Below are 72,089 nucleotides of genomic sequence, written 5' to 3'. Positions count from 1 at the left end.
CATTTTATATGGTCATATGTACATAGCTTTTGATCTTTTCTGCTTTTCCTAGATATATACTAATTATTGCAATAAGGGGAACCATGGGACTTATGTTTCTTTGGGCCTGATGGCTTCATTTTAGATTAGTGAATGATCCTATGACCAGATCTTAAATCAACTGAAGCTTGCCTCAGTTGTATTTTTCTTTATTATAACTCCTTGTGGGTTACTTTACTAAACTGAAGAAATCTAGGGTTGACTGCCATCCAGTTATTTGACTGAATATTAGTATCTGCCAGATATGGCATCTTGAAAGGCTTTTAGTAAGCCTTATCAATTTGTAACTCTGAAAAAAATCCTGAATACTGCGTGGTAATATCTCCATTTCATAGGCCCTTTGTAAAAGGAGGATTAAGAGCAGTTTTTTAAAAAAATAATCTCTTTGAGATCATACAGCCATTAAGTGACTGAGATCTTTAACCTTTATTGCACTGCCTACATAAAACAGCCATCAATAATTTCATTATAGGGATGAAACTGTATGTTCAATAAATTGGGCCAGGTAGAAGAATACAGACTTTAGATACAGACAGATTGAGCTTCAGCACTATGTTACTCAATATGACCCTGGGAATGTAAGATAATCTCACCTGTCTGTGATTCATTTTCTTCATTTTGCATAATAATGCAAGCTACTTCAGAGAGATGTCATAAGGATTAAATATTGTAAAGCTTTTGGAACAAAGTATGGCACACAAGCATTCTATAACATCATCAGTGTTAGCTATTAGTATTTCATCAGGTTACTACTGGTGATACGATCCCCTTTTAGTAGTTCTGATTAAGTTAAGGATTTTGGGAACACCAGGTTTTAAGCTGCACGTTATTTTTTTCTTGTGATCTCTCATCAGTCAATTCATATTAATTAACTAGCTGTAGATACTTAATATCAAATTAGGCAAATGTAAGATTTAAACGTAATATAAGACAGTTTTATGTACTGTTCATAAAGAAGTTCTAGCAAGTCAGGCGCCAGTGGCTCACACCTGTAATCCTAGCTATTCAGGAGGCTGAGATCTGAGGATCACGGTTCCAAGCCAGCCCAGGCAGGACTCATATCTCCAATGAACCACCAGAAAACCAGACGTGGTACTGTGGCTCAAGTGGTAGAGTGCTATCCTTGAGCTAAAGAGCTAAGAGACAGCACTCAGGCCCAGATTTCAAGTCCCACGACTGACAAAAAACAACAACAACAAAAAAGAAGTTCTACCAAGAGTTAAGTTTTAAAAGAAAATGATTTCCATGTTGTGAGACCATTTAGCTGTACCCTTTCCCTTTAAAACTCACTTTGTTTTTCCAAATCCCTGGAGTATAGAAGCCATAAGAAATAATACATGAGGGCTGGGAAGGTGGTTCAGTGGTAGAGTGCTTGCCTTGCATGCCTGAGGCCCTGGGTTCGATTCCTTAGCACCACATAAGCAAAAAGAAAAAAGCTGGAAGTGGCGCTATGGCTCAAGTGGTAGAGTGCTAGCCTTGAGCTGAAGAGCTGGGGGACAGCACCCAGGCCCAGAGTTCAGGCCCCACAACCAGACCCCCCCAAAAAAGCAATAAAAGAGAAATAATACATGATTACTGTTGGTAGAAAGCACTAAATTGTGAAGCGATTTGTTAGGCAGGGCTAATTAATTAGAAGAGGCACTGAGGCAATTCGGTTTCAGGGCCTATAAGAGAGAAGAACAGAAGCTGAGCTCAGATGACCTCATGACTTAATGGCTTCCACCTACAATAGTATGTATTATTTTTTCACAGTTTCTATGGTCCAGGAATTGGGCAACATTTTAACTGGATGGCCCTACTCAAAGTCTATCACGTGGTTATAGTCACTTCATAACTCTGACAGAGGGTTGGGGCAGGGTCTGGAGCAGGAGAATTTCCTGTCTATGTAGTCTCAGGTCTTCTTCACATGGCCCCTCAGTATTGCCTCTCTAACCTACTGGTCTTGGGATAGCCAGTCTTACTGGGTGTTCAGAACTCCAAAAAATAAATTGTCCAGTCATGACTACTGCATTCCCTTTGTCAAGATAATGAAGAAACCTGCCTAATTTCAGCCAGAGGGAATGTGGATCCCACCATTCAATGAGAAGAAAGTCAAAGAATTTGCACTAGTGTATTAAATCAACCATGTCCAAGGGCTAAGCTATATCTGGGCTAGTTCTAAAAGCTCATAAAACTGTTACATAAAATTGGAAAGGTAATTTGTTATGAGTAAACTGTCAGTCAGATCACATATTGAAGCCAGTTTGATGCACCCATTTTCACCAGGTAGACATATTATATCATACAATATCAGAATGCCAGTTGCTAAGAATGGAATGGGATCATTATAATAAAAATATTTGGGGCTAGATGTGATTGAGTATGGAAGTAGGAATATTCTACCAGTGGCTAGTGGCCTGAGGCTGACCTTATAAAAACAAAGTTAAACAAAAAGGGATGGGAGTATGGCTCAAGTGATAAAGAACCTGTCATACAAATACAAGAATGCATTCAAATTCCAGCCATGCAAATGAATGTTTAAAATGTTTATACTAGTAGTATGTCCCCTTATTGCTGGTAAGTTCACATTGGCATGACTAGTATTTTGTTTTTCCAGAAAATTGTTACAGTAGTGGTGTCCACATTAATTTGTTTTCTCTAACCTTATCTAGAATTTTGTTGCTAATCATGATTCTTTTCAATTGAACATTTAAAAATATGTCAATAACTTCCTTGTTTTGCTATTCCAAGAAGTATGTTTCTTTTTAAATTTTGTTTTTCTAAGTTTTGTGCTTAGAGGACAATTGTACTTATGTGATAGGAATGATTAGCAATATAACATTTAGTTAAATACTCAGTTGCTTATTTCTTGAAATAAAAACGGACTCCCAAATGCTAAGCCCCAAAAGACCAAATCAAATCATTCTTCAGTCTTCTTTTCCCTATTGTTGGCTCAATCTCCTAGATTTAATAGCAACCTCTGAACAGTTCACTGTTCTGATACCTCTCTTTGTTGCTTCTTTACTATGCTTTAAACAGGACTTTCTGCCAAGACTGGAAATTGTGTGGCTTAAGCCTAGCTTCCTCTGAGTGTTTGCCAAATCCCCGGAAAATTGCTGCCAAATGATGTGCTGATTCTTATTGTCTCCAGGATCCACCACGCTCTATGTCTTTATAGTCTCAGCCCTGGGAGACCAGTTTTTCCATTTCACTGTGGGCCATCCACTACTAACTATATCTTTAATACACTGAAACATTTCACAACAGAGGCAAAATAATGAGAGCCAAAAGCCTCAGGTAGGTACTGCAAAATCTCTGAGACTATAAATTAAGGAAGAAATTCTCTTAATTAAGCTCTTCTTATCAACTACCCTCCTGATTAAGTGAAACCCTGCATTCCCTCTGTTAAGTACTTGGACAGTCTCCCAGCATAAATTGAGCATGCCTGTCCGAAGGCATATCTGGAATGCCCTGCCTTTCTCAGTTCAGATGTCTTGAGTTATATGTTTATCAAGAATCTGCTGCATTAAATAGTAATACTATTTAAGCCTATTTTATTGTGATTTTATACTTTTAGTAAATATATTATATATGAAGCAAACATGAATGAACACTTCTTTCTTCTAAAATACTCAAGATGTCTTGCTGCAATATAAACTGTTGTTAAATTAGCTATAAGCAAGAAAACAAGCAAGTTTGAAAAATCATAAAAATATAAAAAGATTTTGCTCTCTAATTGCTGTCCAAATATCTGCAATTTATCACAACTCTTATATGGACAAAATGTGGATAATTGTAAATTAAGTGTTATAAACATGTATTTTTACAAGAAAATTGATAGGGAAATTCAATCAGTAGGACCTGGTCCAGGAACATTTTCCTAGATAGAGATTCAAGGTCTAATCAGGAAAGGTTTTTACCGCAGCAGGATTTCATAATTGCTATAAATAAGTGATTGATGGGTGTTTTCCAGTCTTTGTTCCAAATGAAAGGTTTTTTTCCCTTTCAGAGTCCCTTTTATCTTGTCCCTTATTTATCATTGCATATCCAATGGACATCTACATCTATGGAGTAGTTTACAATAAGTTAGGGATCCTGAATGTTCAGTTGGATATAATGACTGCAGTGGGCTTAAGTTGTTTTGCTTGAGGAAAGGATGAATGTGTTCCCTAAGTGTGGGAAAGTGCACAAGACAGACAAACTCTAGAAAAGACTGGTTATTTGTTGTCAAGTTGGAAACTTCTTACCAGACACACAACTAGTTTATAGCACTGAGAATAACTCTTTATCTGGAAGATGGGAGCAGACATATAATGGAATTCTGGACGCCAGATGTGAACAGAAGTGATACCTACAGAGTGTTTGTGTGTGTGTGTGTGTGTGTGTGTGTGTGTGTGTGTGTGTGTATGTGTGTGTATGTATATGTATGTGATATGTGCTCTTTTCAAGCTGATACCTATAAAGCATATATATGTATACATGTATTATGTACATATGTACACATATATACACATATATGTATATACATGGATAATATATGATTTTGTCCATGATGGCTGCAGATGAGCACAATTGTCTTGGCAGCCACTTGTAGAAGATAGAGATTATAATCAATATTGGATACAAATACTTGTAGATACATGAGGATTCTTAACAATTCACTTCCATGCATGGAAGATAAGAATCTTATTTGATGAGCACAGATGTGCAAGAAATATTTGTTTTCTATCTTATTTAAATAAAATTAAATCTAAATCAAAATTCCAGCTCCACTCTAATGCAATTTGAGTTTTTATTAAGGCTTGGGTATAATCTCTTTAGATCTAGCAGGTTTTGCCACTTTCTAGTCATGTTTGCGAGTCACTTGGTAAATGTGGAGCCCTGATATATGAGGTCCAGACTCTGAGCCCATCACAACGCTCTCCTGTGAGCATCATCATTTCTCTGGAGGGGAGACTCTGAATTATGTATAGGTCCTTACTCTCACCAAGATTCTTCAATTCTTGTTCTTTTCCAACATCAGTCCCAACTCTCAATCATCTTAATTTTCTTTCTCTTTTCTCTTCAAAAACTCTCTCTCCCTCTTCCCATATGTACTGCAGGACAGGTAAAATATTTAATGAGCTGAGGCTTTACAAAGAGCAGGGAGAGAAAATAACTTTAGCCTTCCTATCTCTATCTGTCCTATGAAGATCCATCATGACAAACTAACCAACTATTTGAAATGACAGAAGGAAAATATCACAGAAAACATTACTATTTCAAATAAATTATCATGGTATAAGCTATCTAAGAGCACATTGGAGTCATTCTTCAAGGTGTATTTGGAGCTACTTTTCATGGGTAAATTGCAGGTAATACTAAGTTATCCTGTAAAATAGTAACCATTAGTTTATCCATGTTTCCACTAAGTCAAGACTGGCAGGTGTAACTATTAATATGAATTTAGTAAAATTCTGAATATTAATTTATTCAAACATTTATTCAGGTTATTGGTTATTTATTTACATAAACATTGATGGGGCCTTTTATGGCAACTCTTTGAATTTTGTGAATTCTATGGAAAAAATTGAATGTCATATGAAAAGAGAAATCCATTAATCTATGTGCTCAAAATAAAGTGTTGAAAAACAAATGGGCACAGAGCCCTAAAAGTATTAGGATTAGAAAAAATGATATGGAAACAGTCAACAAATTCCAATTACTGGTCTGCTGTGATCAATAAATTAAAATATATCATGAATAGGTGAGGGATAATTGTAGTAAACACTCAGATGAATAGTGCTGAAAGTCAGAATTTAAATACAATCAGTAAATACACAGACTATTGTAATAGTGGGGAAAAGGTTAAGTTCATTCAGTCTCTGAGCTGCTTGCTCTGTAATGAGAGCTGCTGTCTGATAGATAGGACATGGAGAACTCCACAAAGAAGATAAATGATTGTACAATTCACAATGGCACTTGTCTCAATGAATCCCTAGATCAAATCTCTGCCTGAAAATGTATCCTAGTATTTAGCATACTAAGGATAAAATGTGTTCCTGTTTTACTAATAATTCCTGAATCATGCTGAAATGATGCATTTTGAGGCAGGGCACCTGGCCTTTCATATATTGAAATTCTCAGGAAATACATTGTCCCACCTTCATGCACCAATGTAAATGAAACAGAAATAAGATAATGCATGTTGTATACCTAGGGGACAAGGTGTTAATTATTAGTCATTTTTATGTAATTACAATTAAGTGTTTAATAACTGTTTATTTTTAAAACTAGCAATATAATACCCATTGGGAGTAGGATTTTTGTTTTAAGGGAACTAATAGGAATGATTGCACAGAGGAAACAGATCTTGGTGGAGGCCTTGAGAATTCTGTAGAATGTGAGGAGGGATGGAGAACATAATAGAAGCCCAGTAATCATTTTTAGTATGGTTTTAATTTGAGATTCTACATATGGCATTTGTAAATTTTGCTAATTACTGAAAAGGAGGGTTTGTTGGAACACACAGAAGTTATCACTTAAGCCTCATGCAGCATAATAATAACTCTTAAAGTTTCTAATTATCAGCTCTCAGGAGGCTAACATTCAGCTTTCTTCAGTCATTTTATATCTGGTTTTCCCCACCACTAGCTGCTTCTTACATGCTGTCTAAATTCAACCACAATGAGATCAAAGCAGTTAGTACACTTGAGGTATAGGAGTTGGGAAGTTTGTGACAAGTAGGACATGGTCCCCAAATTTATATCTAACAAAGGTTGGTGATGGCACATCAAGGTTAATAGTGGCTGGAAAGGTCTAAGCATCACAGTGAAACTGACCACTCAAGATAGATAGGCCCATATTCAATAAAGACCTGCATCTGCCCTGATTTTCAAAGCCTCTAAGGAATCACAGAGAAAAACAGAAAAACACTGAGCATGTTCGAAGAGGTAGTTTTACATTGCCCAATAGATACAGCAGCAGCCTTTAGCCAGACATCCCTCTGGACTGCAACCAGGCAGACACCTGTAATCCTAGCTATTCAGGAAACTGAGATCTAAGGACTGTGGTTCCATGAGACTCTTAACCACCAAAAAGCCAGAAGTGGAGGTATGGATCAAGTGGTAGAGTGCTAGTCTTGAGTTAAAATCTAAGAGATCAAGTCTGAGTTCAAGCTATAGCACTGGCACAATAGATAGATAGAAGATAGCTAGATAGCTAGATAGCTAGATAGATAGATAATAGATGAAGTGGTCCTACTGACTACTTAGTCTGTGGGCTACAGTGCTGCTGGCCATCACCCTCTTGATGTCATATCATGCCTCGTAATGTTTGGCTACTAAAGAAATAAAAAGGAAAATATTTCAGTAAGAGAACAATAGACATATGTGTTTATGTTCATGCTTATATATAAAAGTTGAATATAGCCAGGCACCAGTGGCTCACGCCTGTAATCCTAGCTACTCAGGAGGCTGAGATCTGAGGATCGAGGTTCCAAGCCAGCCCTGGCAGGAAAGTCCATGAGACTCTTATCTCCAATAAACCACCAGAAAACCGGAAGTAGTGCTGTGGCTCAAGTGGTAGAGTGCTCACCTTGAGCGCAGGGACAGCGCCCAAGCCCAGATTTCAAGCCCTACGACCAACCAAAAAAAAAACATGTTGAATGTATATTATTTATTTATAAAAAGCATTGTATCAAAATGTATATAAATTCAATACTAAACTTGAGCTAATTTTTATATATTTATTGTAAAGGTGATGAACGGGGGGGGGTTACAGTTACAGAAGTAAGATAATGAGTGCATTTCTTTTTGAACAGTTACTACCCCCTCCCTCATTGTCTCCTGCTTACCCCTTCCTAGTCCCCTTCCCCATTCAGCAAAGAGTTTCAGGGAAATGTAATAATTGACTGCTGTATGGAATATCTATTTATATACACATATATATTAGATATGTAACCATATAAAACATGTAATTATGTAAGTCTTCAGAATACAAAAGGGAATGAGATTATGGGGGAAAAGTCAATGCAAAAGAAAATTAAATGGTCATATAAATTTTTACTGAAACTTATAAAATACAATAGACCCAGAGACCACATTGATCATTTTGATGCACTAGTAAAACTGAGTATGAGGAAAATATTCATAAACTTTACTTAATTCAAAGTATTCCAGGACACATATATATCACTGCTCAAGAAACTTACTTCTTTAACAAGTTTGAGAAAATGAGTATGTTTTCATGACTAAGTGTATGTGAATATAATTGCAGAATTGGACATGGAAAAATTACAATGAATTCTGATTTTACATAATATATATGACATACACTGATTAATCAAGTAAGTAAACAATTTCATATCAGAATATATTTATAGTACATATAGCTATAGAATCTTTGAACTATTAGAGAAAAAGCTTATTCATAATTCAATTCCTATTCTTATCCAATGTACGAATTGTTTTCACAGAATTCTGTAATTGTGTCAGTCACTTTTTGCTTAAACAAATATATCTCAGTATATCTCTAAAAAATCTGTTTTGTACAGCTGAGATTGATAGGAAAATTTACCTTTTGTTACCTAGAATTTGCCTACCTGATACCTCTATGATTTGGTCCTATTGTTGCTCTATAAAATTTCAAGGAAATCGTTTAACATTTGGAAAAAATAATTCATTAAAATATTCATGTGAACTGGGCATGTGGCCCACACATGAAATCCTAACACTTGGGATGTAGAGTCAGGAGAATGAAAATCCTGAGGCCAGTCTGGGCTACTTATGGAGAACTCTCTCAAAAAACATTATTATAAAATATTATATGGGAATTTCTTCTCTAATATCTACATAAGGTATGTTGGTCCATTAGATGATTATATACCTCAAAGATATGTAAGAGGTAAAAATGACAAGGGAGAAAAAATATTCGGGTGATTTCTTCACAGAAAGTTCAGACACAGGTGGGTATTCCTCTATTTCCACTGATATTTAGTTGATTTTTAGCTATACAATTCAAGCCAATAAAGAACAGAGATTGGCAAAGACCACTTAGAGGAGGTTAAAATGTGTTCCCTAGAGTAAGAATAACTGCTGACAGAAAAAAATGGAGAGGTAAGGGGCTGAAGTATCTCTCACTTCATATAGTTGGGACAAAAGGACTTCCATGGGTAAAAACACTCTCACTGGTTACGCAAGAAAATATAACTGTTCCATGGAACAGAAGAGACACATGAAAGGGAGCTAGACTTGGGATAAAGAGACCCATCTCAAATACCCTTTTGTTGTGGATAAGTAAAGTCCAAATAGTTGGAGTGAATTACTACTAAAAGCAGGAACTACAGAGAGAGTAAGGCTATGTGGCATGCTTAGATATACTGTGGTAGGTTTTAAACAGTTGTCACCAAGGTCAACAAAAACACTTGTGGCAAAATGATTGTAATATTGTCCTCAACTGTCACCCTCCAAATATCCAAGACATTTGCAAGACACTCCTGAAGCAACATAGAAGCATTTATTTCCCCAGCCTTTGAATATAGACTGGTCCCATGACTTACTTTGGACGTAGACTGTAGTGTTAGTGACAGTGTGCCATTTCCCAGAATGGGCCTAAGGATGCTATTCTTTTTTTTGGGCATTTTTTATTATTGTGAAAATACTGTACAGAGGGGTTACAATTACATGGGCAAGATAATGAGTACATTTCTTATCAAGCATTGTTGCCTCCTCTTTTGTTTCCCCTTCCCATCTTCCCCCCCTCCCCTTCTCCTGCCCCCGCCAAGTTGACGATTTGTACATCTCATTGTTGCAATGGGTCCACCTGTATCCCTATGTAAATGATTTGTTTTTTCCCTTCCCCTCCATAAATTATACGAACATCAAATACAGTGAAAGCAGGGGTTATTCTTTTCCTCACTTCATTTCTTTTTCTCTTTCTTTTCCCAAGCTGAGAACAAAAGCCTATAAATTGAATAAGGAATTTTGATTTTGATTTTGACTGGACTTGACTTTTTTATGTCTGAATTGAGATTATTCGCAACTAAGAGTGACTGCAAAAAATGTGAGATGTGTTCATGGGGGGAAAGAGCTTAAATTCAAGCAAAAAAGATTATATAAGGCATCAGAAGGATGCTGCTATGAAAGAAAATGAAATTATTTTGTTATTTTAGCCTTCTGAAACCAATTTGTCAAGAAATTACTTAGTATGTATTTTTATTTATAAATAGCTGGAAAATGGATTATTTTCTCACATGTTCTCATTTTTAATTTTTATTCACTTAGTTTTAATTAATGCATAAAAATAAAAAATTATATAATAGTATGTTTTAAGACATATTTATCTATTGTGTAGTATTTAGTCAGTATAAACATGTGCCTCCTTAAATATTTATCATTTATGAGTAAAAACACTCAAAATCGATTCTTTAGACTTTTGAAATATGTAGTACATTATCATTATCTATAGCCATTTTCCCATGAAATAGCACAGCAGAATGTTTTATTCCTATATCTGCAATCTAGTACTTATTGACCAACTTCTCTTCATCCCTGCTTCCCCTATGTCTTTTAAAATAAATTTTGTTATATGTATTTATATGTACAAGATCTTATGTGATGCATACAAATAATAAAATAGTGAAGAAGATCAACATGACTATCATCTTAATAGCAATTTTTTGGTACCTGTTCTGGGGCTTGAACTCAGGGCCTGGGTGCTGTCCCTTAGCTCTTTTGCTTAAGACTAGTGCACATAAGCCACATGCTCCACTTTCAATTTTTTGTGGTTAATTGGAGATACTAGTCTAGTGGACTTTTCCTGCTTGGACTGGCTTTGAACTGCAGTCCTCAGATTTCAGCCTTCTGAGTAGGTAGGATTAGAGGTCTGAGCCTATATTGAAGCCTGTGACTTCAATAGTAATGTTTAATGACAAGACCAGCTAAGATGTAGTTATTAAACAAACATTCCTAATGAAATACAATTTAAAATGTCAGTTCTCAGACACTAGATCTATAAAGTTGTTCATCCTGTATATCTGCTCTTTTATATCCTTTGAATTACTATCCTAATATATGAAACTTTACTACCTCATGGTTCTCTTTTTGTGTTGTTGTGGATTGCAACCAGGGCCCTGCATATGCCAAGCAATCACTCTACCACTGTGCTGTTTCCCAGCCCATCTACCCTTGTGGGTTTTTTATTAGAAATAGATTATTTTAAAAAATACCAGGTTTTATATTGCCATAGTTTTATTATAATGAGTACATAATTTTGGTTAATTTATGCATAACATATTCATTCACAGCCTACATTCAATATCTAAACAGGCTTCTTCAGTAAGAATACCACAGTACCATAGTTCACCATCTTTCAGTTAATTCTCTGGAAATTACACTTAACAATGGATGAGACAATATCCTGTAGACTTCATGTGTGACACAGCTGTTTACTCATTGTGCAAACTCAGCTAATGGATTAAAAAGCATTAAAGGTATGATCTGTAAATTAGGATAATAACATTCAAAACTTCTTGTAGAAAGTAACCACAATCATATATAGAGAGAGATACATACACCCAAAAGCTTTTAGAAATAATAAGTCATCCATATATGTTATGACAATGATGATTTATTATTACTATTTCATTTAGCACTTATTTTCATTCTTTTTAATTCTTTCCTTCTTTTCATTTTTAAACTTTATATATGCATATAATCGTTAAATAGTTGTACAAAGGAGTTGCCATCCAACAAAGCAGTTTATGAATACGATGTATCTTGATCAAAGTCACTCACCCCTCCCAACCTACTTCTTCCCTTACTTTTCCCAAATTTGTAGTGTACTTTCTTCCCTTTTAAAATGGCAAACATTTATGTAGACCTTAACTGTTGCTAAAACCTATCCATTGCTGACATTTAACCTGAACATTTTAGTAATCTCTTAAAATATATTGTTAGAGTATACAGATGGAAAATATAGGTTTACTAAAAATAAATTATTTCTCTAGGTTCACTCAATGTAAATAGTAGCACAAAGGAATAAGGCAAAAATCTTTTGCCAGACCAGTGTTTGGTTTTATTTTTAAATTTTAACACCTTCTTGTAATTTTTCTTTCTTCTCTTGAGTATATGCCAGATGTTTCTATCCCTAAAGGGAAGGGGGCCTTCAGTGTTAAAATATATTTACTAAGCATCAGTGTGATTATCTTTGATTGGAGAGCTTGGTGAGGAGTCTCAACCCTAAATAGCTAGAATAATTTCTGTCCCACATAACTTGAAGAGAAATTATGAGAGCACTTGCAAAACATAAACCTGCATGTTTTTATATTTTTTCTTGCTATTTTGAAGAGGCCTATTGTTATTATTATTGTTGTCAATTTTTTAAAAATTTTATTGTAAAGGTGATGTACAGATGGCTTACAGTTATGTGTAACTTAGCTAATGAGTACATTTCTTTTTGAACAGTATCACCTCTTCCCTCATTTTCTCATAGTTTTTTTCCCTTCTGACCCCTCTCCCCCATAAGTTGTATAGTTCATTTTTAATGTAATGTGTAGTGAGTATCACTGCTGTGTTGGTTCACCCTTTGTCCCACCATTTCTGTGCTTCCCCTTTACCCTCCCCCAAACAGATAAACTTATATACAAAACAAAAGGTACAGAAATAAAAAACAACTACAAAAGAGAAAAAAACGAAACCTAAACAAAAAGCAAAATAACAAAAAACTCTTATTTCCATTTCTTGGAGTTCATTTGAATAAACAACATTTTTTATATGATCATATGCACATAACTATTGAGCCTTTGTGATCTTCTCCTAAGAATATCCTCCTTTGGTCTCACTGTGTGAATGTTTATTCATAAGGAAATGGAAAGACTTGGAAAAAATTATATTAAGTAAGCCAGACCCAAAGAAACATAAGTTACATGGTTTATTTCATTTGTAGTAATTAAAATGCAATGCCTTTCAGTAGATGAATGTATCAAGAAAATGTGGTATATATATATATATGTATATATATATATATGTATATATATATACATATATATATATATATAATGGAATTTTATGCCTCCATCAGAAAGAATGACGTTTCCCCATTTGTTAGAAAATGGAAAGACTTGAAAAAATATTCTATTAAGTGAAGTGAGCCAGGCCCAAAGAAACATAGGTCCCATGGTTTCCCTTATTTGCAATAACTAGTACATGTGTAGGACAAGCAGAAAAGTACATATGACAATATAAGATGATGTTAAGCGAATTGAACCCCAAGATAGGGAAACAAATATATTTTTTCTTTCTTGCTATTGTTTCTAACGTATTTATAAGGTACCATGTGATTTTTTTGTTGCTTTGTATGTTCCTCCCCCATGGTATAACCCCTATTTTCACTGTATTTGATGTCGGTGCCTGCATCTTGTATATACACTTCTCTAATTCGGGGAGGGGAAGGGAAAAGACAAAATGCTTAAATAAGGATACAGGTTGACCCATTGCAACAATGAGATGTACAAAACACTATGTTGAAAAAGAACTTTACAACTTTGGCGGGGAGTGGAGGTAGTTGTGGAGGGAGGGAAAGGGATGGTAGGGGAAAAACAAAGGAGGAGGCAACAATGCTCAATAGGAAATGTACTCATCACCTTGCTCATGTAACTGTAACCCCTCTGTACAACATTTTTACAATAAAAACATACAAGAAAAAATCTATAAGTAAACACAATGAATGGTAAAATAAACAAAAATTACACTTGGCATATGATTTCTTAAACGTTATACAAATGAGGACATCTCACTCATGATAGGCGCTGATATGATTCTTGCTATTAGTTTTATGTGGTTTATAGTTAGGATGTTGGAAAAAAATAAGAGAGAAGACTGGAACATTTTGGATTTCACATTAGAGATGCTCAATTGGTAATATTACCAAAAACTTGAAAAAGTCTGAAATCTGAAACACTTCTGGTTCCAAGCATCTTTGATAAGGGATACTCAACCTCTACTAACTAAACAAATGGCAGAACAATATGTCTACATACACCCTGGCACGTTTTTGTGTGTGCCAGTACTGGAGCTTGAATTCAGAGCTTGGGCACTGGCGTTTTTGGTAGTTACTTGGAGATAAGAATGTCACAGGCTTTCCTGCCTTGAGTGGCTTCCAACTGCGATCCTGAGATATCAGCTTCCTGAGTAGTTAGGATTTATAAGCATGAGACATAGGTGCTGGGTAACACAGACACACAGTTTTAAAAGAGTACCTTTTAGTTCCTATTCTTTTCTAAAATACTGCATGCTAATTCCAGAGAATTGTATTGTGTTCTCAAATCACAGAATAACCTGAAGGGGACAAAAACATTTTGTAGTATTACTGAGCTCAAGCATGTCTGCGTTCTGACATTGCTTCATTTCCATGGTGAAGTTAGGTGTGGTTTTGCATGCATACATATTTTCTCAAGGAAAGCTGTAAACACCTTGAGGGAAAAGTAATGTTTTCCTCACTTCTGTTCCTCACTGCACCTAGCATAGTATCATGTTAATTTTATTATAGTTGTTTTAGCTGCTGCTGATTTTCTCCCTCTTTGTTGATTCTTCACAGGTTATTTGAATTAGGCACTACCACTACTTCAATTCTCAAAGTCTGGAAATTTGCTTTCTGTATCTTCTTCCTGTCAAATGTTCCACTCCATCCATTTGTTTTATCACCTCTGTGCTGCACTAAAGTCCCTATGTATATATGCTCATGCTTGGGAGAGTGGCAATAAGAGAGCCAGGGATCTATTTAGATATGTACTAAAGTAGAAAAGAAGCTTTTGGGATACTTCCTAAATCTTGCCACGTCAGCAGACACCTATTTCCCTAATGTCTAAGGATAGCTAGCCAATAGCTTACTTTTAATAAGCAATGGGTGCTGTTTCACTTATTTACACCTAGACCTTCACCTAGTTAAGAAAATGTTATCTGTAAAGTTGATGATTTGCCACATAATGTGTTCATGGTGTTTTCCTTCCTATATAAGAAAAATGCAAAGTGAGAATTTTTCAGCTACAGCCTGAATATGGATACTTGGCTATTCCCATTGAGATCTCTAATAAAAGAAAAAACCTGCTGCTACATACTGTTAGTATCTACATTCAAATCCAACATTTCACATCTTGAAGCTTTTGGTGCACTTATGAGAAAATAGGAATGACTTCTTGCTTAAGATAGAGTTTTGTTTTATGAGAATCAGATACAATCCGGTACAACAAAGCCCTAGAATAGCACAGACTCCATCCTCTACCTTTGATGACAGGTATCAGACGAGACCTGGAAAAGAGTCTCATTAAAGAGACTCCTCTTTAATGTTGCCCTTCAATTCTGGGTCCATTGGAGCAGGAAGCAGAAATAGATGAGATAGATACAATATTTATGGATTTAAAGATCTTTTGTCCACAAGATATAGCATCTGTCTAAGTAATGGATTTCTCTACAATCCCAGAAGCAATCTTGCACATTATAGTCAGTTCCACTTCATTACCCAGTTATTTTGTATCTTCCCAGGCTGTTAGTCAAATCACCCTGCTGCCTAGCAAGTTACTGATTAATCTGGATTTTTCTAATTACTCTGAAGTCACATGGATTGAATGGAACTGCTTTTTGTATTCTTTTACTGTGACTTTCAAATCGGTTTCCATGGAATCTATTGCAAAGGCACTGCCATTGCTTCTCTGATGATGAGTCTTTCCATAGACAGAATTACCAAAACTCTTGTTTTAATTCTTCCTCATACAATCTTTCTTTCAGGCATATATCTTTCCTCTGTAGAATCAGAGATGTATTTATAAAAAAATAAAGTGAAGAATGAGACTGTATTGCTGCTGCAGTGTCACTACCTGGGAGAAACAGATTCCAAAGGGTTGCCGCCAGTGGAATAATAAAAATAAATGCTAAGGGTCAAGCTCTAACTTCAGTTCCAAGCCTAGAAAGTTCTGATGCTTATCTTCTAAGAAGCAATACTGCCATCTGGCTGTGTAACATATAGGAACGATCAATGCTTTCCTTTTCTAACTAAATCCTTCTGATCAGTCAACCTATTCCCTCATTTGCACATTCTGTAGGTAGAATCCTGGAATTCTGGAAGATTTCTATATTATCTGTAGGAATACAAAGTACTAGAGCATAAAAACACAATGAGCAGCCTGGGGCCAGTAGCTTAACCCCCTGTAATCCTAGCTAATCAGGGGGCTAAGATCTGAGGATCCCAATTCAAAATCAGCCCAGGCAGGAAACAAATGCATGACACTCTTATCTCCAATTAACCAGCAAAAAGCCAGACGTGGGGCTGTGGCTCAAGTGTTAGAGTGCTAGCCTTGGGCAAAAAAAGCTCAAGGAAATCATCTAGGCCCCAGTCCAAGCCTTAGTACTAGAACACACACACACACACACACACACACACACACACACACACACACACACACACACACACAGCCCAACTATTTGGAAAAGTTCTCAATGACCATGCAAGTCATCATTTAGAGTTCACAAAGATTGAATAGAAAATTGAATTCTTAGGAGACAATTTAAAGACTGCTTTTGCTGGGGCTAGATAAAAGCTAAAATTAAAAGCCAGATAAAAGCTAGGCACCCACCTCCCACTTTGCATCCATCTTTTGATCTGAGCCACTCTGTCCAATTACCTTAGGCTTCATGATGGACAATATGTACTGATAAGCATCTTGTGGCAAAAAACTAGGCAGCGTTTTTTTTCAAAAAGCACTTTCTTATCATTTTGTGGTAAAAGACAAAAGAAACCCCAAGACGAAGTTCTGGACAGACAACCTGTGCAGCTAGAGACTGGCTTCCTGCTCCCCTGAAGTTCGGAAGCCATAGAAACTTTTTTGGATTTCCTTCAGAGACTCTGACTCAAATAATAACCAACCACAACTATTATATGTCCATGACTTGGGTCTATTTCAACTGTGGATAGCTTTCTCACCTCTTTCCTCAGGTCCCTGTCTATTTAAAGCTAAGGCAAATAGCTTACCCTTGAAGAAAGCTGACAATGGCTGAAGATGTACTGAAGTGTTATCTTCCCATGGATGGATGACACATAAAAAGTCTCCTTTGTATGCCCTTCAGTATGGCATATAGTGGCAAGTGGCTATACACAACTTGTAGGACTAAAGAAATTTGGGCTAGGGTCTCAAATTCTGGTTTTAAAATCACAAGGTAATGTTACAGTGCAAGTCTTCTATACCCTGAAAAATTACCTGAATCCTGGTTCACAGCTGTGATTAGTAGTCAAATAGTGTATAAACTTCGGGGAAAAGAAACTAAGTGCGTATGAATGTATTGGTAACGTTTTTAGCTATCAAATTTGTTCAGAAGAATCATTGTCAGTTTTTACTGCCTAGAAATGTCTAAACCCTAAAAATGCCATTTGCCATAAAACATACCTTCTGCCTTCAGCCTGTTGAGAATTTTCCCAGCCATGTCTTTAGGGCTGTGATTTTATTCTGGAACTGTGCAAATCTTTTTTCTGTGATCTGTAATGGTTCCCACAAAATCCTACAGTGGAGGTAGATTTAAAGAATACAATCTCATACCCCTTAGCAAAATTGCCCCAGACCTACTGTAGTGACTTTGTAATGCATGGTTGCCTTGGCTAAGCCCAATTACTTTTTGCAAAATTCCTTTCCTTGTATGATTTCAGTTAGCATTGGCCATAAGAGTGGCCGTGAGATTCAGATGGCTGAAGTAAAGCAGTACCCAGGCTTACTTTGTGAGCTTTATGTAAGTTGAAACCTATCCGAGCTCAAACATGTCTCTGCTGGTTCATTTGTTAATATGGACAGGAAGTGAGCCCATAGCCACTCCAGCTTTCATTGAAGCTTTTGCTTCAGCTCTTCAAACTGAGTTAGGAACAAGTGCAGATTAAGGACTAGAGAACCAGCTTCTTGAGGTGAAGTTAGACACGGGGAGGCAGAGAGAGGCTAGTGTTGGCTCCTGTGATACAAATGAAGGATCCAGTTTACAGATTCCTATGGTCAGTTTGCCTCCACTTGACAGCCATCTTTGCTTTGGATCCCATACCCCAGACCTGGACTTACAGAACACAGGCTCAGCACCAAACACAGAAGAAACAATTGAACTAAACGTTTCCATTAGATAAGGTTAAATTCCTATAAAGAAGCCTTAATTTCATTGTCAATACTTGGGTTTCTTCATTTGAACCTTGACTGACCCACTTGTCATGTCTATGTTCTTAAAAGACCTGAGGAAAAGTGCAGCTTGTATTGAGAACTAAGAACCTGAAACTGTAGCAGTTAAGGTATCTACCTAGGCACCAAGATATGGGGAACCTAAGTTTGGAATTGGGATGAAATGAGATTAAACAGGGATGCACGGCATTGAAATTAAATCTTTGTTTCGAAATAATAGTGAACTGGCTTAACGTTTTCATTTTAATGGCAAATTTCTTATTCTTGATAGGTACCTTGGATTTTATTCCCCATTTCATTATAGTGAACTACTATTTCTTATAACCTCTTGACTAAGATTGTTAAGTTGACAGTAAAATTAGTATAATTTTGGGCTACTTCCTCATTTTCATGGGAGAACAAAGATATTACTCTGAATACCCTTTCAGTGGACTGATGAGCTGTGGCCAAAGAAACCACAGTGAAGTACTAACATTGCCTTGTTAGTCCAAAAGTCAAATTTTAGGTCTGATCATTCACTAAATAAACATGTCACCTACTCTGCATTAGGTACCAAACTATGTTTGATGATATTGTATTCAGCAGTGAATGTGGCAATCAGCCTTTGACCACACAGAGATTTACAATGAATTATTATACAGGTGATTAAAATATGGGCAAAATACACTCGGAAAAAGTGCTGCAATGGAAAATGATAGGACTTTTTTTTTTGCCGGTTGTGGGGCCTGAACTCTAGGCCTGAGTGCTCTCTCTTAACTCTTCAGCTCAAGCCTAATACTCTACCACTTGTGCCACAGCACCACTTCTGTTTTTTTCTGCTTAGGTGGTGCTGAGGAATCAAACCCAGGGCCTCATGCATGCAAGGAAAGCACTCTACCACTGAGCCACCTTTCCAGTCCCAAGGATAGGCCAGTTTAAAAAGCATATAGAAAATGGACAAACTAGTCAAGAGATAAGGGGAATGTAAGAAACATTTCTTCAGGCCATGGCAATTCAGTTGAAGTGAAAAGACTTCAAAAATATAATTTGTGTTGTATAATGATGACTCAAATGTGCATGCAAAGAAGGCATTATTACATGTGGGCAAGAATAGATGATCACAGAGAATATGTGAAATTATTCTCTGATAGGAGGAGAAATACAAAAGAATAAACGAAAGCAATGGTAGTGGGATGAGGAAAATGGGATGGATTTGAGTGATATTATCATGTGGTGGTTAATTGAGTAGTTCACTTCAATTTTTCAGTTCCCTGAAATATTATATAGATATATAGATATAGATACGCTTCTAAGCCACTTTGAAATTAGGCATGGTCACGTAGTTTTTTTGGGTCAATAGGATACATTAACGAATGTGATGTGAGTGAGCTTTGATATGTATTTGCACTGTTTGGCTTGGCCTTCTTGGGTGGCTGTAATCTGCATTGGGAAGAACTACTTCTCAAGCAGTGGCTCTGCCTTTGGTCTTGGCCTCAAAATGAACATCTGTGCAATAAATCTAGTTAAGTATTCAGACTTGTAGTGTGAATCAGAGTTGTCGATGAGAATATTGTTTATTATTGGACACCACTGAGTTTAGGAGTAGTTTATTATGTTTCATTATGGTGGTGATCAATACTTAGATACAGAGCTCAGTAGGATATGAATATTTAGGAAGATACTGGGATTAATACTGATAGATTTCTGAAATGCGTAACTGAGATATGGTAGTGTTATTCTCCGATGAGAACAGAAAAGAGGAAGATCAGGCTAGTGAGAAGGAAATTGTGATTTTAGATTTGGGGAAGATTTCATATGAAATATCTGACTAACAGCTAAGTGATTATATTTCATAGGGCTCTCTGAAGCCCTGCTTTCCTATAAAAGATAATTAAATAAGGTGTTGAAGCTGTGAAGGTCCCTGTATCAAATTTAGTTTGTTTATAGGAAGTTTCTTATAGGATATAAAGAAATTTTAAAGATTTGGGGTTGAGAACTATTAACATCTAGGCAAAGGTTGAAATTATAAAAGAGGATAAGAGATATTTTTTGGAGATACTAGGGTTTGAACTCAGAACCTTGTGTTTTCAGGCAGGAGCTCTATTACTGAGCTACACCTCTAGCTCTAGCTCGAAGATGAGGTTTTACACATGAAAAGAATCAAATACAAAATATTTGAGGAGATCAGTATTTAAGGATTAGCCCCCAAATGGGAGGCTACAGGATGTTGAAGAAACAAAAGAGAAAAATGGGAGGAAAACTGATGATGAGTAAATTTTCAGAAGCATCTTGAGAGAAAATTTCAGACACAAAAGGTTAGCTCACTTCTTCAAGTGCTCTAAAGTAGGATAAGGATCAAAACTATTTTCATTCAAAATGACTAACTTGCAAATAGCTGTTAGTTTTTCAAAACATGCACGAATAATGTAACCTGACTCAGAATCATAGCATTTTCATGTAGAATTTTACAAAGTAAACTTCAAAGCTATCTGAAAGCAAAGTATAACAAATATCTGGAAAGTATTCAAAAGTAATACTGAGAAGGGACATTTCTACCAGATTTTAAAGTATATTAATATATAATCATGAAAACCATATTACTACAGGGTACCTATAGCTCATGCCTGTAATCTTAACTATTCAAAAGAATGAGATCTGCAGGATTGTGGTTCAAAGCCAGCAGGGGCAGAAGATTCCATATCCAAAATAACCAGCAAAAAGCCAAGCTGGAGGCCTGGTTAAATAGTAGAGCGTCAATGTGAGGCACTGAGTTAAAACCCTGGTTCCTTCAAAAATCAAAACAAAACAAAGAATATATTAGTGCCAGGTAGACATATCAATGAAACAGGTACTCATTTGTGTAAAGATTTTGACTAGGATGGAGAAAGGATAACTAGCATAAAGTTACATATAAAATTCACAATTCAAGGTACAAATCAATCACATATATTACCAAAATATTTAACACATGAAATGAAGTTTACCAAATCTTATTTTTTTGAAAAAAGAGACAAATCTGTTTCAAGGAACTTTTTGTATTCTATAACACATATTTATCAGAAATGCATTTATTTCTAAAATAGAAGATATCATATGGTTCGATTTATGTGCTTAAAATGTTTAGCTGTTATCTTTAGATGGTAAAAGAAATTATAAAGGCACTGTAATGGACCTATATCACTTTTAGTAAGAGTAAACAGTATAGTTTTTAAAAATATCCATTAGATTCCTCCCCCGTAAGATCCCTGGTGATGGTGGTACATGAAGTTTGAGTGGAAAATTAGAAGCGATGGACAGATTGAAATGTGTTCAGAAGAGGTAAAAGTGAGAGTTTATAGATCAGTGCGACACTGATTTAATGTACCTTGGCTACCTGGTTAAAAATAAACTTTAAACATTTGGTGGTATTTGTCATCAAGAGTAAATGGAGTAATACACCATTTATCTCAAGATTCTAGCCAGAACCTCACAGAAGAGGTAATTAGGTAAAGCCTTTTGAGCAGCCAGTGTCACTGTATTAAAACAAATGCACTCTAGTTGCAGGAAAATCATTCAGGTCATCCATAAGAAACTCTTAATTTCAATTGCTACACTTCTAAAAATACTGATTTTTCGGATTCAGCTCTTAACTATTCAATAGCAAGCAAAATTACGAGAACAGTGAGAAACATAAAGGTACTTTAACAGAAAGTGAGGAGACAAAGAAAATAGAAATAGTAGGAAAATATTAACTTCAAGATGCTGGTGCTGCTCAATATCAGAGTTGAAAGTTCACTTAATCAGGAAGGGAATGTCAGACAAACCATAGCCTGGAAACTTAGATCAGTGTTGCTTTTAACAGTTTCAAGTCTGAAATCTGCAAGGCAGAGCAGATTGGAAACTGGCAAGATTTCTAGGTTATAGTCTTGAGGTTGAATTCTCTCTTCCAGAAATCTTAGTATTTGTTTTGTTTTCTCATTAAATGAGACCAGCCACACAGAGTAATCTGCTTTACTCAAAATCTGGTGTTTTAAATGTTAATCCCATATATTTAATTTCATTTATTTGACTGGAGGTGTGACCCAAGTGTTTGTTTAGCAACTTCAGTACTTCCAGAGAGAGAGAAATAGGTTGTGGGACAGTGCAAAGAAATAACTGAGAGATATTCTAAGGTTGGAGGTCTGGCTCAAGTGATGGAGCACCACTCAAGCTAGCAAGCCCAGCAAACAAGAGGTCTTGAGTTTAAACTCCTAGTACCACCAAAATGCACATATGCATGTGCGTGCACGAGTGGGCGCACGCACACACACACACACACACATGACCCCGCTTTAATTTAGGCTAGAGATATGGTTCAAGTGGTAGAGCAGCCATAAGCAAGCAAATACAACACCTTGTGTTCAAGCTCCTGTACCAGCAAAAAGAAAAGAAAAAATCCAATCATCTTGACTGATGTTTGGTTAAAAGATTCAGCATCATTGTCTTACATTGCCACACAAAATTAGCAGTTGGAAATGGGAAAGGGGAAAAACCTAGACTCCGAAATATGATATTGCCACTAACTGGGAGAAGAAATAGAGAAGAGACTGAAGTTTGAGTGGAAATTGATGAGTTTGCTTTTTTTTCATATTGAAATTGAAATATCCATGAACCAACCATAGTTTGACTTATTTTTAAAAGTTTGTGAGTGTATTGGAGTTTGGGATAACAGAGCTGGAACTTAGCATGGCATTGTTAGTAGCTGAAACTGGAAGAGTAGGTGAAGTTACCTTGGAATAGTTGTGGTCTAAAAAGATTAATGGATTGGATATGGCAAAATAAGGAAGACAGCTATTGAGGAAATCAAGAAAAACATGGTCAGATAAACAGAAGAATCAGAACAAGGTAGTGTCTTGAAAACTGGCAGACAGCACTGTTACTCATTTCTCAGATACTTTGTAGCTGAATAGGAGATATGATTGGTTCTTGCCAATGAAATGATAAGGAAAGTGATTGGTTTGTCTTAAAGAAGACGCTTCTTATTGGTCTCTCTTTTCTGCCTAAGTGAGCAGGGATGCCCCAGACGGGGGAGCATCTGTCAACCTGAATGCCAGAGTGACAAATGAGACAAATTCTTAATGCCCTTCAATTCCCAATAGCCACAATGTCCATTGAAAAAATTGTGGTAAAATTGTAGGATTAATTGTCAGTCTACTATGACTCATTCTATTTTGGGTTAATGTAGACAGTGAGGCAGCAGCATATTTAGCAAAGGAGAGACTGCTCACTGCATTCTCAGATAATGGATTTTTCACCATCACCAGGTGAAACGATTTTAAAGGATCTCAATTATAACAATCTGATGGAGAATCCATATTGTTTTTTGGCTTTAACTAGCAAATATGCTAATAAGATCAATAAAATAGTTAACATGAACTGAAAATGAACATTGTACCATATAGGTACACTACAATATATTTTCCTTATTCTCAGCTTAAAATATTGTTTTGTAAGAAAAGACAAGCCTTAATATTTTCTCCTTAGTCCAAGCAGATCTAAATTTATAAGAAATTTTTATTCTCTCTACTTAGTCATATAGTTGATTGTTGAGAATTCTGGGTACTACTGTTAGAAAGAATTGATAAAGAAGCCGTCATCACAGCCTATTTAACCTACAATATGATTGAAATAGAATTTTTTTTGCATACTTCAGGCTTAGTGTTATTAATTCTAGCCAATAAGAATCAAGCTAAATGTCATTGTACATAGAGAACAGTGACAGAGTAAGAAGAAACATGTGCCAGATATATAGATAGTATATTTGAAAAAAACATCATAATAAATCCCAAAGCTACAGAGATACAAAATGAAGGAAATCTGACTGGCCCCAAATGCTCATGTCTAATCATGAATTGAAAATATTTATAAATAAAAGAAAAGTGTCTTATGAAGCTTGTAATTATGATATGAAGTGTTCCAGCATTGAAAAAAATGAAAATCACCTAAAATGATAAAATATGCATGAAATATGTTTTTCTTATGCAGTATTTTCAATATCTTCAAACTTTTTCTATACTATTTTCAAAACAAATCCTAAGAATCTTCTCAGATTTATGAAAAATATATTAAGTGCTATCCTTGGATACCAAACTATCCTTAATCATACTGTACCCAAGATGAGTTTCTCTGTTCTTCATTAATTAGCTATTATCAACAAAAAATCCCTCTTTACTGAAGCACTTCATTTATGCTATACAAATGAGGAATGAAAAATTAAGGCTAATATTTCTTGATAGTAAGTGCTGAGCTTTTTATTTTATTTTTGGCATTGCTGGAGTTTGAACTCAAGGTCTCATGCTTGCCAAGCAGATGGTCCATGCCTTGAGCCAGTCCATAGGCCCTGAACCTTTAAAATATTAATAATTTCTATTGACATAATTAAAATTACTGAAAATCTTCCTATAGTGTTTTAGGAATTAACTATGTTAGAGGTTATTATTTCTATAATTTAGCTTCATAAGTGTTAATATTCTATATATGATCTATATTCTTTTTAATAAAAGATCAACTACTTCGACATACAACATGAAAACTGAGTGAAAAAGTTTTTGATAAGTACTTGATGTGTAAATATTGCAAATGAATTCACGAGAACAGTTTCAAATGCCTTACCTTTATTTCTCAACATAGTTCTTAGATAGTGGGTGCTTTTATTTCAATATTGAAAATGAGAAAAAATGTCACTAAGCAGTTAAATGATTTGCCCCAAATCACATGGCTAGTATATGGTGAGCCTAGAGTCAAACACCAGGTTTTTGGTTCTATAATCCTGTGCTTTTAAGTACTGCATTTGCCTTTCTAGATAATGTGAGATAAAATATTTTCTATAAGCTGTATAAAATTATGTAAAATTATATGAAAGGTTTAGAGTTAATTCTGTTACATGCTAGTTTTTATTAATATGTATCTTATTCTGTTTTCTGTTACCAAATCATAATAATACAGACCCAGTAAGTTGTCCAGAAGAAGAGTTTCATCTTGGCTTATGGTTCAGGTTGAAAGTCTAAGGACTGTATCTGATAAAGGCATTCTTGCTTGCAGGTCATCACCTGGTGTGTGTGTGTGTGTGTGTGTGTGTGTGTGTGTGTGTTCTCAAGTCTTCCTCTTTTCTCACAGAGTAACCAGTTAATGGAGGGTTCACCTTGAGGACCTGATCTAATCATACTCACCTCCCAAAGGCCTCTACACTGTAGTTGGATCAGATTTTCACCCTCTTAATACCGTACAAAGGGGATTAAACTTTAAGAGTTTCCACAGTGACAAATAAGTTCCAAATCATAGCTTATGCTCTCTTGAGAGTTTAGTGCTTGTATTTAATTTTCCATATTTTACTGGCAAAATAATCAGGTATCACTTAGCTGTTCTTGTAAATGGCTTATTTTACTATTTTAATGTCTTCCCTAACATCTGTATTTGGAATGTCCTGTTCTTCTTAACATTTATTTTTCTTAATCTTTAAAAATATATTTAATACTAATATATGCTATCTAGGCACTGGTGGCTCATACCTGTAATCCTAGCTATTAAGGAGGTTGAGATCTGAGTATGGTGGTTCAAAGCCACTCTAGGAAGAAAAATCTGTGAAACTCTTATCTCTAGATAACCAACAAAAAGCTGGAATTGGAGATGTGGCTCAAGTGGTAGAGTATCAGATTGAGTGAAAAAGCCAAGCAAGAACTTAGTTCCTGAGTTCATGCCACAGTACAGGCACAAAAAAAAGAAAAAGAAAAGAATAATGTATGTTACAACCTACTACCCTCCACAGATCTGGTAGATTTTAATGTTAGAGAACCTTGAAAGAATTTCTCCGATACTTTTTCTTAAAAACTGTTTTTTTCCTTTTAAATATTATTTTAGTATTGATTTTATTTCACTTTTTGTTTCATTTTGTTTTTCTTGTTATTTATATGTGGGCCAGCACATGTCCATGTGAGAGTGTAGTGAGCAATGAGGGGTTAGGAAACAAGATATAGGATGATAAGGTGAAAGTCCAGCAAATGCTGAAGAGGAGGAAGTGCATTTTCACAATGCTGAAAAACTAAATGGCAAAATGGGAACACAAGTGTTGTTTACACAGATAGATGCCTTTGTAGGAGCATTGTGAGTTTATAGAAGAGATGCTATCCTACAGAATAGACGCCATTATATGCACAATGCTTCATTTTACATTATCCAGTGTCCTGACAGAGACTGTCTGAAAGTAGGTACAGAAAGATCTAACAGAGACTACATGTCTGAAATGACTTTGTCCTTTCATCTAATGCTCTTCCCACTCAGATCACTCTGAAACTTTACACTGTTATTCATAGATTTCCCAAACCTATTCATCAAAGTTGTATAGACCCCTCCCCCTCACCAGATTCTCAGTCTTGTCTTCTCCGTGTTCCTTCTCTATCTTATACTAAACTCTAGATCCAGAACCCTGACTGTCTTAGCTTCTTTGGATTGGAATAGCACATAGGGTCCTTCTTCTAGATTCTGGAGGTTGCTCTCCCTATTAATCCTCCAGATTTTCTTTACTAAATGAAGTTGCCTAGAACTATTTCTTGATACCTGATAATTCTCACTAAATCTTTGCCTAAGTAATGGGACACATTTTATTTATATCTTTCAATATCGAAGCATACACAAAGGAATTCTAGTACTCAAGCCATCACTATAGACATCTCACTTTGTACAGATGGTTTAAGTTCCTTCCTATTCAATCTGCTTTCCTAAAACAAGGAAATAGCCAGGCGCCAATGACTCACGCCTACAATCCTAGCTACTCAGAAGCCAGCTCAGGCAGGAAAGTCTGTGAGACTCTTATCTCCAATTAATCAAAGAAAAGGTTGGAAATGGCACTGTGGCTCAAATGGTAGAGTGCTAACCTTGAGCAAAAGCAGCTCAGAGACAGTGCCCAGGCCCAGAATTCAAGCTCCAGTACTGGCAAAGCAAAACAAAACAAAAATCCCAAACCCAAGGAAAAATTAAGATAATTCTGAGATATTTTAACTATACAACTGAAACAAAAATCACTTAACTCATGCAAAAACAAGTCCTCCCTCAGACTCTGCAGAATTATACTGCAGTCAATCTAGTTAAAATATCACTGTAAAGAAGTGGAGTCATGAACCAGGTGCCAATTGCTCACACCTGTAATCCTAGCTACTCAGGAGGCTGAGATCTGAGGATTGTGGTTCAAAGCCAGCCCGAGCAGGAAAGCCCCTGTGAGACTTTTATCTCCAATTGATCACAGAAAGAGTTGGAAGTGGCACTGTGGCTCAAGTGGTAGAGTGCTAGCCTTGAGCAAAAGGAGCTCAGGGTCAGCACCCAGGCCCAGAGTTCAAGCCCCAGGATCAGGGGGAAAAGAGTGGAGTTAGATTCCCTCAGTGTAAAGCACAGAGTACTAGCATAGTGATTTGAGAGTGTCTCACCATAAGAGGTTATCACCCTTATTCCTCAGAAAGTCTCTAGATGTGTGTATAAAACATACCCAGTCTTTTCATTGTGTTCACTTGTACTAGGGACAAAAGTACATACTACTCTCCCCCCACCCCAGCACAGATAAAGATTCTTTATGGTTTACTGGAATAAAAAACAAACAAGCAGTGAACAAGAAGTTTAATATATTACAATTTATTCTTATACTCTTGAATAATGGAAACACATTGTTGTCTATATTTTGTTATACTGAACAATGAATTAGCCAGGGTAAGAACTGATCATCTTTGACTACTTTTTCTCTATTTCACATTTTGACTGCATACTATTTTGCATTTCTATTCCATTGCTATGTTTCCTTGTTACAGATCACTAAATATGATAGAAGCTTTCTCAGTTTTTGTTGATAGTAAAATATGTGTTAATCCTAACAAAGAGAATCAAGTACATAGCCGATCTATTACTACATGTAGATACCAATGCTAATTGAAAAGTCTTTTTGAGATTTAAAAACTTTCCACAAAAGATAAATCTATAAGTTGCTTATGTAGGACAGAAACAAAGATTGAATATGTATTGTGTTTCCTTAATTCACCACCTCTTCAAATGAAAGGTGAAGTGTCTCAGACTTTATTGTTGGTGGGAGAAGCTGTTGGAGCGTGCAAGAGCTAAGAAACTAGTAAGAAGTATAACTGCCAATCTTGTTTGGGATCGTTCTTCTTCATCTTTCAAAGCATCTTCATACCACGATGAAAAGGCACTAGGCGTGGTATTGTGGGTCATAGCCAGAAATTCAAGCACTCTCATCTTGCTTGTTTCAATATGAGCTCGAGGACCCCACAGGAACTGATAGCATGGAGGATCACTATCGGGAACTTGCTGGTATTCTAAATATTTTTCCTGCACCAAATCTTCGGTGATGACCTTCTTGACATTTCCGTAGGCAAAGTGATTTATTTCATCGTGGATCCCCATCGCATTAAGCACCTTCCAGACATCCTCTTCATTGGCACAATTTCCTTTCATGAAGATGACACACAGGATGGTCATCAAAAGGCCATTTCTCGGTATGATCTCACCACTCAGCCTTGCATCACAGATAGGATGTAATTTGCTGACAAGAATATAGTAATGCCTGATTGGATCCGATTCCTTCACATCAATTCCAAAAGCCAGCACCATCAGCTCTGAGGCTTTTTTGAGAATCTCATTGAAATGGGCCTTATCCTTTTTGATGACAAACCTGATCATATCTAACTTGGTTATAAGCTCTCCCATGTTATATTTGCGTATGATAAACTGTACCAGCAAAATAGCTTTCTGATCTATAATGGATACACCTGAACTATCAGTGTTGGGAAGTGCTTGGGAAGTGCTTGGCATTTCCTCAGCTAGGCTAGTGACACTTGCATCAAATTTGTGGCATAAAATACATGCAGAAGGATCCGTGGTAGGTTTGGCCTGCTCAGGCTGCTGGGATTTGTTACATGCTTCAGCAGCAGCAGCAGGAGGAGGAGGAGGAGCAGCAGCAGCAGCAAGAGGAGGAGGAGGAGGAGCAGCAGCAGCAGCAGGAGGAGGAGCAGCAGCAGCAGGAGCAGCAGCAGCAGGAGTAGCAGTAGGAGCAGCAGGAGGAGCAGCAGGAGCAGCAGCTCTAGCTCCAGATCCACCTCCACCTCTATTAAGAGAGGAGGAAGAGGGGGTCTCTTCCTCTTCTGCTGCAGTAGGGGCCTGTTCACCTCGAGATTCACTTTTAGCCTTGTTGCGTTTCTCACGAGCACGCAGCTTACTTTTTTGACCACGAGGCATGATGATTCTGGTCTGTACTGGTGCACACCTAGAGGAGGGAGAATGGTATGGTGTTTGTATCTTCAGAGAGAGACTACCTTGTTTTTGGTTGGTTGTTTTTCTTTTCTTTTCTTTCTTTTGTTTTGTTTTTGTTTTTGGTGCCAGTCCTAGGTTTTGAACTCAGTGCCTGATCACTGTCCCTGAGCTTTTGTACTCAAAGCTAGTACACTCCAACTTGAGCCAACGTGAGCCACACAGCTCACTTCTAGTTGTTTAATTTTTTTCTGGGGTTAATTGAGGAGTCTCACAGACTTTCCTGCCTGGGCTGGCTTCGAACTACGATTTCAGATCTCAGACTCCTGAGTAACTAGGACTATAGGCCTGAACTACTGGTGCCTTCAAAAAAGAATCTTGCTTTAAAATTTTTTATTGTTATTATAAGAGTGATGCAGAGAGGGGTTATAGTCACATAAGCCCGGTATTGAACACATTTCTTTTTGGACAGGGTCACTCCTTTCCTTGCACTGTCCCAGTTTTTCCCTCCCATCCCTACCCTCAAGTTGTATAGTTCATTTTCAACCCACCTTGGTTTTTACCTGAGGCTGCCTCTCCAGGTTTCTACCAGATCACTGCTCTGACGGGGTTCCTGTTGGGCTCACTGGAGAAAGAGTGAGAGTGGGTATGTCTTAGCTGCAGTCTGCCAGCTCTGTGTAGGACACAAAGCATGGGCAGGTAGGTCTGGGCTCTGAGAGGTAGGAAGAGGTCCCTGAGTTCACATACACAATCGCCACGTCCACTGGCCCCCTCCCCTCTGTAGCTCTGAAGTTATATGGATGAGCCCTGAGAAGCCAGCGAGGGAAGGGTCCAACCAGGAACCCCTTTCCAGACATGACAACAGAAGCTAGCAGATTTTTCAGTGTCTCCCTTGAATGAAGGCCTCCCCTCCCAGGCAGCCCTGCTGATAACAGAAACTGGATGACTTGTTTTCAGTTTTGATTCCCTAAAGTGTCCATTGGACCAAGGCTTTTCCTCCCAGATCCACTCTCCCTGACAGCCCTGCCTGGAGCAGGGGGCGTGGTGGTGGGGGGTTCCCGGGGGGACCACTAGGGCAGTGTTCTGACAGCCTTCTGTTGTCCTGTAGGGAGTCCCCACCTTCCTTGCTCACAATCCTCTCCTTTATTTTGTCTCTGTCCTGAGACTTTTCCTTTGCCGATCTGAGTCCACAAGCCTCAGATCTGTCTTCAGTCCTTGGCAATCTGGCCGCAGAACTGAGAGGGTGTCCGGCCAAACGGCCGTTCCTAGAACTTCTTAACGCTTGAGTCAGAGGCTGGCTGAATGAGCAGAGTTCTGTTCACTAGGGGCACTGCTTACGTGGGGGGGGGGTTCTATTCACGTGGGGCTCTGTTCCTGCTGGGGGCAGAGGCAGGCCTAGCCCTGCAAGTCTGTCACACTGCATCACTCCTCCCCTCGGAAGACCTGAGCTGGCCTTCCTTAGATCCTGGGCTCTGATCTCCTGAGTTCTCCACTTAGGACCTCCCAGGGGCGGGGCTCTGTGTTGTACCCTTTGATTGGATGTGGGTAGAGGGTGATACATCCTGCAGTTCTCAGGCCTGGTTGTGAAGCCTAGTAAATGTTTTCATGCTCTTGGCCACCAACACCGTGAAAGCTCTTGAGTTTCCCCTTCTGCAAACCTTGCAGAGAATGGCTCACAGTGGAGATGCAGACCTGAAAGCAGCACTAAGAAGATTCCTGGATTTGTTGGTTGCCTTATAAGAAAATACAAGCACACTGGAAATTAGGGTCTGCTCACCAGCCAAACTTAGATTTGGGAGACCTTCTATTTGAGGGCTACTTTCTAAAAGGGGAAAACCTTAGGCACAGAATTTTGTGAGACATATTATCTTTTGACATTACCCACACTAGTCTGTTCTATTCTGGGCCTTTTATCATCTGCATCCCTAGCAAGCATATGTATGCCTGCATATTATTTTTCTTGAAACACAACCTTTTATATTAGATTAGAGGTTTCTGGTGGTCACTAGCGCACTTTCTAGAAATGTACTATCTCCATTCAATTACAAATCCTGGAGCCTGAGGTGCAGTATCTGATTCTCCAGTAAAGCAGTAGAAATTCATTGTCCCAGAGCAAACTAGAAAAAAAAAGCAAGGCCCAAACTAGACCTAGGGGAATGGCTATGCAATTTGGCAAAGGACAGGAAGGGGCTGGACACGTGTGCTGTCACTAAGGCAGTTTGCTCTCAAGGGGCCTCGGGACTAGGGGCAGGGGCCGGGGACTCAGGCAAGTGAGCCCCACAGACAGTTTAAGACTCAATTTTATTTTCCATCTTTAGGCCTGCCTTAAGTACTTTGGCCATAGGGTACGTATCACCTGAGGAATTTCTTGAAGTTGTGGGAATAAGAGACAGCAGGTTGGCCTCAACTTGGGAGGAGTAAAATAGTGGAGCATCTGGGCCTAGCTCTCTTACCAGCTGTGTGCATTTGAAAATGTTTTAGTTCTTTAGCTGCCAAGTGAATCTCATATAGTACCATCTTGTAGGGTTGTGGGAACATATTTAGTAGATGTAAAGCACCTGGTAAAGTGACTTGCCAATATTGGGTCTTTAATGAATGGAAGATGTATGATTATGTTCACACTAGAAGAGAACTACTTTCATCTCTGGGAACTTTTCTTGATTGTATCCTGAAGTTAGAAAATATGCATTGCTCTAGGACAAAGAAAATAAGTCAGCTAAAATGCTGATAAGCAACTAACACTCAGATTTCCTCAGTAGAGAATATTTAATACAGAGGCAGACACCTCACTGGGGTTCGGTTCAATGCTTGCAGGCTTTACCATAAGGACCAGCAATCTCCTTTTCCTTTGATGTCCCACTCAACAGACTTCTATTTTCATTTATTTCACTACCACAAAATCTAGGCCCACTATGGAATGTTGCTTAATGAAGGGAGTAGGCTCTGGTTTCCCAAGCTTAAAGAATGCCTTCCCAGTGGTTTCTTGGCATCGCTCCTCAAGAATCACACACACACACACACACACACACACACACACACACACACACACTTACAAACTCTAAAGAAAATGTGCATAAAACACTGGTTTCTGCACTGTGTTCAACTGTACCAGAAGTGCAGAGCTTCTATCATTCTTACCCTAGGCAGAGATTCTCTCTGCTCTATAATCCCAAAGAATTAATTTCCTATTCTAGGTTTAACCTTGGAACTGCAGGGCTCACGGGCTGAGGGTTTGGCATCTGCTCTTGATTATTAGTCTCACCTAAAATGGGACTAGCTTAACATATCTCCGAACAAATGACTTGCAATGTTCTCAAGCCACAGTGTCTTGACTCAGAGAATTTCCACTTGACCTGCTCCCATCTACAATCTGCCCTCATACCATCCTGAGTCCCTTTTCATCTGTTACTGAATATCATACCATCTTCCTAGTGGAACAACTTTTTTTTTTACATTCTCAAACTCTACAGGCAGAAGATACGTCTCCTTTCTCTTAGCAGCATCTTCATTGCTAACACAGAGCAGATGCTCAATTAATGATGAGAATAAATGTGATAGTGGGCAAGGAATATACTTTAATATTTTATCTTCATTCTCGAATCAGAAAACCAAGGATATATCTTTGAATTTCACAAAAGAAAAACAAACATGAATTAAGGCAATCCAACAACTATGTTTAGATGTTTTGCTTTATTTTAAATACTCCAATTATATGCAGGGGGGTCTGTTACACATTTTCAAAAACATTTTCATGCCCAAACCATGTTTTCTGGTTCTCTAAACAGATATTTTTGTAGATTTTTTTACAATGTATTTCACAGTAACAGTTCTTATACTGAAGTCTGAAAACATGTGATCTATGCTGTTAATAACCATGGCTTTGAAATGCAAGATTGTTATCAACAGAGAGATGTCTGAATAATAATGTGTAACAGGAACACAAGATGTTAACATATTACACTATGGCCATCAGCTTCTTTACAACTAAGTGATGAATTTGTCTCCAACTTCATTGCTGGTGGGAGGAAGTGCCAGGTACATCTGGATCCTTGGCTGAAACTTGAGCCTTCGATGAAACTTGAGCTCTAGCTTGCTCTTCTTCCTCCCTAAGGGCTTCTTCATAATGGCCAGGGAAATCGCTAGGGATGGTATCATTGACCTTTGCTAAAAATTCAAGCACCTGCATTTTTGAGGTTTCAGCATGGGCACGGGGACCCCATAGGAACTGGTAACGTGGAGGATCACTACCTGGCACCTGCTGGTATTCTAGATATTTTTCCTTCACCATATCCCGAGTAATAAGCTTTCTGGGCTCCCCAAAGATAATGTGCTTCCTCCCATCATAAACGCCCAAAATACTCAGGAACTCCCACACTTCTTCCTCAGTAGCGCAGTTGCCATTTAAGAAGATAACACCCAGCAGAGACATTAGAAGCCCATTCTTGGGAAATTCTAAGCCACTGGGCATCCCACCACTGCTGGTAAATTCTGCCTTGCTGACTAAGGTATAGCATGGACTATTGGGTTTGATTTCCTTTAACTCAAGTCCAAATATGAGGTCCATACGCTCAGATGCTTTCTGAAGTATTTCAGGAAAATGGTCTTTGAATCTTCTATTGATAATTTTCATCATTTCTCCCCTCACAATAGGCTGTTTGGTTTTGTACTTGTACAGCAGATACTGCATCAGCATCCCAGCCTTTCTCAGAATGAGATCTTTCCACGGATGCTCAGTAAAAGGTGGGGCCCTGGCAGGATGAGCAGCTTGTGCCCCTCGGGGATTGGCACTTTTACTAGACTTTTTGAGAGAGTCAGCAGCAGTAGCTTTTGAGGTGTTGGCCAGTGGAGCCTTGGACGTGGCGAGAGGTGGCATTCTGGAGGTGGAGGCGACTGGTGCCTTGGTGGTGGTGGCAACTGGTGTCTTGGTGGTGGAAACGACTGGTGCTTTGGTGGTGATGGCGGTGGCAACTGGTGCCTTGGTAGTGGTGGCTGCGGTGACGGCGCCTGGTGACTTGGCGGTGGTGGTGGTGACTGGTGCCTTGGTGGTGGCAGTGACTGGCACCTTCGAGGTGGTGGTATGTGGAGCCTTGGAGATGGTAGGTGGAGCTCCATTTTTTCTCTTAGGAGAATCTTTAGCCGAGGTGCTGGGGATGATATCTCTAGAACCACCTCCAGGGCAGTAGGTGGACTCTTTTTTGTCAGCTCTGGTGGCGTGAGGCTCATCGGTACTCTGGTGACTGTCTTGGGTCTCGTGGTAGCGTTTGTCTTGAGCAGCACGAAGCTTGCTCCCTAGCCCCCGGGGCATGATGACAGCAGTGAAAGAAACGCAGACAGGAATGTGGGCTAGAGAGCAAGTATTGGGACCTGGGGAGGGAAAATGAGATCCTGTCAGTACTTTCACAAAGGGGATACCACTTGAGCTCTGAAGGAGCCACCTCTGTAGGTTTCTGAGTGTATGAATCCACTGGGCTCTGTTTTTGGTCAGCTGATCCCTTAGAAAACCAGTGGAGGCCTGGCTCTGGTGGCTCAAGCCTCTGACCTGAAGGTGAGTTGGGAGGATTGGGGTTGGAAACTAGCCCAGGCAGGCAAAGACACTTGTCTCCAATTAACAGGCCAAAAAATAAAAATAAAAACCCACAAAATAAAAAAAAACAAAAAAAAAACCCGTCGAAGTGGAGCTGTGGCTCAAATAGTAGAGCACTAGCCTTGCGCAAAAAGAAGCCCAAGGACAGTATCCAGGCCCTGAGTTCAAGCCCCAGCAACAGTGCCCCGTGGCCCTTTCCTCAGCTCAAGTGGACAATTCAAAGTTCTTTAGGAAACTTACTTCTTTTACAACCAAGACCGTTGCCCACTGTGGGGTTCGAACCGGGCAGGGGCTTTTCATCAGGGAAAAAGCCCCTGATTTCCAGAGACGGCTAAAATGCAGTCTCTTCAATGTCTTACAACTCTGGCCAGTGACTACCCTGGGCAGGCCTTCGGGGAGGGTTTTTATGAGGTAGGGGGATTGTTACGTGGGGTTGACAGGGTTGACGGAACTCTGAGTTCACATTCAGGGACCTTTAGATTGACTCCGCCTAGATGAAGCCTGAAATTTCTGACAGGGCAGTGCCTAATGCTCTGCTTCTGGGATCCAAGTTAGACGCCTCTGCAAGGCCTGGAGGACCCAATTTCTTCCCTCAGCAAGGCAAAGGAAGTAAGCAGGAAACTATATCCGGTGGGGGGGGGGAGGGGAGATAGTCAAACGTTAGGGTGAGTTCTTAAAGGAGCCCATTGCTTTAAAGTTGGTCTGCTCTAGGTCATCACCTCAATATTTAACAGCATTTCGGATTCCTCATGATATTGCCCGAAGTCTCATGGGCTTTAAACCAAAAGCACACTTTCCTCAGTCCCTTCAGAGGAAATTGGGCTATAGACCTGCCTTCCCCACCAAACCTCTCAAGCCTGAGAGCAAGAAGCTGGGCTTGTCTCCCTATTTTGGAATGTATCATCCTATTAGAACTTAGGGGCTTCCTCTCTCTCTCTCTCTCTCTCCCCAAATATATATATATATATATGTATATATATATATATATGATACTGTACAGAGGGGTTACAGTTACATGAGTAAGGTAATGAGTACATTTTCCTATCAAGCTTTGTTATCCCCTCCTTTGTTTTACCCCTGCCATCCCTTCCCTCCCCACCTCCCTAACTCCTCCCTCCCCACCCCAACCCCCAAAGCTGTAAAGTTCACTTTCAACATAGTGTGTTGTACATCTCATTGCTACAATGGGTCAACCTGTGTCCTTGTTTCAACATTTTGCTTTTTCCCTTCCCCTCCCCAAATTAGAAAAAAGTATATACAAGATGCAGGGCACCAGAATCAAATACAGTGAAAACAGGGGTTATACATGGAGGAAAAACCATACAAAATAAACCAAAAAAAATCACATAATACATTATGAGTACATTAAAAACAACGACAACAAAGATAAAACCTCTTGTGTCCCTATCGTGGGGTTCATTTCGCTTAGCATCATCTTATATGGTCATATGTACATAGCTTTTGACCTTCTCTGTTTATCCAAACATACTACTTATTGCAAATAAGGGAAACCATGGGACCTATGTTCCTTTGGGTCTGGCTTACCTCACTTAATATTCTTTCTAAGTCTATACATTTCCTAACAAATGGGGGGGGGGTCCGGTTGTGGGGCCTGGGAGCTGTCCCTCAGCTCTTCAGCTCTTCAGTTTAAGGCTAGCACTCTACCACTTGAGCCACAGCACCACTTCCAGCTTTTTTCTTTTTGCTTATGTAGTGCTGAGGAACCAAACCCAGGGCCTCAGGCATGCAAGGCAAGCACTCTACCACTGAGCCACCTTTCCAGCCCCTATTTTCTAACAAATGGGACGGTGTCATTCTTTCTGATGGAGGCAACAAGCAGTAACAGACTTCTCACCCAAGAAAAGCCCCAGAACTGGATGGATTTACAGCTGAATTCTACAAGGCCTTCAAAGCAGAACTCACACCAATACTCCTCCAACCCTTCAATGAAATTCAAAGTGAAAGGTCACTACCAAATTCTTTCTATGAAGCCATCATAACCCTCATCCCCAAACCAGACAGGGATGCATCAAAGAAAGAGAACTATAGACCAATTTCTTAGATGAAATCAAAATTGATACAAAACTTCTTAACAAAATTTTGGCTAATCTACTTCAGGGGTCTTCCTTTTGACTTCAGTTTTCTAAGATTCTCTCTCTATTTTATAGAAGTAGGTCCCTGACCATTCTAAATCATCACTGTTTTCTGAGACTTTCTGGTTAAAAATAGACACTCTGGTGCTTCAAAGCCAGGTGTGGGATCTGTGAGGTACTCTGATACTGAAGGTCTCCTCCTAACAGTCTTAATACTGATTCTTGTTAGTCCTCCATCTTCTCCCTCAGCAAAATCTGAGGCTATCTCCACTTAGAATGAAGCCTTTACCCCACCTGAGATTTTCCAGGCAGAAATCAGCCTGATATCTGTGTGGGACTTTCTACAACAAACAGCAGAGGAAACTTTGGGGATCTCCTTTGAGGGGCCTCTCTGGAGAGGGTGTTACTATTAATTCACATTCATATCCCTAGTTAGACAAGTGACCAATCTCATAAGTCTCTTCCTTATTTATTTGAACCTGCTTCTCTCAATTTGGAAGTTCTGCCTCTATCATAATTTTGAATGAGAAGTCAGAGGGATTGTCATATGACCCTGCAAAAATCCAGCGAATTTCCTGCCTACAAACCCAGCAGAGAAGAGGGCCTTGTTCGAGGAGTGATATGTTAGAAATTGCAAGAAAAGACAAGTAATTCAATGCCTATATTGATAAATCTATATTTGTTCCCAATTAACTTATGTAGAGTAAAATAAGATTTTAAAATATTTTATAATTTAGCTTAGGAACGCTAATGAAAACAGATTTTTGTTTTGGAAGTTACATTTACTTTTCCCCTATTTAATTTTAACTTATATTCATTTTCTGGCCACATGGTTTTTCTGTGTGTCTCTTTCACCCAAATTGTATTTTGAGATACTTTTTGAAGGTATTATAACCATAATTTATGAGAGACAAGAAAGTAATTGAAATCGGGAGTTTATGTTAGCATGTTAAGATATATGAATTTATTGTTCTTGTTCAGTCCTCTGCCATGTGTGTGTGTGTGTGTGTGTGTGTGTGTGTTTCAAATGGGCTTGAACTCAGGGCCTGGTCTCTGCCCCTGAGCTTTTGTACTCAAAGCTAGCACTCCACCACTTGAGCCATAGCTCTATTTCTAGCTTTTTCATGGTTAATTGGAGATAAGAGTCTCATGGACTTTCTTGCCCATGCTGGCCTCAAACTATGATCATCAGATCTTAGCTTCCTGAGAAGCTAGAATTACAGGCAAAAGCCACGAGCATGTGATATTATTTTTACTACTGAGTATACCCTATTGGTTTCATTTTAATTTTGCTGCTCACTGATATTCTACACTAAGACATTTTCATTTTTATCCGCTCATATTTTGCTTCATATTTGTCTATGTACTAATATGTCCCAGCTTAAAAAACAAACAGGGATTTCAGGATAGATGTTGCTCTGGTTTGTGAGGGAAAACCCCACCCCACTTAACTATTTCTTCTTTGCCAACAAAACAGTAGTTATAAAAGATTTACTTTCTACAGAAAGTATAGCATGGATCTGATTTTTGCATATATAGCTGACCACATTATCTCTATCCCCCCACTTTCTTTTTTTTCCTTCTCTTTTTTCAGTAATAGGTTTTGAACTTAGAACTTCTTGCTTGATAATTTGTCATTCTACCACTTGAGCCATGCTCCCATCCCTATGTTTTTTTGAGAACTTTTCTTTGGATCATATTGAACTGGGAGCCCTCTGCTCTTTGCCTTCTGAGCAGCTAGGATTAAAGTCATGATCCTTCAATACTGGGCTTTGAGTATCATCATCTCTTTTTGCTCCTTATTCACATGTCAAGTATTTTGATATTCCTGATTCTTAGGTTGTATATAGCAATATAATGCTTTGGACACAGAGTTTGTCATTTTATCATTGTGGATACATTTTTGAATCATAGATGAAAAAAACATAAGCTATGTGTGCATGGCTAGCCACAATCAGGGATGAATGTGAGTTCTAGGGGAATTGTGAGCAAGAGTCTAGTCCTAGCCCTATCACTTACTAGCTGTGTGGCTAGGGCACACTACCGAATTGTATGAATCTCAGATTATCTCTGCAAAATCAGTTCATAAGATCTGTTGTAGAATGTACTTAATGTGTGCAAAGCATCTGGCACATTATTTGGAGGGAATTGAGACTTAAAACAGTACCTGTTATTATTACAATGATTAAAACCAAGAAGATATCATTCTCCTTTCTGATCATTTTAAATCAAGGAAATAAGAGATCTTATAGGAACAAAAACAACAAATTAGCCAAAAATGCTGTTTACAAAGACATGATAAGCAAAACTTACCCCATTAAATCATATTTTACTTTCTAAATGGAATAATGCAACTTAAATTCTCTAGAAATTAGTTTAAGGACCAACTCTAGCCTTTCCTTCAAGCCATTCTTATTTTCATGAATTTAGCCACAATGCCAAATCCAGATGTCCTTTATAGTTTGCATGCGTGTGTGCGCGTGCACATACACACACACGCGTGCACACACACACACACACACACACACACACACATTCACACATTGGTTCTTTACTGGAATGGGCTCCCCAGACCATGGCACAATACCAACCCAGTGACTTCTGAGTTTCCAATCTCAAAAGAGTATCAATCTTATTTTTCAGAAGCTCTCTGGATACTAGATGCATAATAATGACTACTAATGTACTGGGGTGTTTTAGTTTTAGTTTGCTGTCACTTATGATAAAAGTACAAGACACTCTCAATCCCAGTCACTGGTGAAGATCCTCTCTGGTTTGGTCATAGTCCAAAGTCTCTGTGAAAGGCACTTTTCTATTTTAGAGTGGGATTCTCAACTCTGGAACCTTCTAATCTCTTGCTTCTGCTCAGCACCTTACACTATGCAGCCAGCTTAAAATTACTTACCTCTTAGGTATGTTCAGGACCTTCAGGCTAGTGATCTCACCTTCTCTAGAACTGATGACAGATATGATTGGTATTCATGAAAGAAATAATTGATAAGTTGGACTTAACTGACTTTAAATTTTTTTGCTTTGGTAAAGACATTAAGCCAATGAAAAGAGAACCCACAGACTGGGAGAAAATATTTTTAATGATACATGTGAAAAAGGGCTGTGATTCAAAGTATACAAAAAGTCTTAACTCTCCATAGTAAGAAATAAACAATTCTATTTTTTAAAACAGTCAAAAGACCTCAGCATGTTGAATCATTCTATGATCCTAGCTACTTGGGAAGTTGAGAATGGGAGATGGAAGTTCAAGGTCAGCATCAGCAAATGTTTTTGAGACCCCTTCTCAATCAGTAGCTGGGTATGGTGGCATGTATGTGTCAACTTAGCTATGTGGAAGGCTGAGATTTTGAAGCAGTATGGCTCAAGATCAACTCTGGTGGGGCATATCTCTCGTCCCTGCTTTACTGGGAAGATAAATAGGAAAAATGCAATCCAGGAGTGGGCCAGACAAAAGTGAAATGATTCCTTAAATGAACTAGATCTTTCAAAAAATTAAGTGACAGGAATGCAAAACAAATCTTGTCAACGAGGATAAGAGTAGATACCAGAATGAAAGGATAAGGAGAGAAGAGAGGGTGAAGGAAGGCGAATATAGTCACAATAATTTGGTAACGTGTGAAAAGGGAATGATGAAACTTGTTAAGATTGGCTTGAGAAGGGGGAAAGGGGATGGGCAAGAGTGATAGAGGGAGTGAGTTTGACCAAGGTATATTGTATGGATGTACGGACAGGTAAAAAAAAACCCTCCTTATACAACTAACAAATATTAATAAAGTGTGGAAAAAGTAAAATAGAGCCTGTAATCCTAACTACTCAGGTGACTGAGATCTGAGGATGTCACTTCAAAGTGAGCCCCATCAAGTAAATTCATGAAACTCTTTATCTATAATTAGCCACCAAAACGCCAGAAGTGGAGTTGTGGTTCAATTGATAGAGTGGTACCCTTGAGTGTAAAAGCTTAAGGACAACACCCATGTCCTGAGTTCATGCCCCAAGACTGGCACAAATAAAAGAAAATAAAATCATTTCTCATGAAAAAAAATAGTGCAGAAAGGGACCAGGGGTGTGACTTAGTCAACTGTAGAGCTCCTACATAACAACTGTGAAGCCCTATGTTCAAACCCCAGTCAGCACCTCCTCATGGGCAAAAGATCTGAACAAGACAACTCATTTAGCACTTGATATCAACCAACAGATTTGGTGAGGTTAGATATAACATTACTGCACATCTATTAGATGGTCACAATCTAAAACAATGACAACTAATGCTACTGGAAAATGGGATTTCTGAGGCTTCTGGAAAATCCTAGCACAGTTGTGTTCTTGGATCCTCCCCTAAAACAGGAAAGTAGGAGGTAGGAGGGAGAATACTGAGCACTTTTGAGACATGGGATCTCACTTTGGGCCAGGCAGGGTTGCTCAAAGTATGTATCTTACATCTCACCCCGAGACATAGTGACTATGGTCAGGGTTAACCGGCAGGAATGTGGATCAGAGAGCAAGAGATGGAAGAACCTGAATATTGTGTAACGTAAACTCTGATTCATTGCCGGTGAGGATGTAAAAGGTTAAAGCCCCTTTGGAAAATAGTTTTACAGTTTGATACTTATTTCATGCTTTCACCATAAGATTTGTACTTCTTGATATTTACTCAAGAATTGTACTTTGTGATATTTACCTAAACCAGTTGAAAAAGTACATGTACATGAAAAACCTGTACACAAGCCAGGTGCCAGTGGCTCACACTTGTAATCCTACCTACTCAGGAGGCTGAGATGTGAGGATTGCAGTTCAAAGCCAGCCTGGGAAGAAAAGTCCCTGTGATACTCTTGACTCCAAGAACCAGAAGTGGCACTGTGGCTTAAAGTGATTGAGCACTAACCTTCAGTGAAAAGCTCAGGGACTGTGCCCAGGCCTGAGTTTGAGCTCCACAACTCACTCACACACACACACACACACACACACACACACACACACACACACAATCAAACCTGTACACTAGTGTCAATAGAAGCTTTATTCATAATTATGCAAACTAGAATACAACCAAGATGTCCTTCAGTATGTGATGGGATATATGACCTATAGTAAATCTAGACAACAGAATATTATTCACCACTGGAAGAAATGAGCTACCAAATCATGAAAAGACATGGAAGAAATTTAGGTGGCTATCACTAAGTGAAAGAAGCCAATTTGAAAAGGTTGTATATTATTGCTTTTGGCCTCTTGGCTACAGTTCAGTGGAAAAAAGGCTACAGACTGAATATATGACATTTTGGGGAGAGGCAAAACTTATAGGCCATTGATCTAAAAAGATCAAGGGACAGAGGAAGTGAGAGATAAATAAGATAGGAGTTTTAGGGCAATGATTCTATATTGATGAATGTATGTCAGTATATATTGGTTGAAAATTGCCAGAACACACAATGAACCATAAATATAAACGATGGACTTTATGCTAAAGTGGTGTGTAGTATAGGTTCATTCATTGGAACCAGTGTGACACTCTGGTGTGGGATATTGATCTAAGGAAGGCTGTGCAGGGATGGGGACAGAACGTGTACAGGGACACTCTGTACTTTCTGCTTAGTTTTGCTGTGAACTTAAAATTGTTCCACATAAATAGAGTTATTTTTATTTTTTATTTTATTTATTTATTTACTTATTTCTTTATTTTTAAATTTTTTTGTTGGTCATGGGGCTTGAAATCTGGGCCTGGGTGCTGTCCCTGAGCTCTTCAGCTCAAGGTGAGCACTCTACCCCTTGAGCCACAGTGCCACATCCGGTTTTCTGATGGTTAATTGGAGATAAGAGTCTCCTGGACTTTCTTGCCTGGCCTGGCTTTGAACCTCGACCCTTACATCCCAACCTTCTGAGTAGCTAGGATTACATGCATGAGCCACTGGCGCCTGCTGATAAACTTGGAGCCCCATAACTTGCCTTTGAATTTGTAGGCTTGGGTACACTCTGCCTAATATTGAGCATACTCAAACTCATTTGTTCCCATCTGTATTTCAGGGTGGATGGTACCCCACACTTCTCATTTGCTTTTCTTCATTTGACTCCTAGCAGGGTCTGGACTCTCCTCTTCTCAGGAATTTTGCTTCATAAAAGAACTGTACCTCCTCAGGACAGGAGGAAACGGGGTTGGCTTTATCTGGCAACAAGTGGCACAGTCTGCAGAAGTGACATCTAGGACAGACAGATTGATGTCCCATCATGGTCTGCACTTCTAAGCATCTGAACTCAAGATCCTAAATTTGATTGATAGGAGACCCTAGACCCAGTTCCTCCCTCTGCTGAGCTGGAACCACACCCACTCAGACCTGGACTCTCATTTCACTGTTACTCCTGAGAAAGCTATGAGGGCTGCTTTCTGATACTTATGTGTGACCCTCATCTATGGCAAAAGATTCTGTGGTGGTCTCACCAAGAGAGGTTTGGTGGCTCCAGTACTCCGGTGGCTGCAGATTACCCACAACTTGGGTAATCTTCCCTCTATGGACCTGGGTCAGTGAGCCTCAGAGCAAGGTCTTGACCATCTTGAGACCACCAAGGTGGAAATATGGTTCAGTCCCGTCTTGTTAGAGTTGTTTGGGAACTCTCTGGGCTGACAGGTCATGGATCTCAAGGCCCCATTGCTCTAGGTGTTTTCCTCCCTTATTCAGGCTCCTTCACTTGATATGTCAGAGACTGAGATTCCCCTCTACTGACTTCCCTAGTGCAAGATACAAAAGTCTCTGAGAACCTTGGAAAAAAACAGAGTAGATGCCCAGGCTGATAACTCTGCCTGGCATATTGTCCCTTTACTTTTTCTACTAAGAGTATGTATGTTGGCTCCTGTTTTCTTTAATGAGGAAATACTTCATACCAGGGTCCCTGCCTCCCAGGAGTTATGAAAGATGGGGAATTCTTAGTTTTGTGTTTTGTATTTTATTTTTTTCCAGTACTGGGCCTACAAAAATCTGAGTATCATACTTGCTCATCTTGCTTCCTCCCCTGGTGCCGTGACACTTGAGCCATACCTCTAGCCTAGCTTTTTACTAGACATTTTGGAGATGAAGTCTTGTGGATTTTCTGCTCAATATGGCTTTGAAATGTGATCCTCCAGATTTCAGCTTCCTGAGTAGGTAGAATTAGAGGTGTGAGTAACTGCGGCCTGGCATAAGACGAAGAATTTGTAACACAAGAAAGCTCCTCGGGACAGATAAAAAAGAGGGAGAAAGCACATTGATCTATTCACTTTCTTTAAAGTTAAAAAATACCTTTCTGTTGGGTGCTGATGGCTCATACCTGTCACACTAGCTACTCAGAAGGCTGAAATCCATAGGATCTCAATTCAAAACCATCCCTGGGAAGAGAAGTCTACCAGACTTCATCTCCCATTAATCAGCAAAAACCAAGCTGGGATCTATAAAACTTGAGAGTAGGAATGGGAGGGGAAAATAGAGGACAACAATAGGAGAGGTGACATTAAGAAGCATTGCACTAAAAATGTGACTTATAAAATTGTAATCTCTTTGCACAACTACCTGATAATGATGACGATGATAATGATGATGATGATGATGATGATGATTTAAAAAAAACAGGCTGGAGGCATGACTTAAGTGGCAGTATCAGTTATGAAGCAAACCCAGAAATCTCAAGGTCCTGCATTCAAACTATGGTACTGAAAAAAGGTTAACTTTCTAAAAGAAAAAGCTGTCTAAAATATCTATCTATAACATATCTATATGTAACATATATAATATATAACATATAATCTTTTGAGGTTATCTGACTTTGCATATGTAGACAATCATGTTGTCACAATATTTTCTTTCTTCTTTCCTCTCGATTTCTTTGGTATTATTATTGTTTAATATATGAATTCTAATCTATGGGATTGGACAAAGAATCCTTCATTTTTATCCCTGAGATACATTTGAGAATAGTGAGAATAAGAATGAAATAAGAATCGGGAGCCAGTGGCTCATGCCTGCAATCCTAGCTACTCAGGAGGCTGAGATCTGAGGATTGAGGTTCAAAGACAGCCGAGGCAGGAAAGTCCATGAGACTCTTATCTCCAATAAACCACTAGAAAACTGGAAGTGGCGCTGTGGCTCAAGCGGTAGAGCACTCGCCTTGAGCTGAAGAGTGCAGGTACAGCGCCTAAGCCCAGAGTTCAAGCCCCATGACCGACCAAAAAAGAAAAAAGAATGAAATAAGGAGGTAGGCGCCGGTGGTTGATGCCTGTAATCCTAGCCACTCAGGAGGCTGTGATCTGGAGGATCAAGGTTCAAAGCCAGTCCAGAAAGAAAAGTGTGCAAGACTGCATCTCCAAAATAATTAGCAAGAAGTCAGACTAGAGGTGTGGCTCAAATTGTAGAGCACCAGCATAGCAATGAAATCTGAGCAAGCGAAGATTCTGAATTCACACACTGGTACCAGCAACGTACACACACAGATACATACATGCATGCACATATATGTATGTGTGTGTGTATATATATATGGACACAAATCCAGCTTCCAGTTGGGAGAAATGGATTAACATGTCCTTTACATTTAAGCCATAGTTATTGTCATAAATCCTTTACTTACAAGCTATGTGAAATTGTTCATATTTTCCAAATATGAGCTTTATGCTTTTCATCAGTGAAGTGGATAAGCTTTGTCTTATAATAATGTTTAAATGTGTATTATGTATGGGATGTTAAAAAAAAGTATCAGCTGTTAAGCCCAACTCACACCTGTAATCATAGTTGCTCAGAGATCTTCAAAGCCAGCCTGGGCAGAAAAGTTTACAAGAGTCCATCTCCAAAATAAACAGCAACAAGTAGGACTAAGGTTGTGGGCTCCAGCGATAATGTGTTAGCCTAGCACATACAAGGCCCTGAGTTCAATCCTCAGCTCTTCAAAAAACTGTACTAGTTCTTGTTATGCTTGCTAGGGTTAACTTGTCCCTTGATGTTAAAAATCCACTACACTGGTATTATTTTTAACCTAAAAATGTAGATATTTTGCTATATTTAAAAGCAAATAAAACTTATAAAATGCTACTTAGCACTTTATCCTTCCCTCTTGTGTGATCAATCAATCAATCAATGACAGTGTAAGGTAGATATCCTCAGCTGATGTAATACTAAGCTTCTAAAATGTATTTCCAGGACCATAAACTTTGCCTTCTTTCAGCTGCCTGTTCTATCTATACTGATTCTATTTTCTCCCATTTAACCATCACTTAGATTGTAGACCTAGCCTAGAGGTTGCCAAATGATTCCACAGGGGGTAAACTATTGAATACCTTCATTTCTGTGTGCCAGTAATAGAGCTTGAACTTCAGGCCTTATGCTCTCCCTCAGCTTTTTTCACTCATGACTCTACTACTTAGCCCATGCCCCCACCCTTGCCTTTTGCTTATTAATCAGAAATGGAGTCTCGAAAACTTTTCTGCCCAGCTGGCTTTGATCTAAGAATCTCCAGGTGTCATCCTCTGGAGTAGCCAAGATTACAGGTGTGGGTTATTAGCACCCAGCCCAGTTGAATGTCAATTGAATGAAGCAAGCTCTGAGTCGCCCCATTGAGGTCAAAGAGTGCTATCACACTGTCTAATAGGCATCCTATGTCCTTTCAGATTATCACCCTCATTTCCCAGATTCTCCCTGGCTGCAATGTATACTGAATACTTCATGTGTACAAGGTTTTGGCTGTGCTAGTACACACATTCCATCCTTCCACCAGGTGAATATCCTCTCTGATATTCTCACAATATCTTAAGTAAGCGTTAAGGGTATTTTCCCATTCAAGGTGTAAGTCTTTCAACTCAGACACACCTTGAGAGACTCTGGATCTTTCTCACCACTCCCACAACCCTTGTGCCTCTCTTTAAAATGGAAGCCCTCTCACATCTGAGGAGTTTACAGTTTCCTAAGGTCCAACACTGCCTCAGTCAGGTAAATTACACAAAACCATCTTTAAACTATGTCCTTCATTTCCTAACACTTTTTCATTAGTTCTTTCTGCCTTAAGAGTGTGTACCACTATTTTGACAGTTGCATCTGGACTTTATTATTGCATGATCAGTTGCTGGGTTTTATTTTTTCTTGGTAAATTGATATTTAGGGAAGGAATGAATCTGTGAACACGGAAGTCTAGTTTATTATGACTTAAGTCTGCATTCTTGAAGAAATCAGCACCATATACTTACTGTGTTTTACTTTCATAAAATATAGAGCAAAACAGGTTAAAAATTTATATTTGACTCTATCACTCTTTTCTATTTCTCCATTCTGTATGTTTTACTGCACATTTTTCTCTATTCTAGGTTGCCATGAAGCAGGTCTTAAAATATGATGGGAATTTCCCCAATTTGCTTAATAAAACAATAATACTCTTACCCTTAAATGATGATGTGTTAACAATATAATTCATATGCTAACACCAGACTGGTAAATACAAGAAACATTTGAAAAATATTTTAAAATTCCATATAAATCTTCAAATTATCCTGGTGAGCATACTCTGTTATAAATTCTGTGTTTTCAGTCACACCCAGTCCTCCAGTTCTTAAAACACTGACTTTCCCCTTCACTTCATAACTGAGGTATGGCCTGGATGTGTGTATTGCTCAGTTTTTACCAGTGACTTTGAGGTATCTTTTTTCCTCTTTCAAAGCCTCATCATAGCAGGAATGGAAGGTACTGGGGAGTGTATGATTGATTCGGGCCCAAAACTCTAGTATTTTCATCTTGGTAGTTTCAGTGTGGGCTCTTGGGCCCCACAGGAACTCATAGTGAGGAGGATCACTGTTTGGCACCTCCCGGTACTCCAGGTATTTAAGCTTCACAAAATCTTCGGTGATGAGCTTCCTTGGCTCCCCAAAAAGAAAGTGTTTCTTCCCATCATAGATTTTCATCTTATTCAGGAATTCCCAGATCTTCTCCTCACTGGCACAGTTGCCTTTTAGGAATATCACGCCCAGGATATTCATCAGGAGACCTGTTTTGGGATAACCTTTACCAGCATTCACTCTGCCATCATTAGGGAGTTTCATTTTGTTGACAATGACATAGGAATGGTTGGTGGTAATATTTTCCTGTAAATCAATACCAAATACGACCTCCATGTTGAACGCAGCTCTTCTAAGGATCTCCTGGAAGTGTTTCTTATACTTTTTGTTGACAATCTTCAGCATATCTTCTTTCATAATGGGCTTTTTCATTATATACTTATCCATCATAAACTCCACCAACACCTGAGCTATGTTATTTAGAACATCTCCATTAGAATTCTTGGTGGGTGCAAGAGGAGATTGTTTTTCCTTAGTTTGGCATGTGGTTTTTTTCTGTGATCTTGTGGAAGAATCATCTTCAGGGACAGTGGTAGAAAGGGCTTTCTCAAGTGTATCAAAAACAATTTGTGGCGTACAGGCAGACTTTGAGCGAGTAATCATCCCCCATTGAGGAAGGGGGGATGTGCTTCTAGTTGGCTCAGGACTCTGCAATTCTTGGGTCTTCTTTGAGGCCTGGCAGCATTTTTCATGACTTCTGCGATTACTTCTCTGAGCCCGAGGCATGGTGCCTGCGGTGAGGGACACAGCAAGCAAAAGCGAGGGCTCAAGAGTTGGCAAGGAACAAACCTGGAGGGGAGAGAGTGAGAGAATAGAAGCACTTCTAGCAGGTAGACACCTTCTGATTTTAAGAAATCTGCCCCTGCAGGTTACTCTAAGATCTCTGCTCTATGAACTTGCTAGGCTCCTGTTCTGGTCAGCCTGTTTCCTGAGAACCCTTTGGAAATAATTAAAATGTATTGTAGAGGCTGCAGTCTACCACCCCTTTGTGGTGTGCACTAGTAATGAGGATGTGGTGGCAAATCTAATTCCTGTGGGTCCCCCTGTGCTCTGGGTTAGATGCACCTCCTAGTTTACACTCAGGACTATCATATCAACTGTTCGTACTGTCTGGGACCCTCCCAACAATGTATGACCCAGGCACTACTAACAGCTATGCTACATGAATTTTGACACCTCCAAACAATGTCCCTATTTCCCTAGAGCAATCTAAAGTGAAAGGGCAGCTCAACACACCATCTTTGCTAAGACTCATTCAGTTCTAAGAGTTTGTGAAGATCTCCTCTGAAATATGTAGGCTAAGGTCCTTAGTTGTCCTTCAGGGTCCTCACTCGTGCCTCCTCTTATATGAAGGCCTAGAGCAAAATAATGCTACCAAAGAGAAGAGAGAGTTCCCATATTCGTCACCTCCATGTGTGGTTCACTCCTCAGGGCTACATGTAGCTATGGAGGGAGGCATCCTAAGCCTTGTTTTGGTGGGGGAGGGAGAAGGGAAGTGGTAGTAACTATCATCATTTAGGAACATTCATTTTGAGTTCTGGGAGACTCTAGGTCTTCTCTGCAAAACTGGGACATACAGTAAGTCCAACCTGTTTTTGACTCTCCCGATAGAAAAAGAACAAGATGGCTTGGCAGCTTTTTCGGGAGATTTCCAAGGAACTAACCGAATGTGTGAGAACACAGGCCTTAGAGTCCGTTCCCCTTGTTTGTCACTCAGGTCTGCGATATGACAGTCAGACTAACCACTGATGTCGCTTAAAAGACTTGCTGAGTTGGGCGCTGGCTGCTTGGGCATGTAATCTTAGCTACTCAGGAGGCTGAGATCTGAGGATGGCCGTTGGAAGCTAGCCCGAGCTGACCGCCAATAAGCTACTCAGAAAAAGTGGTGCTGTGGCTCAAGTGGCCGAGTGCTAGCTTTGAGTACAGTGAGGCTCAGGGACAGCGCCCAGGTCTTGAATAGAAGCCACAGGACACACACACACACACACCTTCAGAAATAAGTACGGGAATCCGGCTTTATGTTTGTTTTGATGCCTGGATTGGGGAGTAATACCCTCATAACAATTTAGTGGTTTCAATTTAACTCCAACGAGTGCTCTGACCTGCTCCACGGACAGAATCTAGAATCCTCCATTATACTGACTCTGTCTCTGTCTCTGTTTCTCCCTCTGTCTCTGCCCCCCCCAGGTCCCCCCCCTCTCTCTCCTGGGAATTCCTCATGTGTGTTTTCACCGAGATTACTAGGGGGCCATCAGATAGGGGTAGAACTTACTGGAGACCTTTGATTAACTTACCTCCAATTGAGGGCCCTCACCTAGAATCCAGAACAGTCTTGAGTATTCACGAATCAATTCGTTACGTGCTGCGTCACGTCGCGCCCAACGGCACCACGGCACGTATGTCGCAGGAATTCACAATGTCAGATGACGTGTCGCGCCACGGTTCAGGGATTCATGACTTCTCGGATGACATGTACATAGCAAGAAGTCATGATCAGTCTCTCAGATGCTGTGTTGTCTTGGGCCACATTGTGCTGCTAGGACACAAATCTCGGCCTTCGTCCCAGAGGAAGTGAAGATGGAGCACATCCGGATAAAGGCTATCTGGGGTCTCTGAGGCTGACAGTAGGGGGCGATAGCGATATCTTAAAAGACACCCCCCCCCATCTCTGTTTTTTCTTTTTTCTTTTTTTTTATTTGGTCGTGGGGCTTGAACTCTGGGCCTGGGCGCTGTCCCTCAGCTCTTCAGCTCAAGGCTAGTGCTCTACCACTTGAGCCACAGCGCCACTTGAGCCACAGCGCCACTTCCCCCCATCTCTGTTTTTGAGCCACTGTCTTGTGAAACTTTGATACCTAACAGAGCACAGAACGCTGAGCACAGGATTTCTCCCTATACTGAAAAGAGTTATATAATATCCAAACCAAGGCTATGCCTATACCTAGGTCAAGCTCATCAGAAGAGACTTAGAGGTTCCACAAACAACTTACTGACAACAGGATGCTGACCTTAGGTCTTCAGATCTACTCATGGAATCTATCTTCATCTAGTCGGAATTTTTTCTTCTAAGATGTCTCCTCTGTAAAACTAAAGTCCCACCTAGGGACCTTACTAGGACTCTGCTTTCTGGGATCTTTCAGAAAGAAATGAGGTACACCTCAGTCTAAATGACTCTGTCCACTGCCTCAAAACCAGTGGGGTCCTGTAGATCCTGGTAGTACTCCCTCTACTACATATAATCACTTTCTGGGGCCTAAAAGGCCTGGCATCTATGGCCAGGCTTTTGTGCTTCTCTTTTCTTGGGAAGTAGTTATCTGAGTGGAACTGCATGTCCTCACCTTAACTCCAGTTAGAGCCAAGACTCCTCATGTTGAAGAACAAGGTCACTATTAGATAAGGCCTTCCCCTCCTGGAGACTTCCCAGGAGGAAATAAGGAGCTGTTCAGCCTCGTAGTTCTGCCTGAGGTACCCCAGAGTTAAAGACAGAATCTGGAACCATGTGGGTTTATCCATCTCTTATTTCTGTCAAAAAAAAAAAAAAACCTCTTCTTGCTCCAGGCCTGACCTAGGACTCCATTCTCCCTGACAAGGAATCAGAGCATATAAGAATCTTCTCTTCCTGAGATCTCTAAGTGGAAAGTGTGTGTGGGGGGACCACATTAGATTAGAGGTATCTTGGTTATGAGAAAGCTAACAACAGAGTCATAATTGTACGCGACACACTATATTTTTTCCTAAAGTACTGAGGTTTGAATTGAGTCCTTTCTACTCACTCAGCTTGCTTGCTAGGCTGGTGCTCTTGTACTTGATCCACACTCACATCCAACTTTTTACTGTTTATTTTGGGGAAGGAATCTTGTGAACTTTTCTGTGGGCTAGCTTTGACCTGGGATCCTCCATATATCTTCTGCCCCTTTATTAAATATAAATTATGGTAATGAGTCACTGGCACCTGCCAAGACATCATTGTTCATGGGGGGGGGGGTGTGCGCGTGCGCGTGCATGTGTGCACGTATATACATGTCCAGTCCTGGGTCTTGAACTCAGGGTCTAGGTGCTGTCCCTGAGCTTTTGTGCTCTATGTTGGTGCTCTACCACTTGAGCCACAACTCTACTTCCAGCTTTTTGGTGATATTGGAGATGACTCTCATGGAATTTACTGCCTGGGCTAGCTTCAGACCAAGATCCTTAGATCTCAGTTTCCTAAGTAGCTAGATTACAGGCATGAGCTACTGGTGCCTGACTGGCACCATTATGTTCAAATAGTCCTCATTTGGAGTCCTCTTTTTATCTTCTCTTGGCTCAACTAAGGTTACCTCCCTTAGGCTAGTGTTCTCACATGGTATGAAGGAAGGATGTCTACAGTGTTGGTACTTCTTAGAGCATTCTAGGTCTGAGATCTGGCCATTTGTTATGGGATGGGGGTCTCTAAATAATTTATTCAGAGAAGACTCAATTATCTTGCATTAAGTGTTTCTTGAGAATGTCATATCTTGGCAAAAACTGTTCCTTCTCAACTTTGCAGGTATTTGTCCCAGGCCTGATGTGAGATGGGGCTGCTGCCATGCAAGGCATGCTGAGTTCTCAGAGAAAAATGATGCTGATGTATTCTTCATTCCAATAACCAGTATTGAATGTAAGTATCTCTTAATATGTCTCTATTAATTGGTTCACTTCCTTTATGCAAAGTTGTTTTTCTAGGTGGCTGTGTGATCTCTAAATTTGGATTCTTTTTCATTGCACACTTGCTTGGACATATTATCCATGTGTATTTGTCTGTTTGCTTTTTTGTTTGTAATATTCACTTATTGTAGCATTTTTTCATTGCTATGGCTAAGAAGCCCAATCCAGTCTTTGGTATAGAATCATTTTTACTGCTTTAGGACACCCTAAGAGGAAGTGATGGGATGCTGGCTTTTTTAAAATTAATATTGTTTTATGATACTGTAATATACACTGAGAATTCCCTAAGAAAGTGAATGCTTTGCATAGAATTGAAAAGCAAAGGGAATTAAGAGACAAAGGGTCTGCCAAGGCAGAGAAGACTGAAAATCACATTGTGAGCTATAGAACAATTCAGACCAGAGCCTAGTCCTAGCTGTCTGCTGTGAATTACTTCATATTATCAAATTCAAAGACAAAGAAATTTCAACTAAACAAAATTTTTCTAAAGCAAGAAAAATTATATGCAATGTATCCCCATTAGAAGATGCTGCCCAACATAGTTACGTGATCTCTAAATTTGGATTATTTGTCATTCCATATCTGCTCAGTCATATTATCAATGTATGTTAGTTTGTTTTCTTATTTACTTGTAACCTTCACTTATTGTACCATTTTTCCATAGTGTTAGCTAAGCAGTCTAATCTAATATTTAGGTACAGAATCCATTTTAGTGCTTTAGGTGCATGCTGGCTTTTTATTAATATTGTTAATGATATCATATTGGACACTAAAAATTCCCTACGAGACTGAGTACTTTGAAGAGTATTGAGAAAAAAAGTGAATTAAGGGACACCAGATCAGCTCAAGGCCGAGAGGACTGGAAAGCAGTGTGAGCTATAGAACAATTCAGACTGGGAGCCTAGTTTCAGTTATTTTATTAATGTATAGTAATTGTAGAATATAATGGGCTGAATGATGTTTTCTTTATCTCATTCCTTAATAGGCTCTCAGGCTGATTCTATGACTAGTCTATAGTGAATAATGCTACAATAAACATGGATGTACAAATATTTCTTTTTTTTGGGGGGTGGGGTCCGGTCGTGAGGCCTGAACTCTGGGCCTGGGCACTGTCCCTCAGCTCAAGGCTAGCGCTCTATCACTTGAGCCACAGCCCACTTCTGGCTTTTTTTTTCTTTTTGCTTATGTGGTGCCGAGGAATTGAACCCAGGGCCTCATGCATGCAAGGCAAGCGCTCTACCACTGAGCCACCTTCCCAGCAGTGTACAAGTATCTCTATTGTATGCTGATTGCAATTCCTTTAATTATTCAGGTTTCTTTTGATATCCAAGAGTGGTATAGAAGGATCATGTGATAATTTAATTTTTAGCTCTTTTAGGAAGCATCATACTGATTTCCATAGTGGATAGACTAATTTACATTCCCACCAACAGCGTATATGTGTTCCTCTTCTCTTGCACCTTCTCCAGCATTTGTTATTTTCTGTAGTCTTTTTCTGTTTTGGAGATGCTGGAACTTAAACTCAGTGTCTCACATTTGCTCTACCCTGAGCCATACTTCCAGGTAATGGTGATGAGATGCATTGTGATTGGTTTGAGATAGAAGTTCAGTGTAATGTTTTTGTTTTGTTTGATAGAACTGTTGCAGGATATTTGGACAGAGAGTCTAGATACTAAGGCTTTCCAAGAAGCAATGTTTGTGCCAGCACAGACTCAATGGACTTGTGTCCAAAGAGCTGAGCTCTGAGAACAAAGGGGAATTGCCTTATATGCCTTTACAAGCAGATTGTGTGAACAAAAAACTAATTCTGTCCCATAGATAGTTACTATTGCATTGACTAGCTCTTTCTCCGTGCTGTATATCCCTTTCCAGACACTAAGTACTGTGTGACCATTTCCAGGTTTACTTTCGTTAACATTCTGTTTCCTGCCACATCATCCCCTCATGTTATTCCCTCCCCCTCTACTGCATTATTCTCTCCTTTGATGCTCAAACTCACCAAGGGTCAATGAGCAGCATCCTGCTTGAGGAGTTTGTATTTGCACAGCATCATTTCATGGGCTGCCTTCTTTCTGCGGTGGCCTCCATAATGGCTCTGATAGACTGCAGTACTAAGGAAACTAAGCAGGATAATATTAAGCATGCTCCTAAACAAGGACCATTGCTCTCATCAGGGTCTTGAATCTGTTCAAGGCAGAAAACCATCCTCTAAACAGGTCATTTGGATTTTGGACTCCATCCTTTCCTAGTTTAGATGGGGATATGGGCAATCTTTCTCATTCTGTCTGTGATTTCTTCTATAACCTTTTCTTGCATCATCAATTTACAAACAACAGTTTCTTAGATTTAATTTTCCACACACACCTTCATTGGAGGCAGTAAGTAGTCTTAGGCTAGGCAGTTTGGGTATATTTGCATTGATATGTTATTTGGCCAGTATATCAAGGGCACTTGCAGGTTCATAAATTATAATTCTGACTTCTGCCTGGAGGTAAGTAATGCAATTGAGCATATAAATTGGGGTGAGATGGTCATAGGACCCCTCTTCTACACAAGCTGCAGAACTATAATACAGAATGATTCACTCAGGATGCCACTTATTATCTTTTTAATTTGTGAGACACCCCATTTTTATCTACTCAATTTTTCTTCATAACTTCTAACATTTTTACACTGTTTGAGAGGGAGCAAGAAGAAGGATGACCATGGGCTGGGTAGGTGGCTTAGTGGTAGAATGCTTGCCTACCATGCATGAAGCCCTGGGTTCTATTCCTCAGTACTACATGAACAGAAAAAACCAGAAGTGGCTCTGTGGTTCAAGCAGTAGAATGCTAGCCTTGAGCAAAAGGAAGCTCAGGGACAGTGCCCAGGCCCTGAGTTCAAGCCCCAGGACTGGCAAGAAAAATGAAGGATGACTTGATTGTGCCAAGACCTTAACCAGCTGCTGAGTAACAATCCTGCCACTCTATGTCTATAGTTAAATTACTACAGGCATGGAGGTTGGGGGAGTTGGCTAGTGGGTGAGGCTGAGGTTCCATGTTATTTGGAGATTTCCACTATAGGTCTTCTAGGTGGCGTCATGGTAAAACTTTTATCCTAAACAAATCCTCCATTGAAGTAGTGAACTGGCCTTTTGGGCAGGAGATATAGTAATTTCAGATAATAAAATTTTTTAGGAGTTAGACATTTTCCCCATGATTGGGGGAAGTGGTCTCATTAAAGGGTTCCCATGGGTCCAGCTCTTTAGCTTCTCATGGACAGTGGTCTTGCAGGTTTGTTACCCCCACAAACATCACATGAAGTGACCTTCAGTTTCTGGGATATGGGCCTGGCCAGCAAGAAGAACAGGTTTTTAGCTTTGATAGAGATAGGAAACCCACCTGCATTTCCTAATAAGAAGAGTAAAAGACTTGATATGAGGAATGCTTATGGGTAATTGTGATGAGTTTGAAGTATAGCAGGGTCATTGGATTTTTTTTGGGGGGGTCTGTTTGTGGGCCTGAACTCTGGGCCTGGGTGCTGTTCTTCAGCTCATCAGTTCAAGGCTAGAACACTACCACTTGAGTCACAGCACCACTTCTGGCTTTTTTTTTCTGCTTATGTGGGGCTGAGGAATTGAACCCAGGGCCTCATGCATACAAGGCAAGCGCTCTACCACTGAGCCACCGTCCCAGCCCTGGGTCATTGTATTTGTACACTTTCCATCAATTTGAATGTCATTTGGGTGTCTGGTCCCCCACTGGGGTTCACTGACATTTAAAATGATAAATTTACAGGGTTACATGTACTAAGAGAGCAATCAGAGTTTGCTGCCTCTTACTGGCATAAGGAATTTGTTGCCAAATTCCCCATTTCACACAGCCCCAATAGAAGCAGTAGACTTCTTCATAAGATGCATAACCAGTCCAGGGATTGGTGTCCTCTAGACACATATATTCGTCATTTAGCCTATAGGTCCTTTTACAGGCTAGCTCCTCACAGTAGCTCCAAATAGTGGTGTTTGCATTTACTGGGGGACACATATCAAAGTATATGGACACAGGCTTGATAGAGTCTCTAACCCTTCATACAGTTCATAATTTTTCCAATGCTGATAAAAATTTTGGACCTCTAACCATTGTTATCGAGGGCAGTATGTGGGGTTGAAACAGATAGGTTGATTACCATGGGAGCACACGCAGTAGGTGGTAAGGTTATGGGTATACGGGTACATGACCTAGTGACAGTACCTACACAGGAGTAGTGGGGAAAAAACAGTCTTGGTAACAACATTCCGTGCCAGGGTAGTGCATATGTACAAATAACAGTCTGAGGTTTAAGGATCCCCTAGGAGAGAATCAATTAGTTTTGACACAAGGAAAACAAGGAAGGGACTCATCCTTAGGGAGTAGAAAGCAGTTCCTCAGGCTTCTTTGTATGTAAATTAATCAGCTTCCAGAGTGACTAAAGCAAGGCTGTTGTCTCGCTGCTTGCTGCTCCTGAGTAGCTTGATCTTGGAGGGTCAGCCTGTGGAAGGGCTTGGATGTATCAGAGGGTAACTTTGCATAGTAACCCTGGGTCAGGGATATATTACTACTACTACTAATAACAACAATAACAATAATAATTCAAGATAAGCTAGCTTCTTTGGGCTGTGGTAGAACCAGGGAACAATCTCAGCTACCTTAACTATAGTAGGTATAGACAAAATAACAATGAAAGGGCCCCTCCAATGGGTTTTAATGGTTGGCCAATCCCATTCCTTCACCTGTGCAATATCCCCTGGTTTGTAAGGGTGCATGAGAGTTGTCAGGCTAATATGAAGATTCTTGCAGACCCAGTCAATGATTTTTGAGAGAGTCCACTCAAGGACCTGTATCTCTTGTCTCAAGGTGAGGTCACCTATCTATTTAAGGTCTCCTTGTATACCCCTGATTAGGTTGAGGATCCATCTTCAAAGGGTGAAAGCCTTGAAGACTAGATCGAATCCTTAATAATGCTATGGGCAGTAATGGATCCCAATATGGATGGGATTCCTGATACAGTGTTTACAGTTGTAATTTTAGGGTCCTATTCATATGTCCCACTATCCCCAAACATTGGGAGTGGTAGGTCACATGCAACTTTTCTATGATTCCTAAGCCTTTAGCTACCAGTTTTATCACTTTACTCAGACTGCTCCATTATTTGGCTCAATAGCAGATATCCCAAACCAAGGAATGGTTTCCTTTAACAGATACCTGGCCACCTCTTGGGCTGTAGGTTTCTTTATGGAACTGCTTGACAAATGTGGGAGCCAGAGAGTTAGGTTTTCCACCATCCCTCTCATAGAAAACTTCCCTTCCTAGTCTTGACCCAAACCTGTTCTTGTGGTGTGCATTGTTGGTATCATTCAGCTAAGGGACACAAGAACACCACCACTGTTAGAATGATTGGGGCCAGTCCTTTTGTGAGGGCTACTTGTTTGGACTCTCAGTCAGCTCTCCAATTTACCCAAACACTTATTCCACCTCCCTTTTGGTGCTCTCAACAGTGTATAACTGCCACCTGTTTAGGGATCCATACTGTGTCTAGCAGTTCAAAGATTTCTTGTCCATACTTGATACTTTTTCCTCCTGAGTTAAGCAGGCCTCTCTCTTTATAGAGAGTCCCATGGGCACGAATGGTTGTGAAGGCATATTTTGAGTCAATATAGATATTTACCTGTATTCTTGCAGTAAGCTGGACTGCCTATGTAAGGGCAATTTGTCCAGCCTTTTGTGCAGAAGTTCTACCAAGCAGCAGGAGGGCTTCAATGACTGAGTTCAGAGTTATCAGCACATGCCTGGCAAAGTGCATGTCATTCTGGAGAAAGCTGTTGCCATCTGTAAAGTATTCAACATCCAGATGGCCAATAGGCTGGTTGGTTTGAGAAAGCCTCATCCATACTCTCTTAGGCATTCATGCTTTAGGGGGCCTGGATCAATTGGCAATAGGGTAGCTGGGTTTAAAGTCTTAACAACTTCCAGCCAGATGTACAGGTTTTCTCATAGACTACTCTGGTATTTGGCTGAGTAGAAGTTGTTCTGTTAGTAATTCCCCTTATAGTCTATGAGAGTCAGCATGGAATGAGGAACCTGGACAGTGAGTTCTTACCCTAGAGTGAGTTTATCTGCTCCCACCACCAGAACAATGGTGGCTGCTAGGGCACACAGGCAAGGCAGCCAGCCTTGGGAAACTGCAGAGAATTCTTTTGACAAGTAAGCCATCAGATGGTGACAGAATCCCAGTATCTGAGTGAGGACTTGGACAAGTGTTCCCTTTCACTCATGAACATACAAGAAAACAGGCTTCATCAGATTTGGTAGGCTTAAATCAGGGACATTTGTGAGTGCCCTCCTGATTTCTCTATAGGCTTTCTCTTATGCCTCTTCACATACTAAGGGTTCCCATTCTATCCCCTTTGTGGTTTCATACAGAGGTTTGGCCAAGAGGGAGTTAAAGATCTAAATTCAGCAGGAACCAATGACTCCCTAAAACTTTCTGGTTTGCTGGTGGGTCTTAGAGGCCAGAATGGAACATACAGCCCATTTCCTCTTGAGGTTGAGACTGTGTTGCTTTATGGTGAGTGAAAACGAAGGTATTTAATGTTGTTTTGGCAAATCTGGGAGTTTTTTTTTTCTGAGAACTCTTGAACCCTGCCTCCCATAAAAGAGAAGGAGGCAGGTAAGCCTCTTCCATATAGTCCTTCTGAGTTGGTCCAGCCAATAGGAGGTCATCCACATACTGAAGGACTGTGCAATCATGCTGGTCAGCTGGGAATGCTTGGAGCTTGGATGCTAAAGCAGTTCTAAAGATAGTAGGGGAGTTTTTGAAACCTTGTGGCTACTGAGGCTAGGTTAGCTGTCACTTTCCTCCAGTATTGGAATTTTCCCACTGGAAGGTAAAAATAGGCTGGCTCTGTAGGGTCAGACAGATGAAGAAAAATGAGTCCTTAAGATCTAGGCAAGTAAAAAACTTTGCCTCATCTGTAACAAAGCCTAAAAGCATATGGGGATTTGGGACAATGGGATGCAGGGTAACAGCTGTTGAATAAACTGCTCAGGGTCCCGGAACTAGCCTGAAATCCTCTAGTCTCTGGCTTTGTGACTAGAAGATTTCATGTCCAGAACACCATACAGGGTGTTTCAGGATGACTAGCAAGATTGGAGATCCTACATGTTAGGAGTCTGAAAAGGCGTTTTTGAATTCCCACCTGAGCCTTGCAAGGAATGAAATAAGTGTTTTTGGCTGATGGGTGTGGGCCTCCCACTTGGGTTCCACAACTACTGGGGGCATGTTTTGGACCAGACTTGGGGATTATCTTCAGTCCACAAATCTAGGATCTTGAAGGGAAACTCAGAAATCTCAGGAGACCTTCCACCAGGGGCACAGAGCTTCCATTCATCTTCTTGATTGACTAACCACCAGAGTTAGAATTTTTGCCTCAGGTCCTCTCCGTTTGAAGGTTGACATGCCCTCGGAATCAAAGGTAATCTGTGCTTCCAGTTTACATAATAAGTCTCTGCCCATCAAGGCCACAAGGCAATCAGAGAGATAAAAGAATTCAGGCCTTACCTCATGGCTTCCAAGATTGCATTGTCTAGATTCCAAGAAGGGGCAGCAGGCCCTGTTCCTATAGCCCCAAGAATTGGGCCTACTAGTGGGGTCCCAACTGAATGTTCTGCTCTGATGTCAATGGAGACAGCCTTCTATCTCCATTAGGACCACAGGCTTCTGGCGTCCTGGCGGCCCAGTATAATGGAACCTGATCTGTTCTATTCCTCCACATAGTCTTCTAGGGCTGCCAGGCTGTGTTTTCCTCCCAGGTGTCAGGGTGTCAGGCTCACTGCAGGAGGGCTGATACTTGGCCTCTTCCTCATGGCGGCAAGGGGAGTGGGGGGGATCCTGGATGATGTTCTGGGGATTCCCTGGCTCATTGGAGGACATTCATTCTTCCAGTTCCCATCCTAGCAACAGTAGGCATATTAATGTCACCCTAGTTCTACCCTAGGGCAGGGGCATCCTGGAGAAATTGGTGACTCATAGCTCTGTTTGGTTCAGTCCCCTGGGACCACCTAACCACTCAACAAGGGCTGCTTCCATGAGGTCTACTTTTCTTTTCATAGTCCTAAAGTCCTCTTGTTTTGCTTCCTGATCTTGATTGACAAAAACCTTTGAGGCTATCTTGAAGAGCTGGCTGGCATTCATTCCAGTGAATCATTCTAGTTTCTGTAATTTCTACTTTATGTCCCCTTGGGCCTGGCCAACAAAAGAAGCATTAATTTTCTGTTGGTGTTCAGTGGCTAAAGAGGGCACAGGTGAAAGGCTTCACATAACCGCTGAGAAATTAGGCTGGGACTCTCATCTGGTTCCTGGAGGGCTGCTGATATTTTGCTTATGTTTATGACCTTCTTTCTTCCTTCTTTCTTGCCTCCTAATAGGGCTTCCTGGTATTGACTCAAACCACTGATAGTCTCCATAACCATTAGGTCCCTATGGGGATTCTCCTTGGAGAAAACTGAGCATGAATATTTGCTTAGGCAGTGAAATTACCAATGGGGGCATGGTCTTCCGACCATTTTTCCAACCATGTTACCAGTGTAATACAGTGTCATGCTTTAGAATAAATAGTGTGTCCAAAGTCGCTGGCAGTTTTTCCAGATGGCTTTATGAGTGTGAATGACAGATTATATTAAATCAATCGGAGACTGAGGTTTTTCTGTGATGTTTCCAGTTTGGGAGGTCTGTGGTTGTGAAGGGTAGTATATGAACGTTTTCCTTGCTCTTTGTATTTGACCCTGCTGCTTAGAATACAGCAGGTTTGAACTGCTCTCAGGGTCATCTATAGGGTGATGGGATTTTGAGGAGAGGCCCTCATGGGACCTCTTGATTGAATGGAAGTTGTGGACTAGTAGACTTGGAGTGGACATCACAGCCACAGAATTTGGGGGAGTCAAAAGACTTGAGGTTCCAGATGCTTCCAGGTCAGCTTTTACAAGTGTAACTGTCCCTCAGGCTTGTTTATCTGATATTCAAGGTTTGAGTGTGGAACTGGGTACTGGTAGCACATAGGGCAGTGGTGTTTCCTCAGGTTCTTTGGCCAATACAGGCTCTTTTGATTTCTCCCTATACTTGGAACTTGCAACCACTCTGGCCTCTAGAACCTACAGACCTGTTCCAGACAGTATTTCAGTCTTGAGTGTTGGCTGAGGACCAAATCCTGCCAACAATTAATATAGGAAAACTAATTACCCTATAAACTTCATTGATTACAGTCTTGTCTGGTGACCCTTCCATGAGCCATCCTACACCAAAGGCAGGCCAGTCTAATTCACAAAGGTTCCTAAGCTTGCTAGGAGTTAACTGGACTCCATAGTTTCGTTAAATCCCTTCTTAAATTTTTTAAGCATATACCACCCACTTGTTCCCAGTACCAGATGTCAAGATAGAAAAGGAGGGTTAGGGGTTTTGAAGGGAAGGTAAGGGGTCCTCGTCCCTGGCAGAACAATATGTGTCCTTTATTGGTAATCTGGACATGGTTGCCTGGCAAAGAACTGTACTACACAGGGTACTCACTTCCTAGTCAGGCTACATCTGACTAGGAAGAGGTAGCCTGGCTATTAATCTAATCTTGTTGTTACAATTAAGGTATGCATACATTCATTGTATGCAATCTTATGTAATCATAGTTGGCCAGATACCATTTTTTTCTGAGATGGGGTATAAAGAGCCACCATTGATCGACACTGTTGGGAGGGTTACTGGTGATCAGAATATAGACATTGTGCTTCTCTTGGACAGAATAAACCCATGAACGGAGTATGCTACTATGCTTGAGAATGGGTCCCAGACAGTGATTGCCACTAATATATCATTGTAATCTTTTTCACACCTCACTTTATTTTGGTAATATTACTGTTCCAGCTACATATTAAAACCCAGTATTTGACCACAAAGTTTTTTTTAAACCAATTGTTTGCGATACATTTGCAAAAATGAGGCTAAGGAAGGCCTCAGACTAGGAGGAGTGAAACTGTAGATTTTGACTTAGACCAGGAGTATAGTCTACGTCCTGTTATTTACCAGCTGTGTAAACTGTGTAAGTTATCAAACTCTTTGAACCTCAGGCTCTGCATCTATGTTTCGATAAGCCCAATTTGTTAGACTGGTAGAGGGAGTATAATGATGGAATGCACTTGGCATACTGACATATATTGGAACACTTCCTTCTGCTGTACTTTATAGCCAATGATTTTACTTCCCTGAGAAGATATCTTCTTCCTATGAAGACGATAGCAGAAGGCTCACCTGATAGCCTGACTAGAAGCCTTCTAGGGCTGATACCAAAAGGCAAAGCATGACACGTTTTGCTCCTTCTATTCAAATATACCTAGTCACTTTTATTCTTCTCAAGTTCTCTGATTAGACTCTTGTCAGAACTCATGGCTCCCTTCCTTTTTAACTTGTGGTATCTGTGCCTCCCTGATAATCCACAAGAAGAAGTGAGGTTGGCCTTTTCTAGCTATACACTTAGTGGACTTACAGGAATGAAGGCTGTGACAGACATATTGGGAACTTATGATGGGTGATTTCATACAGGATATCAATTCATTGTCCCCAAATCTAACTTCCAGGCAGTCTTGGGTGACCATGCAAAGGAAGACCCCTACTTTCTTGTTATCCCTGAGTGAGAACTGATAGGCACCTTTGCTTAACATTTCTGTCTGGGGTCTCTAAAGAATGGCAATTGGGAGGATTTTATATGCCTCTCACTGATATTATACTTCACATTCTTTAGTGTCCTCCATCTGAATCCTGGAAAAACTTAAAATTCTCCCTGACTTGACTTGAAGCCTATCTCCTCATCCTAAGGTCCCCAAATCCCTGACACCCCCTAGGAAGAAGTAACTTCTGGGTTCACAACTGTTATAGCTCCCGCTAGGGAAATAGCAGTGGAGGAATCTTTGTTGCTCCCACAATGGTGGGAGCATGCGTCTCACCTTCACCCCTAGTACAAACTGGAAGTACACGCTCTGCTGATCTGATGTTGCCCACTTTGTCAATGCTGGCTTGGTTTGACTTGGAAGTTAGCATGAGTCACTAGGCCACCATACTGATGTCTCTCAGAGTCCTGGGAATTTCTTGTCTTTGAGACTATTCCTCTTTCAGCAACTGAGAGGCAACAGCTTGAAATATTTGCCTGTGGCAATTGGGAATTTTGAAGGATACTTATCTTCTCCGTTCAATATTCACTTTTTGGTTGGTACTAATGGAATTTGGATATCTATGTCCTAACTATGTCTGACATCATATTATTTTAGCCTTAATGCTTTTATTCCTAAGAAATATTAGGACTCCTTTCTCTTTGGACATGATGATTCTACCCTAAGGAGAATACCCATCCAGTATCTGGGCTTGAACATAGGGCCTTACACTGTGTGTGTGTGTGTGTCTGTCTGTCTGTCTGTGTCTGTGTGTGTGTATGTTTGGGTCCTGGAGCTTGAACTCCATGATTGGGAACTCACTGTCCATGAGATTTTTTTTTTGCTCAAGGATAGTAGTGATGAAGAACAGCTTCACTTCCAGTTGTTTGGTAGTTAATTGGAGATAAGTCTGAAGACCTTCCTGTCTAGGTTCAAATTGTGATCCTCAGATCTCAGCCTTTTGAGTAGCTAGAATTACAGGCCCGAGCCATCAATACTCAGCCATGGCCTTGCACTCTGGATTGGCTTTTCTCTGTCATGGTTGCACTCTACAACTTGAGCCACATTTCACCTGGCTTTTCCTTTGTATTGGAGATGGAGTCTTGAAGACTGTTCTGCCTCATATGACTTTGATCCAAGATCCTTCATGTCTCTGCATTCTAAATAGCTGGATCATAGGCATGAACCACAAGTGCATGGCCTCTTGCTCTTATAACCCTAATAAACCTGAAGAAAATTTGAGGAGATGCATAGACTGACAGTTGTCTCAAACCACCTGTTTCTCAGACTATGTGGGACTGGTCTCTCTGTGACACGCTCCATATTCTGGGGGTGTTAATCTTCCCAGACCAACTACATAAACATGTAATGTTGGCATCTCAAGGATTTATCTTGGTTCTGTCTCTGGCTTTAAATAATTTCAGGGAAATGTCTATTCCTGCACATTCTAGAGTAATTTCTCCTCTTCAAACCTTGTAGAGAATGGATCTCTGTCCTAGAAGTGATGTGAGAGGATGTTGTAACACAGGGCAAGGGCACAACATAAGCTTAGGTTATATAGTACTGTAAATGTAAACAATCATTCTATCACTGAATTCTCTTTCATTGTTTATGCTTTTCAATTACTTTTTGTAATCTTATTGCTCCAGTTTATGCATTCCACTAAAATATTTGTGGCACAAGGTCATTTTTTTAATCGATTAAAACAGATGTTGGAGTGCTGAGGGGAAAAAACCTAAAAGACAAGAGTATAGCCTCAATTTAGGATTAGTGTGGGCTCTAGTTAAAGAGTCCAGTCTCAATCCTACCACATTGCTAGCCATCTGAACTTTGGCACATTACCAAACTCTGTAAGCCTCAAGCTCTCCATTGAGAGGTAAGTTTGACAGAATTTACCTGTAGGATTAGGAAGATATCTAATATATACAAAAGTACCTGTGGTAGTATCGGTCTTGTGTAGATACTACAACCTGACACTTGCTAATATGATTATCTTTACCTGAGATGTTATCATCCATGTCTGTGGGATTGAAAAACTTTATCATCCAGGAGATGTCACAGAACATGCAGAATCCTAAGACAAAAATATACAAAAAAACAGAAAATGTTTTTCCCTAGTTTTTCTGTTTGACAAGGAAAACTATGTCATCTTTTCCCTTTGTCCCCACTTAACCCTGTTTTTTACCTCCTTATGAAAGAGTATTTCACTTTTTCACATTGATAGATTTTTCTATATTCTGTCACTGCAAGAGCAGATGCTAAGTCTCTTTTGACTAAACATCCCCAGTACAAAGCTTGAACACTCCCCAAGGAGGAGATGTTTGGCTAAAATGTAAGCCATGAGTAAGAAATGTAATTTCTATGGTTCATTTTTCATATATTCCTGAATAAAATCAGCATTATCTATGTATATGTCTATCTGTTATATGTTTGACAAGAAAGACTAAGTAGAGTAAGGCAAAAACAAGAGCTAAATGTTTTTCTTTATCTTCTGCTTATTGTGGGTCTTTCATGTTTCCAAGAATCTCCATCTTCCAATGAGGTTAGCTTTCTTTTTATCACCAAAGCTCGTTAATAAATTCAAATCTTTATTTCAAAACAAACGCGCACACACACACACACACAACAAAACACCTAACACTAAGCTTGCCAAACATTAATAAATGTGAACCATTAACATTTACTATATCTACTCTGACTCTCAAGCATTGAACACCAGTTGAAAAATATAAAACAAAAATATTTATCAATGAGTTACTAATTTGTAACATGAACAAAAATTAGCAGGCCTTTCAATTAAAAAAAATGTGAAGACTCTATCTCAGATATCACTAAGAAGAGTTTTTGGACTTGACCTTACGACGTGATTTGGCTTTAGCACTGGTGCCACGGCTGGTTGTCGTTTCACTTTGAACTCTTTCTTCCTCTTCTCTCAAAGCCTCTTCATAATGGACTGGAAAAATAGTGGGATCAGCTTCATTAACTTTGGCTAAAAACTCCATGATTTTCATCTTGTTGGATTTAACATGGGCTCTGGGACCCCACAGGAACTCATAGCGAGGAGGATCACTGTTGGGCACCTGACGGTACTCCAGATATTGCTCTTGCACTAGATCATGCGTGATGAGCTGCCTGGTATCTCCAAAGATGAAGTGATCACAACCATCATAGACTCCTAAGGTATTCAGGAATTCCCAGATCTCCTCTTCTGTGGTGCAGTTGTCATTTAAGAAGATCACACCCAGCAGAGGTGTCAGAAGCCCGGTTCTGGGAAAACCCAAGTTACCGATGAGATTCTCATTGTCGCTGAGGTCCAGCTTGTTTTCTAGGGTATAGGAGTTACCCTTAGGCTTGACTTCCTTCAACTCAAGACCAAAGACCAGATCTATGCGATCAGAAGCTCTCTTGAGGATGTCAGGGAAGTGCTCTTTGAACCTTTTATTGACTATTTTTATCATCTCCCCTTTCAGAATGGGCTCTTTCATCTTATACTTGAGCAGCAGGTATTGCATCACCAGCCCTGACTTCCTCATTAGCAGATCTTTCCATCCTCTATCCCTGGCCACTGCAGCCTTAGAGGTATGCTCACCTTCTGCCCCTCTGCTCCTGCTACCTTTACCAGACTTTTTGGGTAAAATGCCTACAGCAGCCACAGCATTAGGTGGAGCTTGCTGATACTTTTGGGAAAAGCCAGTGGCTGAGGTGCCTGAAGCAGCATCATCAGAGCAAGAGGTGGCCACTTCTTCCTTTGCTGTAGTAGCCTGAGCATCTTCAAGATTCTGAGGAGGCCCATCTCGGGTTTGGCGCCGTTTCTCACGAGAACGGAGTTTACTCTTCTGTCCCCGGGGCATGATGGCTGTGGTCAGGGCCAGAAAAAAAAGTGTGAGTAGCAAGGAAGTTGCCTGGGATAGCTGCAAAGGCAAACTGAGAATCTATGAGGACCTACAGTAAGGAGAGACCTCTTGGCCTTAATGAACTCTTCCCCCAATCCTCCATGCAGGTCTGCATGAAAGCAATGCTCTATCTAGAATCCATGGGGCTTCTATTCGCTTGGTCAGCCTGTCTCCTAAGACCCCCCCTCCCCCGAGAAACTATGAAGCCATTTTGACCTTACCTTGAATTACTAAGGCCACAGCAGGCACTGAGGCCCCTGTCACACTGAGACCTTGTTAGTTCTCTGGATTACCTTATCAACTGGTAGCTTCACCTGAGCTATTCTCAATTGACAGCTTAAGGCTTTCTGTCACTCATGAGAAGGAAAACTTCTGGGAGCTTCAAGCCACTTCCCAGCAGGGGGCAGACAGTGTTTAGAATTCAGTGGACATTAAGTCCTTTCTGTCTTGGGCTCACTGAAGATCTTTAGGCCTTCTTCAGCACCTTATATTGGCTTCATGTCAGGTTTAGCACCACCCCTTTGACTCACTGTTGCTATATTTTCAAAATAAGGCTTTTTCCCTTAGGGCTAAAATAAAGGTCTTTATTCTTTCTTTTTTTCCCCTTTGGTTTATTCCCTATTGTCACTGTTTTTATTTCTGTACCCTTTGTCTTGTATACAAGTTTAGATGATTTGGGGAAGGGAAGGAGAATCACAGAAATGGTAGGACAAAGGGTGAACCAAGCAACAGGGATACTCACTAGACACTATTTTGGAAATGAACTTTACAGCACGGGGTGGGGGAGAGGTAAAGTGGGAGAAAATGAGGGAAGGAGTAACACTGTTCAAAAAGAAATGTACTCATTATCTGACTTATGTAACTGTAACCCCTTTGTACATAACCTTTACAATAAAATTTAAATTAAAAAGGGGGTAAGGATTGTAACAATGAGATGCACAAGATATTATCTTGAAAATGAACTTTATAACTTCGGGGGGGGGGAAGGAGGAATTGGAGAAATGTGGAGGGAAGGGATGGTGGGGGAAAAACAAAGGAGGGGGTAACAATGCTTCATAGGAAATGTACTCATTACCTTACTCATATAACTGGAACCCCTCTTACAGTACCTTTACAATAAAAATTTTTTTAAAGAAAACAAAAGAAAAATTTTAAAATGCTGTAACAAAAAAAAGAGGTAAGGGAGATATTCAAATTGACAGTCCTTTCTTAAGCTTTTTGGGGCTCAAAATGCCTGGAAACAGTGACTGGTAATCAATCATGTCCAAATATCACAGTGGGAGTGGGGAGCTAAGTGGTTCCTTTATTCTTGAACGGGTCCCCTCATCATCCCTCAGCGTCACATAGTTGACATCTCTTAGGAACCAGATCCTTTTGTTTAACTGGGCAAATTTTAATAGGCCAAGCCTTTCCCTTCTGAGACAACCTGCTAAGGAAATGAGAGTCCATCCCAGCTTGTCACCTCTGTCATGAGTTTCCTAATGCTAACAGCAGATGTGTACCTCCGATACAAGGTTTAATGTCTTTAGACCCTGGAGGTTAAGTCAAGTCCCATCCCCTCCCCTCTCCTTCCCTCCTGTCCCCTCTTCATAGTACTAGGAATGAATGAATGACAGGCCTGTGCTTTCTAGGCAAACTTTCTATCACTGAGTCACATCCTTAACATACTCTTTTTATTTAAGTACTGGAGATCTAACCCAGGGCTTGGCTTGTCATTGAGCCACATGCCCAGCCTTTGGTGTGTGTGGTGTATGGTGATTGAACCAGGGCCTCCTCCATGTTGGCTAGCATTCCACCACACATATCTAGACTCCTTTTATGTGGAGGTATGCTAGGAAAGCACTCTACCACTAAACCATATCCACAATACATTTTTTCCAATTGTTAAAAAAAATCCAAGGGCACATTCATGCTAGACCAGACCTCTACTACTGCCATGAAGATGAATCCTTAGCCTTATATTTCAATCAATCAATTTAATTTGCTGTATGAGGATGGAGCATATGTTAGAAAAGTCTGAACCATATCAGTTGCCTTTCTTTGTTGGGTGGGGGGAGATTCTGTAGTTTGTACTAGGGCCTTGGGTATGGTAGGCATGAGCTCCAGATCCAAAGGCTCCAAAAGATTGCTAGTTTTGCTGGACTGAGTATTGAAAACATGACCTGGTATGTGCTAGGAAAGATTCAAACACTAAACCACATGTCTAGCACCTCCAAGTTATGTTTGTTTGTTTGTAGCTGAGAGTAGAGCCTGGGACCTGTTATGAGACAGGCAAGTGTCTTACCACTGAGCCATATCTTTGGCCCCTTTTCATTTGTGGTACTGGGGATTGGACCTAGGGCCTGGTACATGCTTGTAAGCACTCTACACCAATGAGGGACATTCCCAGAATCTTTTATTTGTCGAGATGGAGATTAAACTGAAACCTGGCAGATAGTGGACAAAGGCTCTGCTCTTTTAGCCTTACCCCAGACCTTTTTATGAAGTGGTGAAGCTTGAACCAAGGGCTTGGCACATCCTGGGTAAGTGCGCTATGATGGGGCTACACTCCTGGTTCTTTCCTGAGGGACTGGAAGTAGAAGGTGCTGGAGAATAAATGTAGGGCCTGGTTTAAGCTATGCAAGCACTCTATTACTGAGCTGTTCCCCAAACGATTTTTGGTGGCAAGTATACTGAAGAATGTACTCAAGAATTGAAGTCAGGAGCTGGTGGTTCACACTTGTAATCGTAGCTACTCAAGAGGCTAAGGATAACAGTTTAAAGCCAACCCAGGCAAGAAAGGCTGTGAGACCTTTATCTCCAATTAACCACCGGAAAACCGGTAGTGAAGCTGTGGTTCAAAGTGGTAAAGTACTAGCCTTGAGCAAAAAGAGCTCAGGAACAGTGCTCAGCCATGAGTTCAAGCCCCATGACTGACAAAAAGAAAGCAGAAATAATCATAGCATATGCTAGGCAAGTGTTCTACCACTGAGCAGCATATGTAGCACTTTACGTGTGAGATGGATGCTAGAGATTGGATCCAAGGCTAGCAAACTAGATAAGACCACAACAACTGAGCCATATTCCCAGTACTTTTTAATTTTGCAGTGGTGGGGATTGAACCCAGAGCATGGAACATACTAAAAGTAGGAGCTGTACTATTGGGCAATACTCCCAACCTTTGTTTTTTTGGGTGGGGAGATACTAGAGTGTGAACCATGCCCAAAGACATCATTATTATTAGTGTGGTACTGTTGGTGTATTGCTGTGATGGAGACCTGGTACACGTAAAGCAAACACTGAGTTAAATTCCCTCCTCCCTTTTCTTAGATGTTAAGGAAACAAAACAAGTCATGGCACATGTTAGGCAAACCTCTACAACTGAACCACATTCCCAGCCTTTATGTAGTGGTTATGATTGGACCTTGCATCCAGTGCATGCTAGACCAGCACTTAACCTTGAGTTAAATCCACAGCCCACACTTTTCCTTTAGGTGCTAGAGATTGAACCTACAACCTAGCAAGCATACTAGTAATTTACATCCATGCCTTGTCTATTGGGCTGTGAGATGCTTGAAACTAGATCTATGCCCTAGGGCTTGGTAGGCAAGGCTAACACACTCCCAGGTTGTTTTTCTTTTTCCAGTGATGAATATTGAAACAGGGCTTGTAGATGCTGGCATGTACTCAATCACTGAGACTTACCCACAGTATCTCCTTCCTCAACAAAATGAACCAGAATTCTGTTCACTGGTATATTAAGCACTACAAAAGGCACTGGTTAAATGGTAGAGCCCTGGTCTAGCATGTGCCAGGTTTACGTTTAATCCCTAGCACCACAGGCACGCACACACACACACACACACACACACACACAAAATACACACATAAAAACAATGCTATGAATGTTGCTTAGTGATAAGATACTTGCCCAGAATACTAAGGCCCTGGATCAAATCCAGGATCTTCAGAGAAACAAGAAGGTTTCTGGGAATGAGAATCAACAGAAGAAACATATTTCTATCACAGTATCCTTCAATCACATAAAAGTGTTACAGATGTGGGTATTTTCTTGTATGTGTGTGTGTGTGAGAGGAGGGGAGGGAGAGAGGGAGGGAAGGAGGGAGGGAGGGAGGGGAAGGAGGAAGAGGGAGAAAAAGGAGAGAGAGGGAAAGAGATGGGAGGGAGAGAGAGAGGGTGTGTGTGTCTTGGGACTTTAACTCAGAGCGTAAGCACTGTCTCTGAGCTTTTTTGCTCAAGTACTCTACTACTTGAGTGAGGCATAGCTCCACTTCCAAATTTTTGGTAGTTAATAGGAGATAAAGAGTCTCATAGACTTTCCTGCCTGGGCTGGCTTCGAAATGGGATCCTCAGATCTCACTCCTCACTTCGGATTACAAGTGTGAGCCATCAGCACCTGGCTATGAGTCCCTATTTTCCATCCACACCATTGTGACAATGGGAGGTGATGGCTTTTATTTACAAGTATAGTTGTGGAGGTGGGAGGGAAGGGATGGTAGTAGAAAAACAAAGGAGACAACAATGCTTGATAAGAAAGATACTCATTACCTTGCACATGTAACTGCAACCCCTCCTCTGTACAATATTCTCACAATTAAAAACTTAATTTTTTAAAAAATAAAAATACCACATATTTAAGAGTAAAGCTCCTACCTCACAAGTGCCAGCTCCTGGGTTCAATCTCCACCACTAAAAAATAAAAATAAATAAATAAACAAAAATAGATTCATACATACATATATACATAAGTCAGGGGTATATGTTTCAACATCAGGGATCTGTAATATTACCAGGCCTTTTGGATAATCTCTGGCACTCAACTGGTTGGTTTATGTCACAGTAGCAGGACACTT

General features: G+C 40.0%; 4 protein-coding genes across 4 annotated transcripts; all 4 read right to left on the bottom strand.

The window, feature by feature from the left end:
• Nucleotides 1-28,246: 28,246 nt before the first annotated feature.
• On the bottom strand, nucleotides 28,247-29,422 carry LOC105993284 (melanoma-associated antigen B18-like). The gene is made up of 2 exons (XM_013026486.1): nucleotides 29,261-29,422; nucleotides 28,247-29,002 (listed from the first exon to the last, which is right to left on the bottom strand). Exons 1-2 carry the CDS (start codon nucleotides 29,420-29,422, stop codon nucleotides 28,247-28,249), a joined length of 918 nt encoding a protein of 305 aa, XP_012881940.1.
• A 4,021-nt stretch (nucleotides 29,423-33,443) lies between these two features.
• Nucleotides 33,444-34,739, bottom strand: LOC105993283 (melanoma-associated antigen B2-like). Its single transcript, XM_013026484.1, has one exon. It carries the CDS (start codon nucleotides 34,737-34,739, stop codon nucleotides 33,444-33,446), a length of 1,296 nt encoding a protein of 431 aa, XP_012881938.1.
• A 12,999-nt stretch (nucleotides 34,740-47,738) lies between these two features.
• On the bottom strand, nucleotides 47,739-48,686 carry LOC105993282 (melanoma-associated antigen B3). Its single transcript, XM_013026483.1, has one exon. The coding sequence runs from the start codon at nucleotides 48,684-48,686 to the stop codon at nucleotides 47,739-47,741; it is 948 nt and encodes a 315-aa protein (XP_012881937.1).
• Nucleotides 48,687-66,174: 17,488 nt separating this feature from the next.
• On the bottom strand, nucleotides 66,175-67,194 carry LOC105993281 (melanoma-associated antigen B2). The gene has a single exon (XM_013026482.1). The coding sequence runs from the start codon at nucleotides 67,192-67,194 to the stop codon at nucleotides 66,175-66,177; it is 1,020 nt and encodes a 339-aa protein (XP_012881936.1).
• Nucleotides 67,195-72,089: the final 4,895 nt, after the last annotated feature.

This window comes from Dipodomys ordii, unplaced genomic scaffold, assembly GCF_000151885.1.
Source record: "Dipodomys ordii isolate 6190 unplaced genomic scaffold, Dord_2.0 Scaffold94, whole genome shotgun sequence".
Taxonomy (NCBI): domain Eukaryota; kingdom Metazoa; phylum Chordata; class Mammalia; order Rodentia; family Heteromyidae; genus Dipodomys; species Dipodomys ordii.
Note: the sequence above shows the minus strand (reverse complement) of the source record. Positions and strands in the feature narration are given on the sequence as shown.

Excerpts from the sequence above, each read along its gene's own strand:
- LOC105993281 (XM_013026482.1), bottom strand. The coding sequence starts at position 67,194 with ATGCCCCGGGGACAGAAGAGTAAACTCCGTTCTCGTGAGAAACGGCGC.
- LOC105993283 (XM_013026484.1), bottom strand. The coding sequence starts at position 34,739 with ATGCCCCGGGGGCTAGGGAGCAAGCTTCGTGCTGCTCAAGACAAACGC.
- LOC105993284 (XM_013026486.1), bottom strand. The coding sequence starts at position 29,422 with ATGCCTCGTGGTCAAAAAAGTAAGCTGCGTGCTCGTGAGAAACGCAAC. Across the intron at positions 29,003-29,260 it reads GATCTGGAGCTAGAGCTGCT|GAAATGCCAAGCACTTCCCA; the intron begins GCTCCTGCTGCT and ends AGCCTAGCTGAG.
- LOC105993282 (XM_013026483.1), bottom strand. The coding sequence starts at position 48,686 with ATGCCTCGGGCTCAGAGAAGTAATCGCAGAAGTCATGAAAAATGCTGC.